The 70894-nt window shown below is 36.0% G+C and overlaps 8 protein-coding genes across 9 annotated transcripts; 4 read left to right on the top strand and 4 right to left on the bottom strand.

Annotated features, from left to right (window-relative positions):
* Positions 1 to 12822: 12822 nt before the first annotated feature.
* On the bottom strand, positions 12823 to 24374 carry LOC133323308 (solute carrier family 12 member 9). Its single transcript, XM_061532248.1, has 9 exons — positions 24081 to 24374; positions 20967 to 21101; positions 20553 to 20890; positions 16582 to 17466; positions 16129 to 16517; positions 15872 to 16063; positions 15526 to 15811; positions 15315 to 15448; positions 12823 to 13032 (listed from the first exon to the last, which is right to left on the bottom strand). The coding sequence occupies exons 1-9, from the start codon at positions 24361 to 24363 to the stop codon at positions 12834 to 12836; spliced, it is 2841 nt and encodes a 946-aa protein (XP_061388232.1). The 5' UTR covers positions 24364 to 24374; the 3' UTR covers positions 12823 to 12833.
* A 4354-nt stretch (positions 24375 to 28728) lies between these two features.
* Positions 28729 to 31279, top strand: LOC133323314 (probable ATP-dependent RNA helicase DDX23). Its single transcript, XM_061532254.1, has 2 exons — positions 28729 to 30547; positions 30616 to 31279. The coding sequence occupies exons 1-2, from the start codon at positions 28731 to 28733 to the stop codon at positions 31277 to 31279; spliced, it is 2481 nt and encodes an 826-aa protein (XP_061388238.1). The 5' UTR covers positions 28729 to 28730.
* A 123-nt stretch (positions 31280 to 31402) lies between these two features.
* On the bottom strand, positions 31403 to 35107 carry LOC133323312 (cysteine-rich protein 2-binding protein). Its single transcript, XM_061532253.1, has 11 exons — positions 34722 to 35107; positions 34591 to 34644; positions 34437 to 34534; positions 34139 to 34301; positions 33541 to 34056; positions 32826 to 33044; positions 32323 to 32566; positions 32100 to 32252; positions 31892 to 32027; positions 31645 to 31826; positions 31403 to 31576 (listed from the first exon to the last, which is right to left on the bottom strand). The coding sequence occupies exons 1-11, from the start codon at positions 35105 to 35107 to the stop codon at positions 31403 to 31405; spliced, it is 2325 nt and encodes a 774-aa protein (XP_061388237.1).
* Positions 35108 to 39126: 4019 nt separating this feature from the next.
* LOC133323303 (protein pelota) lies at positions 39127 to 40410 on the bottom strand. The gene is made up of 2 exons (XM_061532242.1): positions 40332 to 40410; positions 39127 to 40267 (listed from the first exon to the last, which is right to left on the bottom strand). The coding sequence occupies exons 1-2, from the start codon at positions 40367 to 40369 to the stop codon at positions 39142 to 39144; spliced, it is 1164 nt and encodes a 387-aa protein (XP_061388226.1). The 5' UTR covers positions 40370 to 40410; the 3' UTR covers positions 39127 to 39141.
* Positions 40411 to 44742: 4332 nt separating this feature from the next.
* Positions 44743 to 45351, top strand: LOC133323311 (zinc finger matrin-type protein 5). The gene is made up of 3 exons (XM_061532252.1): positions 44743 to 44872; positions 44933 to 45067; positions 45134 to 45351. Exons 1-3 carry the CDS (start codon positions 44743 to 44745, stop codon positions 45349 to 45351), a joined length of 483 nt encoding a protein of 160 aa, XP_061388236.1.
* A 65-nt stretch (positions 45352 to 45416) lies between these two features.
* Positions 45417 to 47352, bottom strand: LOC133323310 (uncharacterized). Its single transcript, XM_061532251.1, has 4 exons — positions 46487 to 47352; positions 46294 to 46408; positions 45696 to 46224; positions 45417 to 45577 (listed from the first exon to the last, which is right to left on the bottom strand). The coding sequence occupies exons 1-4, from the start codon at positions 47350 to 47352 to the stop codon at positions 45417 to 45419; spliced, it is 1671 nt and encodes a 556-aa protein (XP_061388235.1).
* A 3412-nt stretch (positions 47353 to 50764) lies between these two features.
* Positions 50765 to 52841, top strand: LOC133323309 (uncharacterized protein DDB_G0284459-like). Its single transcript, XM_061532250.1, has 5 exons — positions 50765 to 50834; positions 51932 to 52019; positions 52092 to 52394; positions 52454 to 52664; positions 52737 to 52841. Exons 1-5 carry the CDS (start codon positions 50765 to 50767, stop codon positions 52839 to 52841), a joined length of 777 nt encoding a protein of 258 aa, XP_061388234.1.
* On the top strand, positions 52602 to 59771 carry LOC133323302 (RNA-binding protein 5-like). 2 transcript variants are annotated; one of them, XM_061532241.1, is made up of 10 exons: positions 52602 to 52664; positions 52737 to 52806; positions 54125 to 54199; positions 56920 to 57078; positions 57150 to 57261; positions 57492 to 57728; positions 57788 to 58312; positions 58387 to 59284; positions 59351 to 59591; positions 59650 to 59771. In XM_061532241.1, the coding sequence occupies exons 3-10, from the start codon at positions 54197 to 54199 to the stop codon at positions 59761 to 59763; spliced, it is 2289 nt and encodes a 762-aa protein (XP_061388225.1). In that variant the 5' UTR covers positions 52602 to 52664; positions 52737 to 52806; positions 54125 to 54196; the 3' UTR covers positions 59764 to 59771. The 2 variants fall into 2 exon arrangements, with proteins under 2 accessions (XP_061388225.1, XP_061388224.1); XM_061532240.1 differs by lacking the exons at positions 52602 to 52664; positions 52737 to 52806 and adding an exon at positions 52954 to 53139.
* Positions 59772 to 70894: the final 11123 nt, after the last annotated feature.

Raw genomic sequence — 70894 nt, 5'->3', positions numbered from 1 at the left:
CATTCCAAAATTGTATGAAAAGATACAAAAAGTATCAGGCCCAAAAGACCTCCTCTATTATAATTTCAGGCATCGAGATGTAATTTACAACAAATCTTAAAAAGTAAAATTTTTGCTATAACATACCGAATCGTTATTCAATTATATAAAAATGTTGTCATACTATTTACAAAACATTTTAAATCGTTTTGTCACCAGACAATTCGTTCCGCTCTTTGATCTAAAGATTTGAGAATGATTTCCATGAAATTAGATGACACTTCGATCAATGACCTAAACAGAAACTAAAGAAACAATGTCGCAACATGTTACGACCTCATTAAGATAACACATAGCCACCAATGTCCTCATCAAGGTTAACACCACAGTAGGAATAGATGAAGACAACGAAAAGAAGTCATAAATGTCAAATGCATCCTTGGTCAATCAATATTTATGTGATGACTAATTGTGATAGGCGATCAATATTTGGGATCACAACAGCATCCTTTAGATACTCGTGTATTACTATAGTCTGTTAGCATTTATTTGTCCACTACCTGTAATACAGTTAACACTTACCTCTTGACCTTTTAACCAAAAGACAATGATGATGCGTATTAGCAGGATAAACAGCAGCACGTACGAAACAACAATAAGGATATTTTTATGTGGTGTCATACACAATAGAAATGTTTGTCCTTCTTTGTCGTCATTGAATTTATTGTCACCCTTCAAAAGGGGTGAATTTATAGAATAATCTTAGCGATGAATGACATCTGTTGCAACTAGGCTTTGATGGATAATGAATATGACAGAATTTCGGTAAAAACACAAAAGATGAACGGCTGTTGTAGCGGGCTACTTTTTTTTATCAGCGCGAGCTAAATACTTTATTTGATAATGTCAATATTATCGAGAACGGTGTCATGCTGATCACACTTCTAGTACCCGAAGAAAACTTATTTTTTTTAAAAAGTAAAAAGTCGTTAAGTTCGACCGGTTTGACATTTTTACGCTCCCACCATGTAGATAATAGCTAAAATAGCTGGTCAATATTTGGTAGGAAGATTTGACAGCCTCTCAGAACCAAATTAAAGTCAATTCGGTTCTAAAAATTGCGATAAATGAACCAATATGGATAATTTTTAGTAGATCGATGTATTACACAACGAGAACTCAAAATACCGATATAAATTTCAAAACGTGACATAATTCTTTAGGTTCCATATATGCTGTCTTTGCCAGAACGTGAATCGATATATATCATTTACAATACCAAACATACTATTTTAAAAATTTCAGAGCTCTATGTTAAATATTGCTATTTCTATCGTGGTTTTCACAAACAAGGTTAAATCGGCATAGCATTTTATTGCGATCAAGAATATATGTACATTCGATCCCAATCCGCTCAATCTGCTTTCAGCATTCCCGCAAAATTAATACGACTATGTAGGATAACTTCAAACGGCACAAGGTCAAGGAGACATCTCGGAGCCCTTTCAGTACCAAACGAGGATTTAGACAAGGTGACAGTTTGTCGTATGACCTTTTTAACATCCTAATGGAAAAGGACACACGTGATGCAAATGTGAACAGAAATGACACTCTCTACACCAAACATCATATGTTACTCGCCTACGCCGATAACATCCACATAATAGCTCGAACATTGCGAGCGGTTACAGCCACCTTTGAACAAATTGAGAAGGAGTTTGCCAAAGTGGAACTGGCAGTAAATTGCGAGAAGACCAAGCCAATGATATCAACGCGCAAGACTTCCAATCGACTTGGACCAACTCTGGAGCATGAAAACTATAGTTTTGAGGTAGCTAGAGAGTTCACTACCTTGGTACAGATGATGCAGCTTTTGGAGTGTTTGTGAGAAAAATTATTCTATGGGCCAATCTGCATCGACGGTGAATATGGCCGTCGAATGAACCATGAGTTGTACCACCTATTCTCGGATATGGAAATAGTCGGACGGATCGAGCAGCAGCGACTACGTTGGCTAGATGATGTTGTGAGAATGGATGAGGATGCCCAAGCTCAAAATGTATATAAAAGCGAACCTACTGATGGTTTACGCATAAAGGGAAACCCACGAATTCAGATCAAGTGGAAGAGAACATTTCGGAACATGGTCTTTCAAATTGGAAGAGCTGCACACAAGACCTGTCCTCCCCTTATGGTGGTGGGTATTAATAGATGTATACATTTTGAATTCAGCGTTGGTGGTACTCAGAAATTAAAAAGTAGATTTATAGGGTTTCAAGGATTCCTCAGGTTATTTTAAATTCATATATAGGATATGTCATATCTACTCGGATATGTCACACAATTCGCCACGCGGTCTGAAGAATTTCAGGGATATACATTATAAAAATCACAATTTTTATTCGTCACATTGGGCGCCACTTTTGCAACGCTACGGCTTACTAATTTCTAGCCAGACACAAATACATACGTAGTCATTTCAAATATACACATCCTTTTACGTATCACATGGCGCTAAACATGCTTACCCGATAGAACACAACACCCATAAACACCGAGTCGAATGTACCGCTCTAGATAAAAACACATTTCTAGTTCTTTTTGGATATCACATGGTGCTACAAAGTAGGTTCGGACTCAATGTAGGCGCCACTGGCTTGTATGGTTTATTGTCCACGTTGGGTGCCACATTGCAATCCTACGCCTTATTGATTCCTAGTCGGTCAAAAAAATATATAATCCTTTTAGATATCATACGTAAAAATTCCGACTTTTAGTTAGGCGTCACTGGCTTATGTGGAGCTACTAATTTAGTCGTACATCGATATAACATGCTGAATTATGTGGCGCTATTATTGTATACGACTAGAAATCAATAGGCCGTAGAATTGCAACGAGGCGCCCAACGTGAACAATAAATATTGTTGTTTTTATCATACTCTAAAATCCTGCAGACTCCTGTAACATGACGTTTCATGTGACTCTATGTCTATACCCGATGTATCAAAGCTAACTTTGAATCCGAGCCTTCGGTCCTGTAATTAGGGATGTCGTGTTCTATCAACTAAGCATGTATAACACCGTGTGATAACCTAAATGACTATATATGTATTTTAAAGATTTTTTTTCCGTTTTCAATTAATTGCAATGAGCGCCCACTTGTGATTTTTTGTTATAATATGAACATGTAAAATACTTCAGACCCATTATATATGTTTCCGACAAAATTTGGAAACCTTAACATACATTTGTATTCATTTACCAGCCCAATGAAGATCTTGATAATTAAAAATCGAGAATTTGGGAGGTCCTCTTAATGGATATCGTGTTCTACCAAGTAGAAAATCCTAGCACCATGTGATGTCAATAATATATATATATATATATATACATTTTAAATGGTTATATATGTATTTGAATCCGAGTAGAAATCAAAAATGCGTAGTATTGCAATGTGGCGCCCAACGTGAACAATATAGCATGGGATTCTGAAATTCTTTCCACCTCTTGGTGTGAAAATGATATGATAATATCCAACTAGATTAGAAGCATCACATAAATCAGTAGCGCCCAACTTCGGATCCGAATCTTCGGTCCCTTATTTGTATGTCTTGTATTTTACCGTTCAAGTAAGCCTATCACTACAACATAAGTCATCTCGTTATGGGGTTTGAAAAATTTCAGAGTTAGACATGATAACAAATAACAACAGTAGTTCATGTTGGGCGCCACATTGTAATGTTGTGCCTCATTTTATATGGGTTATTTTATTCAGTATGTTGCCGCTTAAATTAAAGAGCCATTCTTGAGTTCGTATCGTACAATGATCAGAATACAATTAGTCGACGATTATCCTCTGAATTCTTTTGTTGGCAAATCATATCATACAAATATACAAATGATTGCACATTTCATTCGCAATTTTCTAAAAACAGAACACATAAAGAAAAATAAAACTAGAACGGATCCAAAATGTGTGGAAGTGAGACCCCGAGTACCCAGAAACTATCTGTAAGAGACACCATGGAGCACAGATGCAGACGGCGGAATGAGTGATCTTTCTCGATTTGGAGAAAGCTACCCAAAATTTCAGAACTGAATCATAACATCAATCTACTTTGGAGAGTATATAAATATCATACACTATTCGATACTTCCTAGAAAAAAAAAAAAACCTTCAAATACTTAACCTCATTTTGATTTGAAACCCCTAATACATAATGTGTTACCAAGAATTTTTCTAATCTTCATACACACAGAAAAAATTCATAGAATTGAACAATGCAAATTTGACTTAATACCATTAAATATGTCCATAAAAATACAAACAAAGAAATCATGCAATTTTTGAACGACTTTTGAATACAAAATCGATGCAAAATATTGCTAATACCATTTAAACCCCCTCTTTGTATAGTCATCGAATTAGCAAGGATTTTGAATATTGCACTTGCCAAAAACGAAATTTAAACAAAAGATCATCGAAACAATAGAACTTTGCTGCTTTTGTAATATCCCAAAAAAGTGTACATGGGAGTGAGAGAATGTATAGAAAAAATATTCTTCCCAACATTCATTTAGCGCCATATATTCTCTTCTCTAACAAAAAAACGGACATTGTATGGCAAATAATAAGTAGAAAGGACTAACCTAAGGATTAACATTAGCAAGACTATTGTTGCAAAGAGAACGAATAACAATAGTCAAAAATGCATAATAGAATATAACACAATAGATGAACACAAACCAGAACTGAAATGTAGAAAATCAAAAAGTCAAAATTTTCAATCAAGCACGCCTTGTAAGGCGATGGGCAAACACGCAAGAGAAGGTCCTTTCTATTGTCATACATGTTGACATGCATGAATTGATGCCCTGCACAACATCAGATTGATGATGATGACAACCCACACAACAGGTAAAACTATGTTATACTCTCTCGCTCTCTTTCTTTCTCTCCCTCTTTGAGTGTATGGTACAGGACAATAAAAACTAACTTTTACTTGTAAATGCCGCTAATTAGAATTTTCATAAACTCTGAGAGTATGCTTCTCTTGTTCTCATCACTGGGAACTCTCCATTGTCACTATTGTTAATACCAAAATAGAAGGCGTTTACCAATGTTTAACTAACCTATAATTAACACTCAAAACCTCTCTCGCTCTCTTTCTCTCTCCCCATAGGCCTTTGTCTTTGGAATACACTCTCTTTTGTTTTCCACCATTGTTGGCATTGTTTTCAATTTCTATTGATTTGAAAATTTCGGTAGCCTTCTTCTTCATTTTCCTTTTTTATATAAAACGACAATAATAGTCGCGTGGCATTATTGACATCATACAATCGATCAAATCGAGCAAGATCACTCATTCCGCCGGCATCATCTGTGCTCCATTGTGTCTCTCACAGATGGTTGGTTGCTGGACTTTCGGTCTCTCACTCCCATACATTTTGGATATGCTCTAGTTTTGTGCGTTTTCTTTGGTGTTTTGCCTTTAGAAAATTGCGTGTGAAATGTGCAATCATTTGTATATTTTAGTTATGGTTGGCGTTACAATGTCTGTGTATGCCAACAAAGGAATTCCCTGGAAAATCGTCGATCAATTGTATTCCGCTCTTTGTTCGATACAAAAGTAGCGAATTTATAATTGTGGCGGTGTTCTTTATAACACAAAGTACATATTTAAAATAAAATTAAATAGATAAATCGATATGGTAAAAAATATTGTTAGATAGGGTCAATCATCTGATTGTCCAAAGATCTATAGATGATTCCTCAGAACTAGATTTTTGCACTTCTGCATTCAATACTGGCTCATAAGTTTAAGTGGTAACATGTTGCATGATGTGGCGCTATTATTGTATCTGACTAGAAATCAATAGGCCGTGTCATTGCAATATGGCGCCCAACGTGAACAATAAATATTGTGATATTTTATCAATAGAAATATGAAAATCTCCAAACTCCTATGATTTTACTTTTTATGTGGCTCTATAGGTATATCCAACTAGATAAAGAGCGACACATAAGCCAGTGCCCTAGAGTCTACAATTATGACCCTAATCTCGCGAAATTTTATATGGAGAAGAGATTCGGTCAAAGAATAAACATGCCTGTTTTGAAAAAGATCGGTCGATATTTAGGGGGTCAGATGGCCCTGTCTATTGTGTGAAAAATGACAAAACTTGTATTCTATGGCGTATATATTTACTACTGAAGGATATAGACCCGAGAAGTTGATAGTATATCCAAGATGAGTGGTTGGCCTTTGAATTGATACCAATTATATTCTGGAATGTATTCGGATGTGGAAGTTACACTGAAATATTTAGAGGTGCTTACGTATTCAGATATTATTTAGTAACCCATTACCACAATAGAGGGCGGATATATAGCGCTCATCGCTTTAAAATTTTCCATGAGGTTTCTGTTATGGTCAAGGACAACGCCTATAATTTTCGGTGATGATCAGATAATAATTTTGGAATAAAGAGAACTGAAAACTATATATAGGCGACATCACAATACAACCCACGGTGAAGGCAATCTAAACAAGTAGGGGAGACTGGGACACCTTCGGCATCGGGGCACATTCGGCATTCGCGTTTTCGATATGAATCTTTCACCGTACACCAGTAGCTTCGATACATAGGTATCGAATATCAAAATACATACCTATCGCAAAGTTTGAAATCTCTAGCTAATAAACTTATTTAGATGCACGGTTTTTTTGTATTTTTACAGATGTTTTTGTAATATTTCCATTCCATTTCGTAAGTATTTCGTGTATAAAACATTTCAGTTTCAGTATTATTAAAAAGTAGTAATTTTTCAATGTGCATTCTTATAAAAATTATTAAAAATATAATATTTTTAGAAGATGAAAAAAACTATAAAAAGTACCTGCGGGGTAGATTCGGCATTTTGAAGTAAGGCACATTCGGCCATATGCAGATAGTGCAATATTATTTTCTTAAAATGTTTTTGAGTTTGTCTTTAAAAATTATCCTTTAATATGGTTTGAACTTACACATATAAGATTAAACGTGCTTGCATTGATGAAAATGAGATAGAAAAAACCTATTTCTGATGGTGTGTATGACCTTGAGATGTCAACGCCCGCCCCTAGAAAATATAGCCTTAAAAGTCAAACTTTGAGTCACATATTAAAAAAAATGTAACATTTAGAGGACCTGAATTTCAAACACACTGATAGCGGTGATAATTTACAAGCTATGATATGTTGCCGAATGTGCCCCATCAAATGCTACCCCGGGGGCACATTCGCGAATTTGACTTTTTTTACAAAACTGTAAAAATGTTTAACTAATGCTAATTTATTATATGTTTTTGGTACTAGTTTTTATAATTAAGTATCAGAGGACAATAATCAGCCATAAAGTTTTATATATGTTGAATAAGTACTGAGATATGGAGCTGTAACCAAAAAATGCAGAAGGTGCCCCAGCCTCCCCTAATTAGAAGAGCTGTACTGAATATTAGTAATATTCGGAAAATATGCCAGTGTAAAGAAGAGGTGCTGTTGACCTCTAATCGAGCAAGAGGGTGCAAATATCACGAAATATTGCCCAGGCTTGGAATAAACATCCACAGAAAGTTAGAGTTCCGTGGTATTTGTGTAGGGTATCGCATGGTCGGCTCCGTCCGATAATACTGCTCCGCTCACTGTTTATACCCTTCACCACACTGTGGTACAGGGTATTATGTCTTTGTGCATATGTTTGTAACAGGCAAAAATAATCGAGATAGACCCATGGTTCCTTTTGAGAATATGCATAGAATCACTTTCTAAGTCGATTTATGCATGTCCGTCCGTCCGTCTGTCTGTCTGTCCATGTTAAATTGTAAACAAAGTACAGGTCGCATTTATGATCCGAATTGGATGAAATTTGGCACAGGTCACTTATTCGGCCCAAGGACGAACCCTATTGAAATTGGGAAAAATCGGTTCAGATTTAGATATAGCTCCCATATATATATATATATATATATATATTTAACCGATTTAATGTAAACGGTCCCTATATATCTTTCGATTTGCACGAAATTTGGTACAGGCTAATCATTTAGGCCTATAATGATGTCTGCAAAGTTTCGTGAAAATCGGTCCAGATTTAGATATAGCTCCCATATATAGTTTCGTCCGATTTCAGGTAAATGGTGCCCCAAAGTCCCTATATATCATTCGATTTCCACGAAATTTGGCATAACGTACTGAATTGAGTCTAGAATGATGTCTGCCAAGTTTCATGAAAATCGGTCCTGATTTAGATATATCTCCCATATATAGTTTCGTCCGATTTCATGTAAATGGTGCCCCAAAGTCCCTATATATCTTTCGATTTGCACGAAATTTGGTACAACCTAATCATTTAGGTCTAGAATGATGTCTGCAAAGTTTCGTGAAAATCGGTCCAGATTTAGATATAGCTCCCATATATAGTTTCGTCCGATTTCATGTAAATGGTGCCCCAAAGTCCCTATATATCTTTCGATTTGCACGAAATTTGACATAACGATGATGTCTGCCAAGTTTCATGAAAATCGGTCCTGATTTAGATATATCTCCCATATAGTTTCGTCCGATTTCATGTAAATGGTGCCCCAAAGTCCCTATATATCTTTCGATTTGCACGAAATTTGGTATAGCCTATTCATTTAGGTCTAGAATGATGTATGTTAAGTTTAGTGGAAATCGGTCCAGATTTAGATATAGCTCCCATATATAGTTTCGTGCGATTTCATGTAAATGGTACCCCAAAGTCCCTATATATCTTTCGATTTCCACGAAATTTGGCATAACGTACTTAATTGAGCCTAGAAGGATGTCTGCCAAGTTTTATGAAAATCAGTCCAGATTTCTATATAGCTCCCACTTATATATAGCTCCCACTTATAGTTTCGTCCGATTTCATGTAAATGGTGCCCCAAAGTCCCTATATATCTTTCGATTTGCACGAAATTTGGTACAGCCTAATTATTTAGGTCTAGAATGATGTATGTTTCGTGAAAATCGGTCCAGATTTAGATATAGCTCCCATATATAGTTTCGTCCGATTTCATGTAAATGGTACCCCAAAGTCCCTATATATCTTTCGATTTGCACGACATTTGGCGTAACGTACTGAATTGAGCCTAGATTGATGTCTGCGTTGTTTCGTGAAAATCGGTCCACATTTAGGTATAGCTCCCTTTTATTATATATTGATTTTAAGTACTTGACGCACCAAGAAACCAATAGGAACAAAACGTTCTGAAATTAGTATAACGTATCCTGTGACAAGTTTGTTTGAAATCGCTTAATATTTGGCCCGATTTCAAGTAAATTGGGCATCAAACTCCTCATGTTAGTCAGTTTGACATCAAATTTTGCACAACGTACAAAATTGAGCATAGAATTATGTAGTTTCGTTTTCTAGAAGTACAGACATAGCCCAACGGATGACCTATTTATATTTGTTTAAAGTTGATTTACATACTTTATGGATAGATCTACGTAGATTCACATTTAGATAAATATCACATATTTTATTTCATTCATGTTCATGCTAATAGTCCTGTTTAATATACCCATAGTGGTGAAGGGTATCATATAGTCGGCCCGTCCGACTTTACTACTTTCCTTACTGTTTTTTTTTAATTTTCACATACATTGCCACTACTCTTAGGATGTTTGGTATTGCAAATGGAATATGTATATCGGTGCACGTTTTGGTGTAATCCCAATATAGCGTTTTTCAGCCGAATTTTATATTTTTAGTTCTCATTGGATGTTAAATCTTCCCACCAAAAACCTCGCAAATGTTTTTTTTTTAATTTTGGCATATTTATGGACAGAATCGTCTGTAATTTGTTATTTTGAGTACTTATTGCATAGTAAATTAAGTTTCAAAATAGCGCTCATATAACGCTACCCCACATTATTTGGTATTTTTGGCAGGAATTCAACCGAATTTTTTCTAGTATCTGAAGATCTTTAAATATTGTTGTACTACTTTTTTAATTGCAGAATTTCATATTCAAGGCGCCCAACGTGGAGCTCTAATATCAATGGCAGCTAAAAGTTTAGCTGAATTTTATGGTGGTAAAAAATTCAGTCTATATTTAGATAATATAAATTCCTGAATTTCATATTCATGGCGCCCAACGTGGGACTCTAATATGAATGGTAGCCAAAAGTTTAGCTGAATTTTATGATAGTAACAAATATGCAGTCTGTATTAAGATAATATAAACGATGACTGATGCGTTATAAGCTGCCCAAGAAATGTTCGCTATCGTACCAGTTGTAAGAAGGGACTTTGAAGCAAATGTGTAATTTTAGATTCTAGCAAAAACAGAGTGTTTTTTCCTGTACTCTGGATTTCTTTTTCACATCCACTCAAAACAAGCTATCTGTATGATTTAAACTGCTCAGATTGTGGGGATGTCATATCTTGCTAAGTTCCCCATTTTTGTACCAGATGTTTCAGTGGTGTCGTACGCCGATGATTGTGCGATTATTTATTCACGGGGGTTACTCTGTATTGCGATGCGTAAGAAAAATTGTATCGCATCGCGTAATTGGCACTCTCTAATTCGTTTTCGTATCTCCTTTCGCATCTACTTTACGCAAATGTGGCATCACCGCTCGTTCGTTAAACGCAAATATCTTGCGTTAACAAAATAGCAAACGCAAATGAAGCGAAACATGTAAGTAAGCACAATTAAAGGTTTTATTTATATATAAATTGTTAATTATTTTAGGAGAAAGCCAAAAAAGTTACAGTTGCAGACTCAGCAACGTCAGTTCCAAACTTTAGTAGATTTTATGGTGCAACACAGTGATTTGGCAAAGGGACAGTTGCAGAGTTCAAATGCGAAACAACGTGACAACAATTTGTAGACAAAACTTAATTCTAATGGCCTCCTGTAAGAGATGTCGCTGGTTGGAAAAAAGTAATGTTTTATATTTTTATATAAAATGTGAAACTATGTGTGCATATTTACAGGTAGGTGTTGAAAACCATCTTGTCCAAGCAATTTCAAAGCAGCGGCCACTTTTATTGGAGTTGGAATTGCTGTGGATCAATTTGGAATGACGAGGTCATTTTTAATAGCGTTTACTAAATACATAAGCACATCTTTATTGAGACGAAAAATTTGTATAAATTTATAAAAATTAAATATTTGAAAACGTTTGTTACATAATTCGACTTCTATTTTCATACCCGTGTTCACTTAAGGAGAGTATATTTGATCGATTTCTTAAAATTATTTTCTTTAATTCGTTCATCATTTTTGTTTAAAAAAAAACACTCGTACCACATAAAAATATGTGTTTGTTTAAAAATTTTTGACGTTTCCTTTCGTCATTCTTCGTTATTGTTTACTTTGTGGTGCAAGTGTTACTCTATTTTCGACTTATTTTGCGAATGCGTTTGCGTGAGCGATACAGAGTACCCAATTGTACTCTTAACGCATTTAGCTTTCGCATCGCACTTGCTTTCGTGACGCAATACAGAGTAACTCGCCAGGTGTATATATTGACGACATCAGCGCAAAGTAAACCGTCACTAACTTCTTTCGGGAACGAAATCTTCAATTATAATCTGCAAAATCCGTCCAAGGCAACAAGTCCACTGTCCATAGGCTTATGGCTACAACCAATACAGGTGGCACAATTTCTCCTGCTATCCTCTTAAAATTATTATTTCATTAACACTAGTTAATATATTAACCATTTTTTTTCTTCTGTTCATGCCCATAGCGTTTTATACGGTCGACTAATCTACGCTGATATTCGGACAATGATCTGTGAGTCAAAGCGCTATTCGCAGAAACTAAGGTGATGAAAAACGCTTCTTTATTTAAATAAATTATACTCATATTTATTTTAACGAATTGTTCATGTTCAAAATCACATTTATTTAAAGTTTTACAGAAGATTTTCTTTCACAATATGAACATTATATAATTACAAAAATAAGAATGTTAAAATGATTCACTATGCAATAAATAAATCAGAGTAAACGAAATACAGTTAGGCATAATAACAAATGCTTTATACATACAATATAAACCAAAAAAAGTAGATGAATAAACATTGGATTACGGCCACAAATGCAAATATGCAAATTTGGGTTCCAGCTAAAGATAGGCACACAACACAATGTTCATTATAATGTATTATTTTTTAACGAAATATTTATAAATTGTTTGCATTTTTTGTTAATATTAAACGAAATTGGTTTAGTTATTACAAATGTATATGTGTATATATCTTTTTTTAAGAAATCTCAAAACTGTGTAAACGTATTGAAGTTGTGTTGTATATGTGTTATATGTATGTTGTTATAGGGAAGATTTCATTTATATTTTATAATTTGTGATATGATTATCAATAATACACATAATATGCATATATGTACGAAATATATAAAATAGACTACTATAAATATGATATCAGTTAACAAAATTAAAAGAGAAAAATAAAATATCAAAAATAAAAATATACTACTTAAATATATGATGGTGGTGGTGTTGCAATAATTTTTTCTAAAATAAAATATTGGTGTAGATATTAATAAATTTACAATAATAATAATAATCATAATAATATTTAATATATATTTATAGAATTATAATAATTAAAAAAAATGCTGATTTTTTATGTAATACCAATAACAAACTTTTTTATACATGATATTCTTTATATTTGTTTCTATGTTCAATTTCAGCGAAGATATCCACACTAAATGATACGATCCTTTTTTTAATACAGAAATAATTCATTCGCTTTTGTCACTCTTACTCGTCGTCGTAGCCGTCTATCTGCATGTTGTATGTGGAACGCTTATAGCGTTGTTGATGTCACCGTACTTACGCCATGCACTAAAATGGTGGGCGGCAATTCAGCTGTCAATTCTGTCAACAATTCCATATAGCGGGCACTGATTTCTCGGAAATTAGGTGAATCGATTGGTGGTGGTGCAGCCAAATATATAAACGATAATGCTGTTTGATCGGAACGTTCACGAATAATTTGATTTGCTCTGTAAGTGAAAATACAATAAAATTTTGGGGTAACTATTTTCATCATCCATTGAAATATTGAGCTGATATGTGGCGCGAGTTCACCCATAAGAACTATAAAAAATGGGTTGAGGCGTAGGATTAGTTGCCCACACTCGAAAAACCCCTCTTACTATGAAAAAGCAAAGAAAAGATGAACGAATTGCTATAATCCGTATAAAAGCGAAGTTCTTCTACGTCAGTTCGATTTGCGCCCATAAGACAAAGATGAACGGATCAAAGACATATTTTACGAGCGCTAAGAAATTTCAGGGCTGCAATGGTCATGACATTAAAATTCTGCTAGGAGATTTCTAGGAGAGATTTTAATGCAAAAATCGGAAGGGAAAATATTTTTGGTCCCACTGCCTCCATGAGGAAACATCCGACAACGACATGAGGTTGATGGTGGTTAGTAGCGCCGAGATGCTTGATATACACAAGGCCACTTGGATTTCTCCCGATCGAACAAGGAAAAATCAAATCGATCATGTTGTGATAGACGGAAGGCCTTCATCCAGTGTTTTAGACGTCCGATCGATCCGAGGAGCGAATATCGATTCGGACCATTACCTTGTGGCTGCCAATGTACGCACCCATCTTAATGTAGCAGCAAAGGTCGAAAAAGCTGCAAACCCAACATATAGCTTGACGAAAGCACTTCTTGACCCGTTAATAGCATAGAATTGCCCACTCACTACAAACTGCAGCAAAAGCTACACCAGGATAACTATAACTGGCACAAGATCAGCAGTTAAAGTCGAAATGGACCTCTCGGAGCCCTTTAATGCCGAACGAGGATTCAGACAAGGCGACAGTTTGTCTTGTGATCTTGTGACCAAGCAGATGGTATCAACGCGCAAGACGTCCAGTAGGACCAACTGTGGAACTTGATAACTACAGCTTCGAGGCAGTCAAAGATTTACATACCTTGGTACCGCCATAAATAAAACTAATGACATCGGTTTTAAAATTCGAAGAAGTGTTGGCCAACAGATGCTACTATGGTCTGAGTAAGCAACTCAAAAGCAAGGCCACCTCCCGCCAGACCAAACTCACACTCTACAAGACGCTGATACTACCCGTACTGTTATATGGATCAGAAGCATGGGTACTTACGCAAGCAGATGAGGCAGCTCTTGGAGTGTTTCAGAGAAAAAAAATCTCCAAAAGATCTATGGGCCGATCTGAGTTGACGGTGAATATCGCCGTCGAATGAACCATGAGTTATACCAGTTATTCTCGGACATCGGCATTGTTAGACGTACTGAGCTGCAGCGACTACGTTGGCTAGGTCATGTTGTGAGAATGGATGAAGATGCCCCAGCCCAAAAGGCATATAAAAGCGAACCAGCTGCTGGTTCACGCAGAAGGGGAAGGCCACGAATAAGATGGAAAAATCAAGTGGAAGACAACATTGCCGAATATGATCTTTCAAATTGGAAGAGATGCGCACAAGACCGACGCGCCTGGAAAATTTTTTTAAGCTCGGCTTATGGAACGAAAGTTCTGTCACAAGCCAGCTAAGTAAGTAAGTAAGTAAAATCAATTTCTTTAAGTTTTAGCCTAGCATCCATGCTTCCCCCAAGCCCAAAATCTTTGGATTTCCAGGAAGTGATTGAGAGATATAAAAGTAGCTACGCCCAATTCATAATTGGCATCGTTTAAGTTCGAACTATGACAATATCTGATCGCCTTTGCCAAATGCTTTCGCCTAAGTATGTACTACGATGGTACAATAATGTCTCCTCTCGTCGTTGTAACACTAATGCCACCAAACTGCTTCTATTAATCATTATTGAGTTAACCAGCTGCCTTGCGATTGGTAGAGATTAATCTGAATTGCTCTCGGCGAATACACCGACTGAGACAGTCATAAAAGCAGCTACACTTTATTGCTAGCTGGCATCGTTTATGGTTAGAACTAGAGCAGTATCTGATCGTCTTCGAACTTCTAAAGTTATTGAAAACATCTTTTGCAATTGCTCTCGCTTATGTTAGTCTTATGACGGTCCAAGACTTTTAACTCTCGTAATATTAATGACCGGGAACTGTTTCTATTAATCATTACCTCTTGATCTAAAAACCAATGAAAGTAGAACAGTGCTCATATTTCATTATTTTGTTATCAAAATAATCAGGGCTTCTCTTTTGAGTACTTTGTTATTAGAACCATTTTCCGTGTTACTCATTATGTTTCTTCTTTTTAATTTTTTAATGGTATGAAAATATTCCACAAATGATTAAAAATCATCTTTCTTACCTTTGCATATACAACAACGAACGATTGATATTATCTTCCGTAACACTTTCTCCGGTGACTTCAGCTGATTGTGTAAATTGTTTCAAGATACGCGAGTGGCGAGTAAATTCCGTATCACGTGCCCATTCTTGAATCTATAAATAAACAACAACAAAAATATATAGACTATTAGTATACAAATTATTGCACATTAATGCTGCGCTCAATATACCTCCATAATTTGGGCATTAATTCTCAGCGATTTAAGTGATTGTTCCAATTTCATGCGTGAGAATATTTCCATTTGTGGCATATTAGGATCATGAGTATCAAATTGTGCTGTGGAATTTGTGTCATTGGTTTCACACAAGAATACACGTAATGTCAAATGTTTCCATTTAGCCAACATAATTACAGCCAATTGCATCATGAACAGAGAGACAACATCGAAAGGATTTTCAGTTTTAGGATCGAAAACATTTATCGGCCATACATCAATATATTTTACATGTTTGCTCCTATAAAGATAATAAAATTAATCACGAACTGAAGAGAGTAAAGAGTCTATTTCTCCTTACTTTGATATAAAATGTTTATCCAAACGATGGAAATGTCGGCACAAACATAAATTCTTCTTCATGCGCAAAATATCACTGATAATCTCTACATATTCGGTAACATCAATGTGTTTCTCCTCGCCATCACGTCGAATGGGGAAATTTTGCATTTCACCCGTATTAAAGCCATCTGTTTTATAGGGCGAGGTTGAACTGTGCAAAAAAATAAGACTAATTAAATACCAATTTTTAATGGATACCAAATATGACACACTTACGTTTGGAAGAAATCTTTGGGTGCTTCGTTATCATAGAATCCCAAAACAATGGTATTTGGTTTCATTGCACCAATACCCGATAGACGTATCAAATGTTGTACACCTTCACGCACCGATTTGGCCAACGTAGTTTCGGCAAATGCCTTAACACGCATGTGATCGACAAAAGATAACCACTGTTTATTATCCTCCAAAGTTTCATCATCAATTTCGGTGTGGCTGCCCACACGTACGTGTCCAATAATGTACAGACCACTCTTTTTCATATCATTGACAAAGTCAACCAAAGGACAACAGGAACGTGGTGAGGAAACCAACAATAACATTTGGGGACGCCAGAATTTTACATGATCTTTACGTGGATCCAACATAAGCAAATATTTACGGACCTGAAAAGTAAAGAACTCATTATTAAAAAATATATTCCATCTAGAAATTATTGACTTCTCTCACCTGATGGAACATAAGAGCCTGTGAAATGGAACCCCATTGTGCCGACTGTGTAGCTGGCGAAAACAGATGCAGGGCAATAACCAACAATAAACACAAAATAATACTTGATGAAGCATAAATGGGATTGATGACAAACATCATCACCAGTGTTCCGATCAAACCAAACAGACAGGTGTGCCAAGAGAAGTACTTAAACAATGGCCGGAAATTGGGTGCTCCCGTCAACTCAATACCCAAGCAAGCCAAATTTGTGGCCAAATATGACAACATAAACAACACCGAATTAATTTGGGCAATCGTATTCAATGAACCAATCAACAGAATACATTCCACCAATACCCAACTGGAAACAACCGCAGCAATGGGATTTCCTTTCCATGTACCCTTTAGAATGAAATTTAAAAATGAACCAAACACCTGATCTTTGGACAACGCCTCCAAAATACGACTGGAACCGATTAAATTACTCAAACCCGTCGAAAATGTCGCTGTCAATATACCAATTGCGGTAAATGGTGGCCAAAAGTTCACGTATAACAGGAAAAGATAATTATTTTGCATTGTTTCGTGAGGTGTCGTGAAGGCCATCAAGAACGATAATATAACATAGGAAACGAAGGTAAATGCAACGGCCGATAATGTTCCCAAGGGAATACTTTTCGATGGACTTTTCAGTTCTCCAGACATATTAGCTCCAGCCATAATACCCGTAACACCAGCAAACAATACACCAAATGTTGTTGCAAAATCAACCATTTTTCCTTTCGATGTATAATCCTGGGTATAACTTTCGCCTAAATTATTGGTTAGCGTTGTGGTATTTAGGCCAGTGTAGATTAATTGTGTTGTATTCGGTAATAGGGTATTTTCATCGGGTGTAGGAACCTAAAATAAAGAAAGAGAAATAAAATTAATATTTGACTGCTATAGGATGCGTCCACAGGTTGCGGATAGTGGGAAACCAAGTAGAAAGAGAGTTCGCTACGAATTAAATGAGAACTCTTGAACAGTTAGCGGGTCTAAGGGAAGCCTCGCCGAAGAACTTGTTCACAGTTGTCACATAATAAGAGAGAGATCAAAATCATTGTGGGGATCATCACTACAAGATTAGATCTCTCACTTCGAAATGGGACTCCAACGGAGAGGATCACTGTCGTCTATGTGAGGACGAAGAGGAGCTAGAAACCATTAAACATATCCTCTGTAGATGTCCATCGCTGAGAGGCAGAAGACACAAACAGTTTGAAAGATATGAAATTGAGAATTTAACTTTTTTCCCCAAAATAGACCCCAATTAGATCATAGGCTTTGTCAAATTGGTTCAAAAATAAATTTCCTTTTACATTTCACCTGTTAATTGCATAATAATTGAAAAATACTCTGCCATTTTTTTACATGCATATTTGACATAATTTGTGAAAAAGATGGCATCTCCACTAATTAAAAACATATGTTTATTGCTAAAGAAAAACTGCGAGGAAACGTAATTTGTATTTGACATTGGAGCTATATCTAAACCTCCAATTTTCACGAAACCTTACACACATAATTTTAGACTAAATTCAGCACGTGCCAAAATTTCATGCAAATTAAAATATATATAAGGACTTTGGTACACCCCTTACATTAAATCGGAGGAAAATATATATGGGAGCTATATCTAAATCTTAACTGATTTTCAGGAAACTTTACGCACATCATTCTAGCCTCAATTTTGTACTCTATGCCAAATTTCGTGCAAACCGAAAGATATATAGGGACATTGGTGCACCATTTACCTAAAATCGGACGAAAATATATATGAAAACTATATCAAAATCTGAATCGATTTTTCTCAATTTCAATAGAGTTCGTCCTTGGACCAAATAAATAAACTGTGCCAAATTTCCTCCAATTCCAATCATAAATGCGACCTGTACTTTGTTTACAATTTAACATGGACAGACAGACGGGCGGACATGCATAAACGACTTAGAAAGTGATTCTATGCATATTCTCAAAAGGAACTGTGCCAAGACAATGAAAACATCCGAAAAGAAGATAAATTACTGCAAGCGTTTTATCGAACGGGACATAAATACCATAACTGGACAAGGATTTTTTTATATGCAAGAATAATTTGGAGTTCATTCAGAAATTTACAAGCAACTACCCGAATAGCGCTGTAAAATACTTCTGAAAAAAAATAATTCCAACTTCGGGTACAAAAGTTGTTTAAAATAACCCCTACTCGAGGGGATCAGAGTATACCAATTTCGAATTTGTTTCTAAATGCGAGAAATCCTTGGCACCATCAAACATAGGGAAGTATCAAGATCGTCCAAAAGGCGACTGTGTCGCAACACACTTTCGAGTAACAAACCACTGCACCCGATCCACTGCAAAATCCAGAACCACGGTTATGATATTAAAACAGTCGTGGGGCAAATCCGAATGTAAATCAGGGTGATCGAATATCAAACCTTCTATTACGACGTATGGGTCTTATCAACCCGAGAGTATGGGTCTCACCAAGACCGACGAGTGGGAATTATTGGCAAAGCTGATCCCGATGTGCACATCAGCGAAATTCATTGATTGTCAGTCAATCGCAAAAAAAAAAACAAAAACCAATATAGATCCATATTATGATATACCCCAAAAACGTGTCCAGTTATTGTGGTGGTCCAAAATGTCCAAAGTGCATTTAATCCGTCGGTTGCGGTTAGACGGACGTTGGCAGAGTGAGACAAGGGTTTTTTTCGGATCGTAGATCCTATCTATGTATTTTCCCTTAATGTACAAATTATACGAAATTTCGGGTAAAATTAGAAAGGAACGATGAAAAAATATGAATATCGAATTCTTGTTTTTGCCACCATATTTAATATCAGTATGAGGAGATCAGAAATGTCTAAGTTTACCATTCAATAACATAAGGACAGAAAGGAGAATATGTTTTACAAAAATATTCCTCATTCGATTTGACTGAAGACATGACATGTCAAAAGTAACCTGCAATAGCCGCAAACAAAGTTATAAAGCTTTGACCTCATGAACTTTAGAGGTCAACAACTGGACCCATGGCAAATTCTTCCTTCTGTGTTCTTATAATGAACTCGTCAATTATTTTCATCCCCATAAGGAATTTTCCACACCCCAAACCATGAGCTCCATTTTGTGTCACATTGTTATCAGTACTTCCGATTGTGCGATTACTACTTCTTAATTCAGGAAGTATGTAAACTATTTGAATACCACAGTTGATTCACACTATATTCAATATCTAGAGAATATTTCCTCGAAATATCTAGAGAATATTTCCTCGACATGTTAATAACATTTAAATACATAACAAATTACTTCCACTTTTTTCGGTATTGACTAAGAAAAAATACCTTTCCAAAACAAAATATTTTTTGAAAGGATTAAATGATAGTGTGTGTTGTTAGATAGAACCAAAAATTGTGACATCATTATTCATTTTAAAATGCATTATTAATATTCTATATCTAGTTTAAAAAAGTCCCGATTGGGCTTTACAACAAAATGATAACATGACCCAAAAAAAAAATAAAGAAATAAAAATTGTAAAATTACAATAAACGATAAAATACGATAAATGATGACTAACAAAATCAATTGTAATATATCATAACCAAAATGTGTTAATAGGTAACACACATATAAATCTTTGTTTTTGAGTAACAGACAAATAAAAAAACTGTTCAAAGCAAAACTTTTCATATACAATTATTGGCGATAAGCTGCCGGGTATTAATGATGATGGACAAACACAAAACAAATGCTACTACAGCCAAATGTGATAACAAAGTGGTAAAAAAGTAAATGCTAATTTTTATACCACAAAAAAATCACATTTTATTTGTTATTATTTATTTCTTTTGGGTTTCTCGTGCTTCTATAAAAACATAATAAGAAAAATAAAACTAAAAATAAAATCTGTACTTAATACAAATTAAATCACTTACCAGTTTTGGACCTTCAGCCAAAAAGCTTATGTAGGTGGCCAACAAACACACTGTCACAATGCCCAAAATTAATACCGAGGTTTTGGCAAACAGTGAAGCTCCGATAAGGCATACCAGCAGCATTAAGGTATTTATTAAAGTACAAAATAGGAAACGCCACCATGAGCCATCGGGTAAAAAACCTGCTTCACCGGAGAAATAACCACCGGGCCCAAAGTTATTCATAATACCTTCAACACAACCCGATATGGCCATAGCACTACCAACCACATTGGCCAAAAAGAATAGGGTGCCAATAGAGCCACCAAATTCAAGACCCAATGTACGACTTATCATAACTATAAGAAATACAAAAACAAATATTTTAAAATTATTAAAGCCTATACGATTGGATTCGTGATAGTAATAACTTACAATATACACCTCCGCCCTCGATCGCACCATTGGTGGAAATTGCGCATACGGAAGCTACTGTGAATAGTAATATAATGTAGGCGATTACAAATTGCAAAAGTGTTACATATAGACCGGCATTGCCCACAATAAAACCTAAAATAAAAAAATAAGATTATAAGCTTGAGTTGAAATAATATTGATAACGATTTTAATTCTTTAATAAAGCATGAAAGTATAATTTATATAATAGTTATCACAATATAAATATTATTGTAAGGTCATTTGAAAAACTGATATAAAATTATTATTTTTTCGGATATACAACATATATTGAAGATCGTCTTATATAGAAGACAATTTTTTAACAATAGAATTCCAGAAAAGACAAGTAAAGCCTTTTAATAAACTGCGTTCTCATATGAGCACAATACACGAAAAATTTCCTACAAAAAGTCCTAAAATCTATAGAAGTCATATACAGTACGCTATGTCAAGTTTAATGCAAATCGAAGGATATAAAGGGACTTTGTTGTACTATTTACAATAAATCGGACGGAAATATATATGGGAGCTATATCTAAATCTGAACCGATTTTTACGAAACTTAGCACACATCATTCTAGATTTCATTCAGTACGCTGTCCAGAATTTCGTGCAAATCGAAAGATATAAAGGCACAGAGTTTAGTAAAAAAGGCAATTTGTATTTTAACCCTCGGATAGTTTTGTCTGTCTTTAAGCAAAAACAAAAACATCAATTGTAACGGTACATAGGATAACCGAAAAATCGCAAGGAAAGAGAGTCATTTTAAATGTCGAATATATTCGGCAAAAACACTGAAAGGGTTAAATCGGACAAAACTATATATGGGGGCTTTATCTAAATCTGAACCGATTTTTCCCAATTTCAATAGGGTTCGTCCATGGCCAAATAAATGAGCTGTGCCAAATTTCATCCAATTCGAATCATAAATGCGACTTGTACTTTGTTTACAATTTAACATGGAAAGACCGACGGACGGATGGACATGCATAAATCGACTTAAAAAGTGATTGTATGCATATTCTCAAAAGGAACCATGGGTCTATCTCGTTTCTCTTTGCCTGATATAAACATGTACACAAAGACATAATACCCTGTACCAAAGTGTGGTGAAGGGTATAACAAATACCTTCAAAATACGCAATTATGTGGAATTATGTCAAAACATGGACCTACATTACAAAATTTTCTGTGAAGAAGTTCTTGACTCTCCAAGATCACGGATTTTCAAATTGCCATACCATTCGACTCGGACAATCAAAAAAAGAAAAATACGTAAATTAGCAAGGGATATTTATATCAGAGATATTTCAAAACATGGACCTATACCCTTTTTCATCCTACGAGTGTTCGCAATGTATATATGTATGTGCAAAATGTCAATGCTCTATTTAAAATTTTGTGAGTTCTATTAATTTAAGCATTTGAGACAGTTCTGCAAGGAAAGGTGTCAACAGAGACGCTTTTAGAAAGTTCAGATGTATTTTGTAAATACAGATGCACTGGATAAGTACAGATGCACCTGATAAGTATAGATTCACCTGATAAGTACAGATACACTTGATAACTGTAAATTCGGTCCAATTGGTGTAAATCCATCAGCAAGGGTAGATATTACAATTTCTCTATATCAGTTCTGGATGGGGTTGAATTGGAATTTTATTTAAAATTAAAATCACAAAGGAACGTCGTCTAATTTTCCTATTCATACAAGAATGTTCCGTTCGGTTAGATGTGACCTCGTCCCTTGAGATAATCCAGTTGATGCCTTCTGTTATGAAGCTTGGGTAATGTTTTAATTAAATTAAATTAGTTTTTAGTATTAGTTTTGTTTCAAAACTAATACTAAAAACTAATTTCATTTTAAATGAAATCGTTTTATTGAGAAATACGTTTTACTGTGTTGCTAGTATTGGTCATTTGAATTCAAACGCAAAATTCTCGCAAATTGTTTGTTCAAGAATTGTCCTCTGAAATACTCCATATTTTGAATTATTAAGAATTTAATAATTACAATTTCTTTATTGCGTATAATATGGATATTTGTACAATTTAATATGTGGGTATTGGGACATTTTACATCTTTCGGCAAAATGTTCTGTGAGTCTGTTGATTTTTTTTGAATAGTCTCAAAATCCGTCAAACAGTGTAATCGTTGTGTAGAATATTGCTATATCATTTATGTACAGTATAAAAAAGGGCCCAATACGGAGCCTTGCGGAATACCCGTATTTATATCCCGTTGGCTAGAAGAAACTCCCTTTAAAGAAACAAACTGTGAACGATCAGAAAGGTATAAATATATTAACTTACATGCAGATCTATCAAACAGAAAATTATTTTCAACTTCTCAATTACCGATATGTAATCTACCTTGTCGAAAGTCTTTGACAAATCAAGAGCTACAAGCACACCAAAATTACCAACATCATAAAAAGTTTGAAGGTGTAATGTCAATGGCCTCGAAAACGGAAATTTCGGCTTCAAAATGTCAGCATCCAGCTTAGTTGAATGCGGTGGAAATATCGAAAAATCTTACATTAGAACTATATTGCCAATATTGCCTTAAGGTTTTCAAGCAGAGTAACTTGAAACATAAAAGATACTTCAATGCATTAATTATTTATGTGTATGAGTTTGACATAATTGACGACATGCTTTTTCGATACTTTTCAAAATAACCTAGACTTGTACTGAGATCGACCAACCAAGTCACATAAATACAGAGTTGTCCTATTTAGATATCAAATGTGATATAATGACCGAAATTTATCATATTTCCAAAATAACATAACCAAGTCATAGGTAACAACTAAAGAACCGACGACATGGACTTAACACATTACATTTGACGACGACGACGACCAAAGTTATTTCAACAGCGTAGTATACCTTCATTATGTACATAATCGCCTAATGCCCAACACAGTGTCATCAATCAATGAATTGGAATGACTAACACCACCAACCAATAACCTCATTAGCTGCGAAAATAGAACGACGACAACAACAAAACAAATAAAAGAGTAACGATCATTAAAAATTTATAAAAATTGTTTTCAAATATTATTTGAAAAAAATGGAACTTACCAACACGAATAAATACCAAAGCACTAAACATGGATAATGCCACAGGACTAAAGACGCCCGCAAATGTACCCAATGTTCGACCGCTACGGTCAGGATCTTGCATTCCGAATTCAACATAGCCATTTTCGTTGGCATTCTGTGACGGCGGCCTCCTCTCCACACTGTTATTTGAACCGAAAAGTGTTCCAAATGAACGCATCATCGATGATGCCCTGCCAGCGGTACGCGGAGCAGCAATTGGTGCCGTTTCTGGATCACCATTAATACTAGTCTGTGAATTCATTGTTCGGCTTTTATTTTTTACAACACCATGCACAAAACAAAGGCCACCAACACCAGACAGCTGTTGGATCTCAAAACACTGAACTAGATCGAAGTAGTTACAAGTATCGCTGGCTTGGCTTTTTCCCTTATTAAACAAATAAAGAAAACAAGACGCCCACTAATGCAAATTTATAATCATCAACAAAAAACTACAATAGCTTTTATGTGGAGATGACGACAACAGTATCGCCGCTGCTGCTAACGACGTCGCCGCCACCGCTACTTTTTTGTGTATGGTGTGGTTGTTGTATTTTGGATACCAGCAAATGATGCTGTTTCTTTTTGGTTTAATTCTTTTTATTCGACTGGCTGGTTGGCTGATTAATAATTCACAAACACCACTCGATGAAGAAGACAACAACTACAAACAGCTGCTGGTTTAGTTAGTAAAAATTTGCAATGCACAGTAACAACAAAATTTTAATTTGGCATGTAATTTTCGTCGTTTTGAAGCAAGAGAAAGCGCTGCTGCTGCTGCCTTAGGCAATTATTTTCACTATTCCACTATTTTCTCATTGTCACTATATTCGCGTGTCTTCACTTAGCAAAAAATTGTTCTATTTTCCACGGTTTGAAATTGTTTAGCTATTTTCTTTTTTCTTGTGTTTTTTTAGTCAATGCGTCATCCGTTTGTTTATTTCTTTTCGCACAAAAAAACTGACGTTCCGTCACATATGTGAGATCCAATAAGAATAAAACAAAACTGGATTTGCTTATTTTGATGGCGGAGTTTGTTGTGGGGCCGTCAGACATCAATGTTAATGATTGGATTTGACGGCGACATGTGTTGTCAGTTCTTGGTTGACGGCTTATTTTGAAAAATGCGACGGCGTTGTTTAATGCATATTAGGGGTATAAGCAACACATTGCATATATTATTTGTGCTTTAATGACTGCTAGTGTGAGCAATCTATCCCCCAGGACATGGAAAAGGCCTAAAGGTTTACATGAAATTTATCCAAAAATGAATTAATTATCAGAATTTTCCGAAGCCAACAGGTGATGAAATCATCCATTGATCTTGCTCTACTGCGCTCGTTAATAGAGCTGCTGATGGACTCATATTTTCGGCATTCAAAAATTATGTGATCTGCGGTTTCCTCAACGTTATAAAGATCGTTTGGCTGCTTGATCTGCTGCTTCTTTAATAAAAATATTTGAATGCCATTGAATGTAATGTAGCTCAATTTCACCATCTATTTGCTTCGCCAGCTCAACTAGCTCTTCCACCAGTGAATTCCCCTTCCCACCATTCTTAAAGGGCTAAACAGAATGTTCGCGTTGAGCGTTTGTTGTTATCGCGTTAACGCACGCAAAAAGTTATCGTTTCCTTGTGGTTGTTGTATTTTCGATAAACGCGAGCATTCTGCTTAGCCCTTAAGGGCGAAACAGAATGTTCGCGTTGAGCGTTTTTTCTTATCGCGTTAACGCACGCAAAAAGTTAAAATATATTTAACTCCGAAGCGCAGCGCACAACAACTTCGAGCGTTTGTGTTATCGTTTCATTGTGGTTGTTGTATTTTCGATAACACATAACGCAACGGATGGCTCAACGCGAGCATTCTGCTTAGCCCTTTAACCGTCAAAATGTCACTGAGACTATCCGTTAGCACAGCTATTTTCTTTAAAGCATTGTTTATTGAAAACTCCAGTACTTTTATAATCGAAATAATAATTTCGAATATGAAAAAAGAACTTATAATTACATGGCATAATTACACAAGGTAGTCTCATGCAGGCATATAATTCCAATTTTATTCATAATAATACGTTTACATTTAACCAAATATCGTGGGTTTCAATTGTCAATTCCTTTGAATATATGTCAAATAAATCCTCATAGAGTAGGTTAACCCACTAAAAAGTTGTAATGTATATGCCGTTTCAGTTTTTAGCAAAGCTTTAAAGGATTTTGGGATCTATCTGGACGAAAAAAGTTAAACGGCAGATGGATTCAAAAGTATGGAACTGGAATTTGGCATCTGTCAAACTTGGTTAGTTTTGGGGGTTACTAATGTGGCTGCAGCACTCTGAGATCGTCAGGTCCATTGTGATCATCCACGAAAAGAAAAATATATGGGGAGAGAAAAGAAGGGGGATTGAGAGAGATGCGAGCTTAAAAGAAAGTATGAGAAGGTAAGTATGATATAGTATCGATGGCTATATAGATCGAACAGAAAATATATTACGTGCCAAGGTTTTACTTTCTTAACCAATTTAGGATTCTAATGATGCTGTAGATTAGAGCAGATTCCGTCGTTGAGAAGAAACTAAGACTCGGTGGAAAGTGAGCACACACTAGTCTGTGCCGTGTGTAGGCCAGGACTGGACAGCGACACAGGAGATGCTTAATTGCCTCCGTCTCATCCTCGTCAAAGCAGAGTGTACAGTAATCAGTAACATCATGGTACCATTTACTACTAAAGGCCCTGATATTGCAATGACCAGTAATGATTCCTGTCATTACTCTTATTTCAGCTTTGCTCAGGTTCAACAGTCAGTGCGTCCTTTTGGTGGACATTGCATCTAGTTCCGATAAAGATGGCATATGGGTGGTTTGACTAAGATATCAATCGCTAGATCTGTAGATTGAGATCCTCGTCTAGCTAATTCGTCTGGTCTTTCATTACGCATGATATCACGGTGTCCTGGTACCGAACTCAGCCGATAGCTGTAAGTAAGTTCTTCCAAAACTGTTCTACACTTGAGGACGGCGTCAGATTTGATGGCTTTATGAGCGGCTTGACTATCCACAAATATAGTCACTGGCTCAAAGATATCTGCATAACTCTGCTGCCTTCCAAATCGCAAAGATTTCAGCATGGAAAACACTACTGTTGCTATCCAGATTGTAGGTAAGCTCAAGGCCTAGCCTTTCACAGTAGACGTCAGCCCCTGCACCTTCTTTCATTTTGGATCCGTCTGTATAGGATCAGATATATACTCTACGAGGAAAATTGAAGCATGCCAGGTTTGATTTTATCTGGTCCTGGCGATTTGTATGTTTTGAATGTATTGACTGCCAAGCGTATCTTATTTCTGTTAAAAACCTTGCAATGAGATCCAAACCTAGAGTCGCGAGAGGCTGAGTGTCATCACATTTACTGTTGATGGTATCCACATCTTTGCAACCTGAGAAATGGTTCTCAGCTAGAAGACTAAGAGTTTCAGAACCAAAGTTACGCTCCATCTTGTTCCTTGATACTCCCGACAGATTTCGGATCCTTGGATAGTAATCTTCGAAACCTAGCGGAGAATGACGCCCGTCAGATTGTTCACGGCTCCATTGAGTTCCACAGCTGTTTCTACGTTTGTATTAAGAGTCATCTGGGAATTCGTTAGATCCGTGTATTTTTCCCAGTTTGCTCTCCTCGGATTTCTATAAGGCTTTTGTCTAGCTCCGTCAAAAGAGACCTCGAAGAAAATCTTCTAATGATCTGAAAAAGAACGTCATCTAGATTTGAGAGGGATCAGTCAATGATCTCCTCTCTATCCCTAATTTAAAGGTCCTATAGCTACCCTATTACATATACGAAAATTATAGGATTGAATAAAATCGAAAATAGACTCACCACTCGATTAACGAAATCTAGAAATATATTCTTAAAGTACATGGGAAAACATGATATAGGGCTGTTGCATCATTTAATTCCTAAAACCGGTACACTGCTACGTTATTTACCATGCAAAAATAAATGACCCTTCCAGTGTCATATGTGCTTCTACATTCTTGTTCACACATGCCCTTCATCATGATCTAAATAAAAATTAGCTGACTGTTTTTTGTAAACAAATTAAATTATAAATTTACGCAATTGATATTTGAAAGTGGAAAGAAAAAATGATATGTTCCTGCAATGTTTTGATCGTATAGTGAGTAAAAATCCCTCATGAACACAAAAATACTTTAAAACAAATTATTTGTCTTTTCATCTTTTGCTCTTGCAAATGTTGGTTCTTTGTGAGGGAGATGTATTTTTTCTTACAAAAGCTACGTTGCATCTCATTATGCTGAGCTTCAAACATAGATCTAAAATATTGATTTACATGTTTACAAAAAAGGGTTAAAAATTACAATAAAGATAATCACGCAATTAAAGTGTGTACTCACCTTTAACACAAATTGTAGTGTCTCCACATCACTGATGTTTATTTTATTATCGATAACAACAATCCGATAGTTGTTCTAAACAAAACAAATTGCTTGTACTAAAAACGTTTGTCGAAGCAGAGCAGTCGCTGCACTTTACTTGCAAAGCAAAAGTTTACATTTTCCATATCCAATTGTTTTTCCTCGGGAAAAAAACAATTTAAACAAAAATTTCAATGGGTGGCGGTGATAGAAAACATCGTTCCCGTTCACGCGAAAGAGAACGTTCGCGTGATCGGGATCGTTCACGCGAACGAGACCGTTCTCGTGACAGGGAACGTGAACGTCAGCGGGATTCTCGTGGTGGCGGTGATCGGAGAACGGCACGTCATTCCAGATCTCGTTCTAAGGAACGTTATACCAGTGGCAGAGGAGGTGCCGGCGGTGGCGGTAGATCTCCTGAGCGGTCATCAAATCGCGAACGAAATCGTGACCGATCAAAATCCCGTGAACGCCAAAGGGATTACGAGTCCTCGCGAAGCCATGACAAGAGACGCGATGAGAGTAGAGGAGGTGATAAACCATCCAAGGATGTAATCATAATCGAAGATGATGAAATGGCTGCAGAAGAACAAAAGAAAGATAAGCAGAAAAAGGTTGAACCACTCTCCTTGGAGGAGTTGTTGGAAAGAAAAAAGAAGGAAGAAGAAGCACGCAGTAAACCCGTCTTCTTGACCAAAGAACAACGAGCCGCCGAGGCTTTAAAACGTCGGCAGGAAGAAGTTGCAGCAATGAGAGCAGGCCAACCCAGTGGTAGTAGGGCTGGATTTTCCGGAGCACCTTCATCCAGCAGTGCAGCTGATAACAGTTTCAGTATATCAGCCCGCCGGGTGGATAGAAACGACCGAGGAGGTCGGGAGAGAGAAAAGGAAAGAGACAGAGAACGTGAATCACGACGAGCAGATGATCTGTCACAAAAGGATAAAGAAAAGGAGTTGGAAGCCATTCGGGAACGTTATTTGGGCATTGTTAAGAAGAAGCGGAGGGTAAGGCGTCTGAATGACCGTAAATTCGTTTTCGATTGGGATGCTGCCGAGGATACCTCCGTTGATTACAACAACCTCTACAAGGAAAGACATCATGTCCAGTTCTATGGTCGTGGTAATGTTGCCGGTATAGACATCAAGGAACAGAAGCGTATGCAAAGTCAATTTTATGGTGATCTGCTGGAAAAACGTCGTACGGAAGCGGAAAAGGAACAGGAAAAAGTCCGCCTCATTAAAGTCAAGCGTAAGGAAGAAAAACAAAAATGGGATGATCGTCATTGGTCCGAAAAGGATATTGACGAAATGACTGAACGTGATTGGCGTATTTTCCGTGAAGATTACAATATAACCATAAAAGGTGGGAAAATCCCCAATCCGATACGCAGTTGGAAAGAGTCCGGTTTCCCCAAGGAACTTTTGGAAATTATTGACAGTGTGGGCTATAAAGAGCCAACGCCCATTCAAAGACAGGCTATACCAATTGGCTTACAAAATCGTGATATTATTGGTGTTGCCGAGACAGGTTCGGGTAAAACATTGGCTTTCCTTATACCGCTGTTGGCATGGATTCAATCGTTGCCGAAAATTGAACGACTCGAAGATGCCGATCAGGGTCCGTATGCCATCATTATGGCACCTACACGTGAATTGGCCCAACAAATCGAAGAAGAAACTGTGAAATTTGGTCAGCCCTTGGGTATACGAACGGTGGTCGTTGTGGGTGGTCTGTCACGTGAAGAGCAAGGTTTTCGTTTGCGTATGGGCTGTGAAATTGTCATTGCCACACCGGGTCGTCTTATCGATGTTTTGGAAAATCGTTACTTGGTCTTGAATCAGTGTACCTATATTGTATTGGATGAAGCTGATCGTATGATTGATATGGGTTTCGAACCGGATGTACAGAAAATTTTGGAATATATGCCGGTGACAAATCTGAAACCGGACACCGAAGAAGCTGAGGATGCAAGTAAATTGATGGAGAATTTCTATTCGAAAAAGAAATATAGGTGGGTAGAGAGAGGAGGGGGAAAATGGAAAAAAAATTGTGGAAATAATTTTGTTTTTTTCGTTTCAGGCAAACTGTGATGTTTACAGCCACTATGCCACCCGCAGTTGAACGGCTTGCCCGTTCATATTTGAGACGTCCTGCCACTGTGTACATTGGTTCTGTTGGCAAACCAACCGAACGTACCGAACAAATTGTCTACATGATGGGCGAAAACGACAAACGCAAGAAATTGATTGAAATTCTCAAGCGGGGTGTCGATCCACCGGTTATTATTTTCGTCAATCAAAAGAAAGGTGCCGATGTTTTGGCCAAAGGTTTGGAAAAATTGGGCTACAATGCATGTACACTTCACGGTGGCAAGGGTCAGGAGCAGCGTGAATATGCTTTGGCTTCTTTGAAATCGGGTAGCAAAGATATATTGGTGGCCACCGATGTTGCTGGCAGAGGTATCGATATTAAGGATGTCTCATTGGTTATTAATTACGATATGGCCAAGACCATCGAAGATTATACACATCGTATCGGTCGTACGGGCAGAGCAGGCAAAAATGGTGTGGCCATTTCGTTTGTTACCAAGGATGATAGTGCGCTGTTCTATGATTTGAAACAGGTGGTAATGGCAAGTCCGGTATCGGTTTGTCCACCGGAGCTAATGAATCATCCCGATGCTCAACACAAACCGGGCACAGTGGTGACGAAAAAGAGACGAGAGGAAAAGATTTTCGCATAAAACAATTGGCGGGAAGTAAATGGAAAGATAGAAGTCCGAGGATTAGAAAAATATGATCAATAAATGTAGTATCCAACACTCGGAGGAGTTTGTTTTTTAAACAAATTATTATTTTTTTCTATTCTATCTTATTAATCTTAAAAATAAGGCATGTCGACTATCTTTCGACTCAAATGGTAGGTATTTATCGTAGAAATTCAGCACCACCTCTTCCATTTTAAAACCAAATTTTTGATAGAGTACAACGGCAGGATTTGTGGCTGATACATGTAGGGTTATGTCCTTGGTCATACAAGTCTGAAATCAAAGATAAAAAACAAACTTTTAAATATATAAAAATCTTGAAATGGAAAAACCGGACCAACCTGTATTAAATGATATAACATAAAGGTGCCAATGCCGCTGCGCCTCCAGCCGGGCCTCACCGCCATAAATGATATATAAGCCTCATTGAAACCCACGTCAGGTACAAGAAACCCGCAACCAACCACAAGTTTCTTATATAGGGCAACTACACTATAATCGGGATAACTTAAACATTCGGACACTAAAAAAATAAATTATACGGTATTAGTTTTAAATCCCCCTAACATAATAGTGGAAGGGACTTACTATCAATTCCTGGCCAAAATTCCGTTTGTAATAATGAATTAACAGCAGCTATGTGATTTGGCCGAACATAACAAAAGTCTATGGGTGCACGAGATGGATATTTGTGATTGACCTTATATTGTAATTCACACATAAGCTGTTGAAAAAATGATCACAAAATTAAAATTTAATTTAATTAAAAAATCATTTAATATTAAATTACCCTTACCTTTAAAAATGGTGGGAAATATTTATTATTACGAAATATATACGGATGCAATATCCTTTGTGTATAGGGAGATTCAAAGAATTCACATTCAAAGGAACCAGCAATGCGGGCGTGAAATGATCGCTTCTGTTCCTTTGAAGATAATGAAATTAACTGTAATCGAAAAAAATACAGAATTTAAATTATAGAAAGGAAATAGTTTTATTTTAATTTTAATAATTACCTGATAGCGATCTATATGCCGTGTTTTATCATTTTGCACCTTCGTCAAATGTCTACCATTGACATAATCATCTAAATTAAATATCGGTTTGCCATGAGCCCTTTTCCATTCCCTTATACATAGTTTACGATAAAATCTCCGCACAAATGATGGTATACGAATTTTACACTTTTCTTCAAGGGAAAATATGTGGCGTAATTTTCGCAGCAGTTCCTTTTCTTCGTATTCACTCATGCGGGTTAAACTGTAATTAAGAAATAGACAATTAAAAATTAGAATAGGACAGAAGGTGAAATGACAATTGTTCTGCATAGAGACCACAGATCTTTATATAGACCAATTAGTCTGTATAGAAACCACATGTCTTTATATAGAACAATTGGTCTGTATAGAGGCCACAGGTCTTTATATAGACCAATTGGTTTGTATAGAGACCATAGGTCTTTATATAGATCAATTTGTTTATGTAGAGTTTGGTACATAAAATAATTTAATCTACTTACTCTACATTACTTTGTTGTTGTGCTTCACTTGAACCCTCACCAGCCAGTTCTTCCTCTTCATCAGAATCTCCCGTGTGTCTTTCCACCAACCATGGCCATTGACGTCTTGGTTGTTTGGTAAATAAACTAGGTTTACAGTCTTTTAATAATGTTTGTATATCTTCATCATTACATTTATCATCTGGGGTTGCATGTGTTACATCCTCATCATCAGCATCACTATCGTGAGGTTTTTCATTTACAATTTTATTATCATTTAATTCGGTATCCGATTTTAATTCCTCTTTTATAATTTTCCCAATTTTAATGGGACTGTGTGATGTGGTTTTATTACTTCCATTACCATCATTTAGTAATTGTTGGAAATTTGTAACCTGTATAATACGTGGTTGAAATTCATCATTATCATCATCATCCTCATCGTCGTCGTCCTTATTGTTATCCGATTCTTCATCTTCCGTTTGTTGTTGTATTGTTTTTAATGTTTGTTGAACTGGTTGTTGTTGTTGCGGTTGGGGTTGTGCTTGTTGAATTGGTTCAGTATATGTTACATTTGTTACCGCACTAGATGAGTTTGTATTATCGGTATCCAAATTAGATGTTTCAATGGGGAGTGGATTTTGAAAACTTGTAGTTTCGGGAATAGAGGATTGACTGCAAGAAAATACAAATTTTAATTGGATTCCAATTGAAAAATGTTTATATTCCTACTCACATTGGCAAATCAATTGCCGGAACATTGATATTTTTTCCATATCCCATTCCAGCCGAATTTCCGCTGTAAATATTTGTGACCTCCGGTTCGTGTTGCGTAAATTGTGTATTATTAAAGAAACTATTTAATTTATCATTAAGTAATAGTTGAGCATTGAAATCATTATATAAATGACCATTCAAATCCATTGGTTGAGATTTAACTGGGGCTGGTATATTTTCAAGAAAGTTGGCATTATCTGTACTTGCTTCTAGCAGCGGCATCATATCATTTTTCCCTGCACACTCGACTAAAGGTTCGGGTGCAATATTTGGTAGACTATTAAACATATTTAAATCATCACTGGCCAAACTTTCAGCTAAGAAATCCATTAAACTCGATTGAACGGTATTCAGGGGCATTGTTGGATCTTCAAGTGGCATGAGATTATTTGGCGGTGGTATTTTATTTAACAAATGATCATCTTCCAGGACATCTAGCTGTTTGGCAACTTTCGGCTTGCGACCCATATATGGCCTAGAAATGTGAAGGGGAGCAAATATCAATATTAAAGAAAAAATCATGAGAATTATTTCATTGTTTCAATTTAATAACTTACATCATCCGACTGCATGTATATTTCGCAATTAATTCATCCTCTGAATCTGCACTTTTAATACGTTTCGAATCCTGTTCATTGTTCGATGTATCACTGCCATAATCATCTTCCTTTTGGCGTTTATCATTACGAATTTGTTGACGTTCCAAGCACTGTTGTTCATCTAAAAATAAGGTTTAAATAAAGGTTGATAGTTTCTTCCTGAAAATTTCGATGGAATAATCCATTTGGAGACCCGATGGTCCATTGTGTAGAACCCCTGTTACTAGAAAAGTTTCGTTCTTTTCTGTTTACTTACAAATACTAAAAATGTACTTTGGAGTTTTGTTGTCAAGAGTAAGCTTCCACCAACCAGTTTCTTCAAATAGGGCTTGGCCAGATGTAAAATACTTAGGACTGAAAAAGATGTATTGTATTAAAAGTTTAATCATAAATAATAATCACCGACTCACCTATTATGTGATAATGCTCCCGATATTGAACCCGTCCATTTTTTCCGTCTCTTACTACAATAACAAAATCAAATAATAATTATCTATCATTAAAAAAAAGAAACCAACATATCACACTCCACTCTACTCACACTGTTGGATCAAATAGATAATCCCAATTCTTATCTATAAAATTGACAATATGTGTCCTCCAATGGAAATACCCGTGACGACTTAAACCCTTCGATTTGATCGATAGATTATACAAAGTCAACGTTATAACCAATAGCCACGGCATACGCTGCCGCACATATTTCTCATGCGTTCCCGTAATGATTTCACTTGACGTGGACGGTCCATCGTATTGGGCTTGCATACATTTGGCACATGTAAAATCGAAAAAGACATCACCCATTAAATCACCCGGTCTGGAACGTCGCAAACACTTGACATGTACATCGCCGCCACATTCCGAACAATGTAAATAATTGTCATCGTTGATGTTCAGCGAACAATAGGAGCATTGCAATGTTGTCATTGGTTTTTATGTGAATATTTCTTATTTGTTATATTTACATTAAAAAAATCCGCGTCTGTCGTTTCGACAAACAAACAAATCACGCCGTTTTATTTGTTTATTTTTGTTGGGAATGCGGTGATGGCATTTTATCGATACAAATTGTTATCGATTTTGATACTTGTTGCAAAGTCCAGACGATGAGTGGCATGTCAATAGATCAATTTGGTAAGATGAGAACACATCATATCAGAGTTGCAAATGTATAGTATCTTATATAGCATCTTACATGTAAATATTAAATTAAATAAAAAACTATTTCATTTTATAGAAGAGATTCTTGCATGTTATGGAACAGAGTAATTGTGTCCTTTTCTGTTAAATCCCATAGTATAATACTAAAAAGTAGGTTAGGTTATGGGATGTACAATCGCTAATCGTATATGTGGTGGTTTCATCCCAGAACCTTTTGTCTATTGTGTTCATCCGGAGTATCTGAGAAGGAAGGTTAGAAAAAAGGATAGGAATGGTGAAAATAAAATGTTGGTCTGTTCCCGTACTCGAAAAGTGGTAAACTTTTTTAACTTTATAAAGGGAAACTCGAAAGCTATTTCGATATGAATTTTGACGGGATTTACTGCGAAGAAGTGGGTTATAGTAATCAATCCCGTATGCGCCAAATAATACGCGTCTCCTGTAAACAGAGCATTTGACATCTTCATAGTAGATGTTCGATCGTTTCTAACTCTTGCTCATTCTAATGTAGTCCCAATTGGAGATAAGAAAATTAATTCTGCAATGACCAGTTATTAACTCTACAATTTCGTACAGCGAAGCGAACTTTGTAAATGCAATATGTGGTCTTACAGACTTCTATTTCTGCAGACCGGACAACTATGACCTAAACAAGCTCATCAGCCATTTCATTCTCGTTTATTTCCCAGTATCTTTAAACCCAGCAAATGTTAACGACGTGGTGTAAATCATACAGAACAACATCACAGTTGGTTTGCGAATTTATAGTCCACGACTTACTTGTCTTAAGTCCTGCTTGGTTATGGACATATATTGTCAACTGTCCAAGTTTATTTGAATAACCATTTTCGTGATTTGGTAAAAACTATCAGCTCGGAATAATTATAGGGAAATTGTCGGAGGACACCTTTTTCACATGTTATTCAAAACATATCAAATGTAATTCGAGAATTCCATTTGTAACTCACAACATATAATTTACAATCCGAGAATTCCATTTGCAATTCATAGAACACCTTTCCAAATTCATAAACTTCCATTGAATTTTTTGAATTTTAAAGTGATTTTTTTCAAATGAAACTAGTCGAATTTTAAATGGAAATATACCAATTACAAATGACTTTTTTTAATTTCAAATGGAATCCTTTTTAATTTTATATGAAAAGTTTAAAAATACAAATGAAAGGTTGTGAATTACCAATTACATTTTTTAATTACAACTGAAATGTTATGAATTGCAAATTGACTTTTCGAATTACAAATGAAATTCTCGAATTGAAATTGATCAGCCTTATTCTGGATATTTGCTAGGGAGATATCTCGCATGTAAAAAAAATTCGCTTTCACATTCTCGCCTTATTCTCAATGAATAGGGAGATGCAAAAAATGTGAGATGCGGATTCCAAAAAAAGATTCGTGTTGCCATATCCAATGTGTGTGGCCTTTATATTGCAATGTGTGTTGCCCCATTTAATTTAATTGTGTAACATTTTTCAATATATTATTTATTGATTTTTGTTATTAAAAATTGTTAATTTTTATTGTTATTTAAACTATATAGCAATACAAATGTGAAATATAATAATAAATGCTTTGTAATTAAAAGAAAATAAATTAAAGTTTGAAAATATGGCAACCTACAATATGGCATGTGAAACAGCTGTTCATTGTTTTGATGCAATTGTTGCAACAACTACAATAGATTACAAATAAAATAAATTTTTTTTATGATGGCAAAAACACAACGAATAATAGGAAGGAATCTGCGATTTAATTAATTAATTCACAGTTTATTATTTCACTACATAGTTGTGTGCCTTTTTATTTAATTCCGATATTTTATCTCCCCAAATTTTTAAAACCATAACATAGATTTTCTTTTGAAAAAAAAAATTTTTTTTTGTTCTTTCATAATTAGTATTTCAATTTTTCACTGTTAAGCGGCTCATCAGGCAAATTTGGGGTTTTAAAATTTTTTCTTGAGAGACAGATCCTCGCCCAAAATGTCTGTATTTCGTCTCCAAAAATCAAACTCGACTTAAATATGCCTTATTACCTTCATACATTTCTTGGCAATACTTGGTTCAGCATGCATCGTTATCAATGGGATTTCCAATATGTTTTCCAGTTAAATATTTGCTTACTATCATTTATAATATTCTAAATCGTCATAGAATAAGTATTGTGTAAATATTTTTCATAAAAATAGTTATTACTTATGTTTTTGTAGTCAACTCACTTTAAATTTATTAGCGAAAAATTTCGCACAAAATTTCATCTCACACATCTCCTACTCCCTGTAATTCAGAATACATAATTTTTCCCCAAAGCGGATTTTTTCGCTTTCGAACTTCATTCAGAATAAGGCGAAAGCGAGAATGCGAAAAAATTCACAGGAAAATGTTGTTCAGAATAAGGCGAACGGAAAGAGCGAGTAAATTCACATGGAATTGACATCCAGAATAAGGCTGGATATGTTTTGAATAATATTTTAAAAAATTTAGTTTTTCTACCGAATCAAATTATGAATATAATTCCACGGGAGATAATTTTCATCGGGAGATAATTTTCATACCAATAATTAATAAAATCGGTTCAGCCCTATATAACGGGACTCACAAATTTTAGATATTTTGAGGATTTCAGGTCAGTTTTCAACACTAATTTAATATCTTGAGTTTCTATTCGGTGGAAAATCTTCCTACCAAATATAGCAATATCGGTCCATTAAAAGGATTTTGAGGGTCCTTAACACACATTCGAAACCGAAGTGGTTGTAATTTGGCATTCTGGATGGTTAAACACATATATGCCTCTAAGTATTTCGATGGTCCTAGTATCATTTTCCACCGAAGTGGCAGTAATTTGGCATTCCATGTTCAGATTCAACCCCAGCATAAAAGTTCCACATATTTTCAGTGTGTTGAAGTTCTTAAACCAACTTTCACAATCTGGACTTCGTTTTTTTCCAGAGCATATTACAGACCTCCTATTTTGACATGGCTCCCCTTGGATTACCTGTATAATATTTGACCAATAAATTGTATTTGGCTCAATAATTAAGCTTAATTCCTTCTTACATTTACACACAGCTATCTACCCTCTTCTTCTTTAATTTTCTTATCTTCCCTTCAAGGGATGAAAACAATGGACAAAACCTTCAACCTAACCTATTCCATTCTCTAGAAACATTCCAAATTGTATTCATCTGGGTAACTTGGTTTCCAGATGTCCATTACCTTAATATGAAAGAAAGCCACAAACAAGAACTGCGCTGTCATATTTTACATCCTAGTAAAACACTGGCGTTTTAAACAGTATGAAGTTATTACTCAACCATATTAGTATTGCATATATAATTATTTATATTTAAAAATAATTATTATATTTATAAACTAATAATGATATATGCAGATCCTTACAAACCACAAAATTAACTGTTGATATCAAGTCTATTGCTTGGATTAATTCAAAACCATTAACAAAACTACGTTCCTTAAAAATTCTTTTCATTCTTTAGCTTGCATTATTCTTTTAATTTTATTGTAAATTCACGATTATTATTTCTCTGTATATTTGAAACAAATTTGAGTCTTATTGCAGTCTGAAATTAGTACAAGAACGGTTGTTACTTTTAATTTACGTTACACATTTATAGCTAAATTATGTCTATTTCGAAACGCTGTAAGCGAGCATTTTTACAATAGTAGTTCTTTATAAAAAATTTTATGTATGTATTTTTATTCCCTTATAAATTGTTGCCTATAACGTCCTAATTCTATGATCAAAAAACTCTCTGCTTAGTCTGAATCCGAATCAACATTGGCATCATCATCCGAGTCCTCTTCCAGTTCAGGCATAGGGAAACGCAATATTGCAGCTATGCCGGTTAATTGTGATAATTGTTCACCGGAAATATGCATACTGGAAAATATTTTCACATCACCACCGGCATCACGAACATTTTCGACCAGCTGTACATACTCCTTGCGCAAATTGACATCTTGACAACGAAACAGATTGTCCGAAATGAGTAGCGTTTCAACAGCTTGGGCCTCAACGGCTGCCGTAACATGTTTCTTGCCGTAAAAAGCCTTAGACGGTTCACACTGCAACATGGTGTAGAACTGTTCCAACGCTTTGACTTCTCCTGCCGCCTTTGTATCGGAGATTTTTGACATTACAGCCGGTTCCTGCATTACCTCTCGCAGTGAATGTTTAAAACCAGACGAGGAATGGACAAGCATAAATTTACTTTTGTTGTCCAGCAACAACTTAATATCAAGTTTTACAGCCTGTTGGAACATGTATTCCATAAATTGGTCTTTTACAAAGCCCGGCGAGGCTACCAATACACACTTGACAACATCGAAATTGACATGCCTCAAAATACCCTGCATAACACTTTCGTAGAATTTACTCAGACCCTTTTCGTGTTGTTGTATGTTACCCTTTCGTTTCCGTGGTATATTAACTTCGATTTTGCTGCGCACCAATGTCATACTCGGTGTTATAAGGCAAACATGAGCTAAACCCTCTTGCATGACCACCGCCGCCACATCAGCCGATTGTGTAGGATCACATGCCATTTCGATACGTTCCAATGCTATCGAATCCCATTCCGGTTTACGTAATTCAAATTTACGATTTAACTCCAAATCTAGCGTGTGATAGGCACCCATTTTAACGTATTGGTTCTCTTCAATGTTACGTCCTTTCAGACGTAAAACACATCCTTGTGTGTCGAAATCGATTGTTTCCACGGTAATGGTTAAGGTGGTTCGTACCCGACTGCTGGTGCTGGAACCTGTCGCCGTTTCATTTTGGACTTTACGTATTGTTGTGCTGCGAACACTATCACCCTCGGCAATGAGATTATATGCATGCCACATATCTTCGGATTCTTCGGGTATTAGGATCACAGTGCTGAAATCAAAGAAAATCATTAAATATTAAATTGAAATTTCGAAATTTCCATCTGGTCACTTACCCCTGGCCCTTGTCCACATTTTTGCTAACTAGCTTCATGATGATGTTGAATTGGTGACTTCTAGAATTTCAACCACAATATTTGTCGCAAGTATCCAAGGGGTCGTTAATAAGGAAATATAATTTATTATTTTTACTATATCCTTAATCTGATGACTCTAGCAAGACTTGGAATCTTCTGCATGTTCATTTATATACAATGTCGATATTGGAAACCAAAGTAAAGTTCCACTTGAAGTCTTCAAGCCACCAGACGAAATGCTCTCCACATCACAGCCAAACATATGTTTTTCAGTCTCTCTCGACAATGTGAAAGAGTTGCCAAGGGTTTAGGTTTTTTTTCGAATGAAAGTAATTGATCCAGGGTTGGAAGTTTTAAAATATAGCCTTCAATTAAGGTCATTTTTTATGCAGTAACTTAAAAAAATCAGCAAACATATTTTTCATACTCCAAGACCACGGACCACGTACAGACGAGCGTTGTTCGCTCTCTCATTCGTTGTTCGACCCTTAATTATGAAGTAATTACTTAGTTCCCCATACAAAATTGTCTGAGCGAACACCGACTTTTTTGCGTTGTTCAATTCGAATCAATCTCTGAATCACCAAAAATTTTGTCCCATCTCTAACAATTGAGAGAATTTATCGAAAATAAATTAATTTTGACAGCATGAAAAAAATTGTAAATTTTTCAAACTTTTTCCGTAAAATTGAAAATGATGAATCAAAAGTAACCAAAATTCTAGTTTTTATATATGCAGAAGGATATAAATTTTGTTGTCTACATATTGCAATATGCATTTCTTTCCCCTTGGTTCTAATTAACGGACAAAACGAGAAACAAAAGTGGGGAAACCCAAACAAAAATTCTCCAATTTTTTAAATGTGACATTTGAGTTGAGAAAATATAAAAATATATATATATATATATATATATATTATTTGAGAAATAGATCACAGGTAGTTTTGTTTGATGATTGTCTCTCCAAATCCATTAATGTTCCTTCCGGCGTTCCCCAAGGAAGTCATTTAGGTCCACTCCTCTTTCTTCTATTTATAAATGATTTACCAAATGCAATAATCCACTCCAAATTGCTAATGTATGCTGACGATGTCAAGTTGTTTATCACCCATAACTCCATGAAGCAAGCTGATTTACTTCAAAATGATTTAAATAACCTTTTTCAATGGTGCGAATTAAACTGTATGGATTTAAACCTAAACAAATGTAAGCATATGTGTTTTTCCAGATCTTCTACTTTAACAAGGCAATACAATATTAATGGTACTGTTTTATCAACTGTTGATTCATTTGTTGATCTTGGTATTTTAATGGATCCAAAATTAAATTTTAATAATCATGTTATTTCTATGGTAAACGCCCACGGTGTCTTAGGATTTATAAAACGATGGGCTAAAGAATTCTTGATCCCTACATTACAAAACAACTTTTTACATCTCTTGTGCGACCCATAAAGAATATGGTTCTGTTGTATGGGATCCCCAATATACAATTTATTCCGATAAAATTGAATCAGTGCAGAAACAATTTCTAATTTTTGCGCTGAGAGGTTTACATTGGAATAGTGACTTTGTGTTGCCTTCTTACACTAGCAGGTTAAAATTAATTCGATTGCCAACATTAAAAAGTAGACGTATTATGTTGAACACAATGATAGTAATTAAAATACTAAGCGGTAATATACCCTGGACTTCCTAATTTCATCCATTAGAATAAATGTTCCTTTTCGATCAAGTAGATATTATCAACCATTATACGTAGATTTTCATCGCACAAATTATTCTATGGGAGATCCACTTAGTAAAATGTGTATTGATTTCAATTCTGTGTATTCTAACGTAGACTTTTGCATGAATATAGACCTAATAAAATCTAATATAATCATATTTTTAAATGAATAATACAACTTAATAACAAACTGGCTGTTGAAGTAGATTTCTGTAGCTGGTTTTCTATACCTTCTCATATTCCATCATAATGTTTATTATGGTGTGTACGCGGGGAGGTCGCCCCCTCGGTCGGCAGGGGTGGGAAAGTGAGGCGTGGGAACGTGCGATGAAAAAAAAAAAAAAAAAACAATATTTTCAGAAAAAATGAAAACATGAATTAAAAGTAAAGAGATAGGGTTTTTTTCTATTTAGATCCATATGTGATTCACGCAAATATGTTACAATTTTGGTGTAAAACAAGAAACAAAATGTTTGAAATAAAAAAACTCTGATGACATGAATTAAGAATAGTGTTGTATGAACGGGTTAATTCATGTACGCAATTCTGAGAGCGAACTACGTTGTTCGAATGCCCGTCAGAACATGGCATAAATTACTGTCTCATCCGACTAGAATCTTCGAAATAATAAAAATGGGCGGTACGACAATATGAGGGGTCTGGGAATGTCCAGGTCCTTGCCGATAGCTGAAACCCCAATGCTATCAACACAAAAAATAGGGGTGGGCTCAGATTTGAGGATATTTTTTCTGTTAAAATGAATGGCTCATCAGTACCAAAGATTCGCCGAAGAGTAATTTTACTGACAAGGAAATCTATCTAATCAGTGATCTGTTCCAGAACATGTATGAATCTTCAATTAATCGAAATTGGTTTCAATTTCCCTTTAGTTTTTCCCTTCATCTTCTTTATCAGTTTTTGAGTTGGGGAACTTAGGTCATGATAGTTCCATGAGGAACTTCTTAATATGTGCTGCCCCATTATAATTAAATTTTGTAATATTTTTTATTATTTATTGATTTTTTATTAAAGATTGTTACTTTTTATTGATATTTAAACTTTATAATAATACAAATGTGAAATATCAAGAATCCGCTGTAAAACTGTTTTGTAATTAAAAGAAAATAAGTTAAAGTTTGAACATATGGCAACATACAACGGCATGTGAAACAGCTGTTTATTGTTTTGATGCAATTTGGTGCAAACAACTACAATAGTTCCGTTCCAGAACCTAAAAGAATCTACTCATTTTACATGTTTTGCAACTTTTTACTCGAAACCCGTTCCTCAACCCACAAAACTGGTAAAAAGTTGAATCAAATTAAGAGAACAAAACAAAATGGCGTTCTCTTTGTAAACTTTTTACTCGAGAAATTTGGCCGAGTAAAATTGGTAAACAGGAATGCCTACTTCTGATTGGCTGTTATGTTGATTTTGAAGTATTGGCATCTAATTTTGGCATATTTACTAGATTTGCGTTCACGAACTTTTCAAATTATTTTGTACTCTGAGAGCAATTTTGAAATGTTTCCCTTTTACTAGATTTACTATTAAAAAAGTACTGGAACAGACCAAATATATTACAGATTGGAAACCCGTATATAAGGATGGATCGTATTGTCACTTTATAAATTAATAGTTTGGTATTCTGTGGCACGTGCTTGTTGTTAAAAAAAATCCTAAAATTCTCTTTCTTTTGTAGGCTGGAGCGCATATGAACTTTGAACTTTAGCAGATTATTGAAGGATATACCCAAATATTTCATTGATGTTTTAAAGGGAATATCTACTCCATCCAATGATAATTTGAGTTGTTTACTTTCAGGTACTACATACCGGAAGCAATTCCCTGATGCGTTGCGAATGTAGATAGCTGTTGGCAGCATTAATTCTAATACCCCAGTGCATGGCACTATAATTAGGTAGTCCATTTAGCGCAGCTGATGTCTCGATTTACTGTCACAGTGCGTAATTTCTACTTGATGTATTGGCAACGTTGCCAACCATGTGAAATGTTATAAGGAAAAATTTGACAGATAATCGAGACAAAAACAAAGGTTTTTGTTGTGATACATCACCTTATTATTCCATCATGCCCCAGCGCCTAAGGGCTAAACAGAATGTTCGCGTTGGGCGTTTTTTGTTATCGCGTTAAAATGTATTTAACTCCGAAGCGCAGCGCACAACAACTTCGAGCGTTTGTGTTATCGTTTCCTTGTGGTTGTTGTATTTTCGATAACACATAACGCAACGGATGGCTCAACGCGAGCATTCTGCTTAGCCTTTAAACTTTATAGTAGCCATTGATCGTGTTCAGATGTCGAAGCATTATTGGCATAGATCAGACAGTCGACAGCATATAAAATGGCCTTTGAATACTGGGAACTGTGCGGAAAATCATGTAAGAATATATTGAAAAGATACGGTGCTAAAATACTTTCCAAGCAAATAAAAATTTTAGGTTTTCAAAACATATCGGTATTTTTGTCGAAAATACGAGTTCGAAAAGTTATCGTTCAAAATAGTTATCGAAATTACTCGATGACTATTGTCGATCAATGTGTCCCTAAAAAAAATAAACAAATATTGGAACAGTATGATCCCGATGAAATGCACGATAGAAAATTTAACAAACTTCTAGGAAGTGTTGAATAATAATAATAATGGGTGGTAAACGTTATTTTTGTGACTATTGTCAATGCTATATAACCAATGATGTTAATGTTCGAAAAACACACAATGATGCTGTATCGCATAAAATCAATAAAATACGATATTTGAGGAAATTTGATGGTAGGTGATAAATTTATTTTTGTGATTAAGGTTGGAACAGAAACATTTCTTCTTTTTTAGATCCACGTAAAATTTATAAAGAGGAAATTCGTAAAACGCCTTGTTATCATTTTTTAAAAGGTCGTTGTCGCTATGATTTATATTGCCAATCATCACATTATACACCAAAACAATTGGAAGAATTAAAACTATTGGGTAAATAAATTGAATTTTTAAAAGGATGCGATTCAAATTTGATTTGGTATAATTTCAATTTTACAGCCGATAACTTGGAGAAGAAAGAAAAACCACCATATACTGCAACGACAAATGTAAGTGAAGGCACGTCACAGCAGCTATTAATGCATGTTTTGCCATGGGCAAAAAATACTTTGCAAAATAAGAAATTCCTAAAAAAGAAAAACTTACCGCCTTCGTTAAAACCAATTAAACTTAAGAAATTATCAACAATTTTAAATCATAGCATCTCATGGGGTTAATTTAATAAAACGTATTCTAAAAATTATAGATTAATTTATTTTATATTAAATATAAACACATTTTACTAAGATAGTATTTTTATAACCTTGTCCATTGCACTATCAATTTCTAAGCTTAGTTTTAATGATTTAGCAAATTCACTGAAAAATGATTTACAATCTTGTCCGCTCAGATTTTCTGTACGCGGATCACTCAGGTGGGCCAGTAGGAAATATATTAAATGTTCTGTAATAAAAAAGAAACAAGTTACATATTTGATTGTAAAATATACTAGATGTTTAAGCGATTGAAGGTAAATAGAAGTGCAATTGCACTATTCACTCCTATTTCCATATTAATTTACCTAATTGATATTCAATGGCAAAAAATAATGCCGTACAACCGCCACGCATATCAGGAACTTGTAATAATTTCTGTTTTATATCATGATTTTTAATAATATTTTCATTATTTGTTACTTCAGCATCATCTTCAACGACCAGTTCTTTGCAAACTTTTTCATAGTACTTTTTAAAATCCGCTTTCTTAGCATTTTCATTTGTTTCTAATATACTATAGTCGCGTTTATAGAAAACACTTCCGGACAGCCGTTTATCCAATGCGTTCAATATACTTTCTGCCAATAGATAACAATCTTGTCGCACTGCCAACTGTAGACATGTATAGCCATCATCGTTTAGTTCCAGTAACATTTTCAAGTCGATTCGTGACATTAAATGGTCCATTGCGGCGGGATCTATATCATTTAAGACAGCCAAATGTAGAACAGTGTTACTCTGGCAATCAACACTATTTGGATTTAAATTATTCGACAGCAAAAGATCAATAATAAGTGGTGAACAATTGCTGTTGATGGCCAATTGTAATAGGTCCTACGTTAAAAAAGAAAAAAAAAAATATGGTTATAATAATACTGTACAGTACATCGTAATTTAATTTACCTCATCATCATCAGTTATTAGTTCATTTAAATCAAACTTTTTGTATTCTTTCCATATAAAAATTTGTATTCTCAGTGTTGATAATTTGTCCTTAACAATACTATCATAAATAGGTCTAAAACAAATACAAACAAAGACCTGTTGTTTTCAAAAATATAATTGGGGGATTTACAATTTAGTATTGAATACTTACAGTAGACCATTTTCCAATGGTACATCAGCAATTAAACAATCTCTAATTATATTTTTAAACATTTTTTCTTCTTTCATTGCCACATCCAAATCCTCGAGCATATGACTGATAAATGAAGACGTAATCGAATTTTCCGAATCTAATCGAGGCCGTTTAGCAGGAATATTATTAATAAAGCATGGACTTGTGGTATCTTCTTGAATAGGTCTTTTCGGTTTTTGTGGTACATTCATTTTTGCCATCAATGTCCGTTGTGCCACACGAGATTCTTTACTGGCCTGTGGTAGGGCTACTTTACGTTTTCGCTTACGTTTTTTCGGTGTAGGCGGTCTAGAACTATTCGGCGATGTTGGTGTCGATTCTGTCGTATTTTTGTTGTTCGTATTACTATTTACATTTGTCGTCACATTTTCTGTTGTCTGCATATCGGCAGTATTTAATATTTCAACAGGATCCGTTTGAGTCTCTTTATTTACATATTTCGCATTTAGACAACGTAGAACTTTTTGTTGTATTTCTTTGTCGGGAAATCTCATTAGAACACTAAATAATTCCTTGTAATCGTTAAGCATACATTTTCGCTGCTGATATATATGTGATGGTTCCGGTTTTATTTCCGTCTTAACTGGTGATATCATTTCCTTTTTTACAATAACTGTAGCATTTGATGCTAATGACACCTTGGCGATTTCATTTTTGATAATTGTTGGTACTGCCTCCTTCTTGACAACAACTGTAGCACGCGTTTGAGACTGTTGGCCCATATCATTTTTTGTAATAGATAATGGCACGGGTTTTTTAATAACAATTGTAACATTTTTACCAGATCCTGATGCTATTTCCGTATTCACATTGATGTTGGACATTGCAAAATATACATAGCATATACTTTGGAGCTAAATATGTGTACTTTTGCACTTTGATGAAAAAATTGTCCAATGTTTTTATTAATTCCTGTAAATCCCCATTATTTTCAGTAAAGAGATCTGAAAATCGATTTTTGACTTATCGTTTGAATATTGTTATTGTTTTCGTACACAAAAATTGGCGAAACCAACAATCGATTACAACTGCTCTGTTCCAAAACTTGCAAGAATGTGCAACAATGGTACAATTATTACAATGTAGGCCAATTTCAACTTATAAGTTCCGTTTCAGAACCTAAAAGAATCTACTAATTTTACAATTTTTGCAACTTTTTGCTCGAAACCCACAAAACTGGTAAAACATTGTACCAAATTTAAGAGAGCACAATACAAAATGGCTTTCTCTCTGTAAACTTTTTACTCGCCCTTAATTGTGAAGGGATAAGCAGAATGCTCGCGTTGAGCCATCCGTCGCGTTATATGTTATCGAAAATACAACAACCACAAGGAAACTATATGCGTTTGTGTTATCGTTTCCTTGTGGTTGTTGTATTTTCGATTACATATAACGCGACGGATGGCTCAACGCGAGCATTCCGCTTAGCCCTTGAGAGCGAACAACGTTGTTCAAATGCCCGTCAGAACATGGCATAAACTTCTTCATTTTACAAGAATTCAAGATATTGTATAACGAATCGATAAAAATATTTAACATGTCGCCATAACACCATATTGTTATTGTTGAAATAAATCGATAACCAGCATGTATCGATTGGGCAAAACTTCATCTATAAATCCCTTTTTATTGTTCTTCACTTTGAGATTTTTTATGGAGTAACTAGTTCATTGATTTGGATTTTTAATTTCTTTCGTTCTAATAACAATATAAAATAATAAAATTGTGTGACAACAACTATAAATAAACATAAAAGAAGAAAATATTTTCAGCATAGTGAAATAAAACAAACGCACATCTATATAAGGGAGTAACATTTTTCGCAGTATGGATCGTAAGTAGTCGCCATTTTTTCGGTCATTATGGAATTTTCTACTTTTTCACTTTTCGGCTGAAGAAAAAAATCGATATGCCATGCCCACACCGGCGTAGGAAACAGGGCATTTAAGAAATGATGCATACAATATGATATTTTCAAACGTTTTCAATTTTCTTTGTCGCTTGGAGTTTTGTGTCTTTAAAATAGGGCTTTGTGTTGCAATTGTAGGGTGCTCTTCAACAATCTGTATGTACACATGTATAATGAATGCTGTGTTGTCGTTTTGGAAATTGGGGACATGGGACAATTCTAATGGGGCTGTGAACTTGTTTTGAACGAACGACTTTAATTAAATATAAAACAGACAATTATTGGCGTTTTGCTCCTTTACCATCCATTCATGTTGGGAAGACCATCCGCCGCTAATAACATTATGGTTCTCTGCGACTATACGGCATATTGTTTCAGAATAAAATTCTATGTTGGTTTATGTGTGTCCGTCTGTTTGTTGAAATCACGATACAGATCGCAATATATAACGGTATAGCCCCAATATGGGAGGTATATGGGGATTTAGACACGTTTTTCAACCTACGAAAAAGTATCAATATTATAAAAGTATCAATATTATAGCCTCTTATAATGGTGCCCCCAATATTCGATATTTTTAATTTATTTAATTTTCGCCACAAATATCGGTATTTTGGGAAGTTTGATGACTTGTTTTAAGCAATTGGAAGCAATTTAATATTTTGGATTCTCATTGAGTATAAAATTTCCCCCATGTTTCTGATTACCTACTATATTATGGTGACCCTCAAAATTCCGTCATTTGAGAGGCCGAATTCGCTTTAATTTGGCAAATTTTTTTCTTATTGGGTACAAAATATCCACACTAAAAATGATCAGTATCCTTCATGTTTTTCGGGAAGCCCCATATAAAGGTGCCCCCCAAAATGTCGATATTTTAGAGTGTTTAGGCACGTTTTTCAAACGAAATGGTTGCAATTTGTTATTTTGGATTATCACAAAAGCTTTCTGCTAAAAATTGTCAAAAGCGGTCCATTTCTTGGTGAAATAACGATACCCCACAGCCACGAGGAGCACCCCACAAGTAGCTCTGAACGCAATGCTGAGCTTAAGGTTACTTTGGCGATGTTGTACCTTTGGGCATGGTTGTATCTTGAACGAACCAGGTATGACATTGGACCAACGCGTAACGACTATATATCACCAGTCCTGAGATTTGACGTCGTTATTCCTAGTAGAGACGACTGGAATCGGAGTAACCCTTCTCTGTACGGTATTGCTTTCTATACAGATGGATCCAAGATGGAAGAAGGTACAGGGTCTGGCGTCAACTGTGAAAGGCTAGGCCGTGAGGTTACCTACAATCTGGATAGCAACTGTAGTGTTTTCCAAGCTGAAATCTTCGCGATTTGGAAGGCAGCGGAATTAATAAAAAGTCTGTACCGGTAACTATCTTTGTGGGTAGTCAAGCGGCTCTTAAAGCCATTACATCCTGTTACATCAAATCTGAGGCTGTCCTCAAGTGTACAACAGTTTTGGAAGAACTTACTTACAGCTATGGGCTGTGTTGGGTACCAGGACACCGTGACATCATGGGTAATGAAAGAGCAGGCGAATTAGCTAGACGAGGATCTCAATCTACAGGTCTAACAATTGATGGCACACTCAAACCACCCATATGTCATCTTTATCGGATCTTTGAGGCATCCTGCGACGAAAGAGACTATGAACTTTGGCACAACGTTCATAGCCTAGGTGCAATGTGTCAAGGTCTATTTGGCGGACTCTGTCTACCAAAGGGACACACTGAAATAAGAGTAATGACAGTAAATGGGAACACGATACTACTGATTACTGTAGACACTGCGTTGACGAGGAGGAAACGGAGACAATTGAGCATCTCCTGAGTCGCTGCCCAGTCCTGGCCTACAGACGGCACAGACTAATGGGTGCTCACTTTCCACCGTGTCTTAGTTTCTTCTCAACAACGGAACCTACTCTAATCTAAAGTGGTTGGGAAACTGCATCCTTGATACGTAATATATCTTCTGTCCGATCTCTATAGCCATCGATACTACCTCATACTTAGAGATACGCGACTGTCAAGAGGTTCCTATCACTTAACCAGTGTCTACTGACAGTTTCTAAATTTGCTACAATTATGATTTAGTTTGTATGAGCTCTTAATCGAAAGTTCTTCAAGGAAAACTCCCACAAATGTACCTTCTTTCACCTTCGAACCATCTGTATATATCGACAGACCATCAACAGAAGGAAGCTTACCCGCCCATCACTCTCTGATTCAATACTATTCATTGAGTACCTGTGAATAACAAATCACGAATTAGCTCTGGGATGACTCACCCTTGTCAGACGAGGAAGACATCATGGAAACTACAGTGATTAGCACTACGGTGACAACAACGGTACCGATCCTGGTGTCTCCTCCGAAGCAAGGTGAGTCCTCGCAGATGATGAGTAGGGATGTAAACCCTGACGAAGTTGACGATCCGCACTCAATATTCATGGCCTGCAGTGATATCGGAGATTACTCAGGCAGTTGACTGTCGAAGCAGATACTGGTACTGATGAGATGATCGCTGCAAAGAATATGTACCGGAGAACAGTTAACTACTGCAACCAATTCATCAGTCGGGACAGCGACTCCATCACGGGAAAGGAATTCCTTTTGATCAAGAGCAACCACAAATTCATCCGGAAATTCTCCAGGAACTATCCGAATAATATTGCGAGGGACTTTTGATTGAAAGGATTCCCCGATCCAGTACGAAGACCACCACGGTAGTCCCTTCAAAGAGTACGGTGCTACTAGACCTTTCTATGAACGCTCCTCAACGTTATTTTTCCATGATAAACGATAGTATAGGAGGGCACCGAGGTATTAGCCCTCCAAAGAGAGTTCCAGGGCTAATTCCAAAAGCGTTTTGTCGTGCCCTCCCAGACAATCCTACTATTGCACCCTGCAAAATTACTGAACATTATCGGCATAAGCCACTAGTTTCGTTCGCATATGGTCAAAGTTACAAAGAATACTTTTCTCACTAGTACCCAAACCAGGGGCAATAGCAAGATGCTAAATTGAAAGGTCAGGTTCGATAATGAGTTATATCGGTACCATATAATGATACTTCCAGATTTTCTAAATATTTAGCCTGTTTCTGCATACATCGGAGGTTTTAGGCACACTTTCTAACCTCATACGCTGTACCATTGTTACTCGTGTGGTCGGAACCTTCAGTATACTTATGGTGGAACTCGGCTCGTCCGAACTTAACGCCTTTTCACTTGTTTAAAAATATTTTTACAATCCATAAGCGTGCGTAGATTTTTTAAAAGAAATTTGTTCGTGGAACCTAAATTATGAGGAGTAATGGGTGTTATGGCGTAAATGGGTTTGAAAGATAAAAAGGACTTATATTGATTTATAAAGTACATCTTCAAAGGAAACACTATCATTTATTTCAAATCCTAATCCTTTGCCGATTATTGTGCATTCAATTAAAACCAACATTGGAACATTGGTGTATTTCCAGAACGTTTTCGTAATGGTGGAAATAATAACAACAACAATGGTGGCCGCGGTTCTTATCGACGTTACAGTCGGTCGCGATCAAGATCAAGGTAAAATTACAACATAAAATAGTACTTTCCATCTTGTTTATATTTAATTTTAAATATTAAAAAAAATTACAGAGAACGCGGTCGAGATCAAAACTATCGCATGAATAGACGTAATTCACGTTCAAGATCACGTGAACGTGGTGGCGGCGGTGGTGGCTACAGATATGACAATAATAACGACAATGATTTGTATCGTGATATTATCAATCAAGACTATCAGGATGATAGAAATTCGGGTAATAATTCACGCGGTAATAGTAAATTTCGTTCACGTGGCAATGAAGATGATTATTATGATGATGGTGGTGATGAGCGTTATTACAATGATAGATCAAGAGGAAATCGTGATCGTGATTATGACAATCGCGATAGAAGGTATGTAAGGCCAGGAGAGAAGTAATGGCAATGGATTTTTTAAATAATTTTTTTTATAGAGACCGTGATGGAGGAGATAGGGATAATAAAAATTATGGTGGATCTCGAGGTGGTAACGGCAACAATAATAATCGCCGTTATAACACCGATGATCGCGACAGCGATGACAGTGATGAGACCATGAGTGCTCAATATTATAGCAGTCAAAATCAAAAACCCTCAAGTACAATTATTGCATTTGGTCTGCAGCCACATATCACCGAGGCAGATGTAAGATTTGAGTTATATTTCATATTTAAGTGATTGTATATTAAATAATTGTTTTTTGTACATACTTTTTAGATCATGAGCTTATTGATTAAGGCAGAAATGGCCCCAGCCGCTATACGTCTGATACGTAAACGTACAACAGGTAGGTTTCATTATCAACGATATATGTTTTTTTGAAAATATATTTAAAAAGTGAACAAAAAGCAAAAAATATATATACCATCAAAGCGTAAGTATATGCAATGGATGAAACGCAATAAATTCTGCCAGAAGAAAATATGAGAAAAAAATACTGCTACCCATTTCCCTACCCTAATATTTCCAATTCATACATAACAAAAAAAATATGTTGATTATTTTACAAAAACATTTTGTATTTGCTTCTTATTCAAATTATTTAGGTGCATCACGTGGTTTTGCATTCGTCGAGTTTAATACGACTAAAGAAGCTGCACTCTGGATGGAATATACTCAGGTATCAACAACACAATTACAAAAAACCCAAACAAAAACAAAAAGAGTTATGACGTATGAATATGGTGTGGTGTAAAATAAATTGCATAAAAATAACGAAGATAACGATGATGATGATGACATTATGGACAATCACAGATGGGGGAATTTTTGGGGACGATGGTCAAATGGATAATAGATAGGAGCCATTATTTAGGTGGGAAAAGAACGACTTTATTAGACCAGAAGAAGAAGAACTGTTTAAAAAACAGATATGTGTTTTAAAAAATACCAAGGACAGAAATTTGATTTTTTCCAAAAAATATATAATGTATGGAAAGACAAAACAAACCTCCCTTGCTAACAACTTGAGACTCATTCAAGTCACTTTTTTTATTTTTACTATTGAAGTAAATATTCCGGCTTCTTGATTTGATTCTTGTTATACTGGCACGACCTAGCCAAGCAGTTGAATATATATTTTTGAGACATTATGAAAATGATTTTCAAAATGATCGATTTCTCTGTAATTAGAATAATTCGATGGTATTTTAAATGACCAATTTTCTGGAAGACCTTCTTAAATTATTAAACAAAGCAACTGACAATTTTGTGACATTACATAATACCCGACCCACCGACCGACAATACATCATCATAAAGGAAAACATGGGGAATATATATGTGAGTGGGTGTATTTGGATTTAACATATAACAAAAAATAATGAAACAAACAAAATGATATGCGACACACTTCATCATAGCAAAAAAATAAAACAAAACGTTAACCTAGAAGAGAGCCGACCAAGAAATAAACAAACAAGGCACATTACTACCTACTTACCACTACAGCTACTTAGTGGAAAAACCAAACTGTGAAACGTTGTGAAATGAATGATATCCATCATACCGGTGACTTGTGTAGTCTGTGGAATGTTGACTCTTGAATAATCTTAAACTAATATACAATTTTTGTTTTCTTTTCTCTTTTTTTCTCCCCATTATAGGGTATCCTGCAACTGAACGAAACATGTCGTGCTACCTTGCAATATAGTCTATCAAAGGATTGGCATTGTGGCATGGTTAGTATTGCATATATATATTTTCTAAAATTTATATTTAAGTACATATTGACTGAGAATAATCGTGCTCATTAATAGTTAAGTTTTTTGGCATTAACTCTTTGAACACCAGAAAATTTATGGGAAAAAAGCTAACCTAATATTTCCTACACAACCTAAATGATAGGTTAAAATAAACCCGTATTTGGTAGTACACCACATCGACAGGAAATTATACACAGGCTGTTTCCATCATCGATTTAATCGGCATTCAATAATTTTAGCACTGAAACACGTATCCAATCCTTTGATGCGTTTCGCGATGTCCAAAACCATATGCTGAGGAAATATGGAAAAACTGTAGTCTATATGACAACTATTACAGACAAAGATAGTATGCGCGGTTGTCAAAAAGGCCGCTGCTCCACTCGGAGACGATTGTCCATTGTGATCATCCCATAAAGTCCTTATAGAGTAGAGAAGCTGAATTAAATTTTTGGGGTCTATTTTGGAGAACCTTACAGCCACATTTAGAAGATTCAGGAAGCTCCAACGTGAGACGAATCCTTGCTCCCCTTCTCAGCCTCAAAAGTTCAAGCCATAATATTTAAGGCAAAACCTTCTATGGTCATCTATATGGTCCTGCTAAAGCATCTCGACCCAATAGCTCTGGATTGTCTGACAACAATCATACCTCAATCGGTAAACTTACTAGTTGTTCCAGAGTTTTTGATATAGCCAGAATAATCTCACTTCTAAAATCAGAAAAAACAGCTCATTTAGGAGAATCATACCCCCTATCTACCTCTTATCACCTGTAGCCAAAGTTTTGGAAGCACTGTTGCTAGAAAGGCTGTAAATGATTTTGGGGTCTATTTTGGAGAAAGGATCAAAGTTTCTATCGAAGCATTGGGCATTGACCAAGTTGAATGGTTTGAACAGCTGTTCGGACCGGAAACGGACCTACAGATTCACATTGAGAAGATTAAGAATCTCTTCTGCTCCATTTGAGCTTCAGAAGTTCAAGCCATAATATCGAAGGCATGGCCGGATGACATCTCTATGTTCATGCTAAAGCATCTCGGCCCAATAGCTCTGGATTGTCTGACAACAATCATACCTCAATCGTTAAACTTACTAGTAGTCTCAGAGATTTGGAAGGTAGCCAGAATAACCCCACTTCTAAAACCGGAATCATACCGCCCTACCTGCCTACCCTCTTATTACCTGTTCCACAGGGAGGAGTCCACTGCTATTTAATCTTTAACTTGTGACGCTTCCTGCACAACCTCTCGATTTTAAGATGGTATTTTACGCAGACGACTGTACAATCATGTCGTCCGGAGTCGACATAGATGACCATCTGAACATTCATGCAGGAAAGGAAATTAATTATATCCCTATTTACCTCCTGGGCACGTGAACTGAAGCTAGATATCATTCTTCGATGACCGAAGAATTCCGACAGTCCAACATCACAAAATTCTGAGAGTAGTTTTTGATAATCTGCTCAATTTCACCAAACAAAAATAAGGTCCTGAAAGCTCTGACAGGTACCTCCTGAGGAAAGAAAGCCAATAGTCGTTCTGTATGAGTTATGCCGCCCCCTTTAAACTTCATTCCTAAGAAAGGTTGGACTGTGGCAATTCTTCTGTCATCCACTATGATATCTAGCTCAGTCTTCAGTTCACTTCACTTCGTCCCTATATATCTTTCGATTTGCACGAAATTTGGCATATCATACTGAATTGAGTCTAAAATGATGTGTGCTAAGTTTCCTGAAAATCGGTTCATTTTTAGATATAGCTCTTATATACAGTGGTGGTCACAGAATTAAAACATTTACTGTGGTAAACATTTTTTGATCAGCCCTCGAATCGTTTGAAGTATTTTTGAAAATTTTTTAATTCAGAACACTTCGATATACTGTACTTAACAGATTTAATGTGAAAATGGAAAATTATTGCATGCAATTTTTCTAAAAATAACGGTTTTTATGAAAATACATCGACTTTGAAGTGGCCATATAATTAAAACATTGTGTGATTTTTTTACTTTACTGTATTTTTTGAAAATATTTTTAAAAAAGCTCTTTATTTTAGTTAAATTATGTAAACTAAGCATCGATCAAGTCATTTACTGATAAAAATTTTTGAAAAAATCTATAAAATCTATCAAAATCGCCAAAAATTTGTACAGTACACCATATATATTTTCATTAATTATAAATAATAATCTTAAATATTTGAAATAAAAACTTGGGAATTAACCTAAAAGAACGAAATTTGGCATATCAAATACTATATTTTATCAAAAAATATATCAGAATTGTTTGATGGTTAACTAAAATTTATTGAACATGACAATATTTTTCCATAATAATATTTTTTGGATAGTATAATGTCCATTTAATCTATTTTAGCCTAAAAGAAGAAAAAAAAATACAATTTCACAAATATTTAAAGTCTTGTGTTGAGCATCAAAAATAGGTTATATTAGATATAGCTCCTATATATATGTTTGTCCGATTCTATGTAAATGGTGTGCCAAAGGCCCTAAATATCTTTTGTTCAATTTCATATCAATGTTCTTTCTGTTAGGAGACTATGTAGAATATACCCAAAGTGGTGAAGGGTGTCATATAGTCGGCCCAATCCCACTTTACTACTTTCCTTAATAGTTTTTTATAATTTTTTTAAATATCTCTTATCTTTAATTTCATTCTTCGTATTCCTTTACAGTGTGGTCTATTCAATTTTAAGCGACGTGGAAATTGCTTCCGATGTCATGCTTCACGTGACGAGGGCGAACAATCCGGCTCTGTCGACGATGATGATATGTCGCTTAGTCATAATTCCAAAGATGGCAATTCAAAACGCAGCGAATGGTATTGTGGCAAGGTAAGAAGCAAAATTACTACATATCTCAATATATTTACTAATTTTGGATTTCCAACTCCATTTCCTTGCAGTGTTACGTTTTTAACTTTAGACGACGCGACAGTTGTTTCAAATGCCTTGCCTCGCGTGGCGACAGTTCATACGGCGAAGGCAGCGATGAAATAAGCAACATTCTTACCAAAAGTATACACACATATTCACACAATTCAATTTTTCTTCATCTATTCTTTAAGAACAGTTTTCAAAAATCAAAAATAGTTTGTTTTTGAAAAAAGAAACAAAAAACATTTGCTAATAATTTCACAAAAAATAGAGATTTTTTCCTATTGTTCTGATGTGTTCTGTTCACCATTTTTTGTAAATTGTTGTTAATCAAAATGAAACTCCTCCCTACTTCTACCACTTCAATGCAGAGATTATGTTACGCAATTTGGATGTGCTGACCAATGAGGAGGGCGTTTTAACAGCAATTACAAAACATGCACCCGATCTGGCCAAGAAGATTACCAAGGTTCTGGTGTCGCGGGATGCCCTAACACAAACATCACGCGGTATATGCTATTTGAATTTCGATACACTGGTGGATTCAATGAATATGCATAATTTATTGAGCACCCTGGAACCGCCTCTCACAATTGATGAGAAAGAGGGTGAGTAGTTGAAATTGAGGATAAATTTAATAAAAATTAAAATGTTTTCTTTTTTGTAGTCCTTGTCACCTATTGTGTGGATCATGAAAATCGTCAAATTGTACCGAAAAAGAAAAAAGACTCATCGGACGTCGGTTCGGGTTCGAAATCTGGTCAAACTTCCTCATCATCCGCTATTGGACCAATGACAGCTGCTGAAAGTAGTGCTGCTGCTGCCTCAATGTCATCGGTGGCAGGTCAATATACCCTGGATGATGTGCCGCGTTTAGCTGAATACAGTGCTTCCCTTTATGCCACAACACCAGCCGAACATGCTCAATATTTACAATATTATACGGAATATTATATATCGGAAATTAGCAGTGGTTGTTATACAAATTTGCCCACCGATAGTCAGGTGACTGAGGCAAATTCGGGGGCAGCCGTGGCTCTATCGGCCATCAAGCGTAAACAGGCCAAAATGAATAGTATTGAGACGACAGCCACGGCTGCGGCGGCCGCAGCTGCAGCGGCTGCTGCTGCCGCCGCTTCTGCTCTGAGACCGGCAGTGGTAACACCCAAAGGCAATGATGGCAAAATATATCGTAAGTAGAATTAGAATAGCAACCAAAAGGAAGAAGGGAGTCCTTTAAGAATATATTTTGAAATTTCATTGCAGCCACTCCTGATGTATCTCTCTATCAATATGATGAGACATCGGGATATTATTATGACCCAACAACCGGTTTATATTATGATGCTCATTCCCAATATTATTACAACAATGAAACGGGAGCCTATTTGTATTGGGATCAGCGCAAGAGTACCTATATACTGGCCACCCCTGCAGCTGTAACAGCATCTGTACAGGCTGCTGTTCAACAAACGGAACAAAGTGAAGCGTCTACCTCCAATGCTGCCTCAACTGCAGCAACAACAACAACATCAGGCACAAGCGAAGACAACGAAACCAAGAAAGAGAAAAAAGAAGGTGGCGGCCATGGTAATAAACATGACAAAGTGAAAGTGGCCAAAAAGATTGTTAAGGATATGGAAAAATGGGCAAAGCAATTAAATCAAAAGAAAGATTATGTACCAATTGCCCCACCACAATCTGCACAAACATCCAGTGAGGCGATGCGAACATCATCGGCAGGTGGTGGAGGTGGTGGTTATGCAGATGTGGGTTTCTCCATCCTTGAAAAGAAGGCTAGCAATAAGTTATCACCCAATTTTATGTCGCCCATGACATTGAGTGCTCCAAATAAACTAATACCAGCATATGGTTCAGATTCGGATGAAGATGTACCGCCCGCAGCAGCAGCTCTGTCACATAAGGCTGCGGCGCATTCGCCAGGAGAGGCAAGTGAAAAGGATTATGTGGATTTCCAGAAACTCACCTGTTTGCTTTGTAAGAGAGCATTCCAGTCGTTGGAAATTCTGCAGAAACATTTGAAAATGTCAAATTTGCATAAAGAGAATTTGGCAAAATTAAACGCCGCGAGGGGAGGTGGCGGTGGCCCGGGAAGTTCTATGCACATGGAAAGTGACAAAGATTCCCTGGCAGCAGCTCTATCGTAAGTTATTTTTTAATATGAAAAATGCATACAAATAATCCTTACTAACTTTTTACCTCCGCACAGCTATCGCGATCGAGCCAAAGAAAGAAGACAAAAATACGGCGAATACGATCCGCCACCACCCAACCCCAGTCGTGAATTCTTCGAAAAGGAAATTAAAAGTTTGAACTCACGTAAATCGGAAGCGGCACCGGTTATGCCAATCGGTTCCAACAATGTAGGCAATCGTCTACTACAGAAAATGGGTTGGTCCGAGGGTCAGGGTTTGGGACGTAAAAATCAGGGACGAACAAATATTATTGAGGTAGGTAATCCCAGAACGTAATTTATGCTTCAGATCCTAATTCTCATTCTCATTACAGGCCAGCACCCGCAATTCAACAGCCGGTTTGGGCATTCATTCCGGTGCCGGGCCCAATGACGACTATAAGACATATATAAAGAAAATGATGAAATCACGTTATGAATCTGTATGAACCTAACTGGTGCTGCAGCAGCCCAACATCATCATTATTATGGTCGTTTCTCGTCATTCATGCGATATTTTACACTGTATCTCATCATTATTAATTTATATTGATTTGTTTTTCGTTTTCATACCACCCCACCCATCTTCGTAAGCTAATTATTAATTATATATGTAGTGATAATAATTATTTTGTTTTATTTTAGTTGAAAAAAAGAAAATCTAAATTTCTTCCTTAGAACAAAATCGTAGAATATATACTATATTTGAATATAATATTCAATAAAAATAAACCCTTGAATTAAAAACAAAAATATTTAATATTTAGATAAATAACAAATATTTGTAAAAAAAATTCAATCAGTCAATTGCAACAAATTTTAATAATAAATTGACATATTTGAAAATATAAGGAAATATGAAATTGTTTATTAACTTGGGGGGAACGCACAATGACGCAATCCTTTGGAATATCAAGACGGTCAGAAAGAACATAAATATACCTTGGGGAAAGCAAGCAAATATTGTTGTTCCACCAACTGAAATAGAAGAAGGAGCTATCGGATTCCATGTGTCCAAATTCATGAAGGTTGCAACCTGTATACGGTGCTTCCATAGAGAATTCGGAGACAGGTGAATAGGCTTTGTCATGTGGTCCTAGTCCACATGCTGGGCGAGTGTTAGGTGCTTCTCCACTGCTGCTAAAGCATTCATACGGTATTGCTCTACAGCCTGGCGACTTCATTTGTTTGAATAATATTCAGGCATGCCTTATCACGTTTGTAGCTTTGGACCTTTATCTAAATCATGAATATCTCTTCTGACGTGCTATAAATCTATGGCAGGGGAGTCTTAGGCCCAAACATGAAGATGATAAATTTGTTTCTTAAGAATACACTCTGTAGTTCTCAGGGCGTCATTTTGGTAGGTCTGAACATTCTTCCATTGCGTAGCACCTACATGGCGCCGCATAGCTAACCACGTTTGCTTTTAGGGAGGTAAACAAGATGGCCTTATTAGCACTTCATGTGCTGCCGGCCATTGGCGTGTGGACCTTATTAATTTTTTCAGCTTATTGCAAATAGCACGACATGAGGTAGTTGGCGATGGGGTTTTGCTCTCCATCGAAGATCCATCGGGATCTTCGTTTCAGATGTAGTTGTGAACAGTGTGGCTGTGGATATTGCCATATTCCTTAGATGGAAGAAACCCACAAGATCGGCTATGTAGACGTTTATCCTCTCACATATGCCATCAATCCGTCGTCATGATCATTACGACCTCTATACCATGCTTTGATTGTGGATGGAAAAGGTTGTTAGTTCTGTAGAGATTACACCATCTTGTGGAACTCCCTGTTTCACCATGCGGTTCTTCGAATTTCACAAACAACATATAACTTCGAATTTCACAAATAACTGGTTGTATACATAGATTTTTGCAGTACGAGAACAGACCAATAGTTTTCTTTCCTTCATTTATTCTGCCAGGTTCTGAACTTAACCTCAATTTAAGAAATTCATCTACTTCTACTGGCTACTGTCGCAGATCTTCCGTGGTAATAGTATTCTTTGCTAGACAATTGAAAATATGCAGCGTGATGTGTGAATGATATTCAGATCTGGTCGGTAGGCATCTTGATCTCGATGTCCACTATTATATTGTTGGGTCTCTTCCCCTCTAGATCATTTAGATCCTTCTTGGCACACCTTGGTGTGGGAGTTTCATCTATCATATGGTGATTCTCTCTTGAGTATATTGTAATGCTGTCGTAAGGGAAGGATCTTCATCTCATCATGTGCTGTGGTCCACAGGTGCTGCGTCCAATGTTTGACGGCAAACGACTTCAGGCGGTTCTTCGCTTGGTGATCATGGTCTATTGGTATAATACAGAAAATTACTTTCAAGTCATCTCGAATCATTTGTTTCGGCTAAAAAGGTTGCTGTGAAGCATTACAACTTGGTTCGAATTTTCGTCTTCTCACTCCACTGCTGGAGCATATGAGGCCGAAGATTGAAATATTTGAATGTGTACACAATCAACTTACAATCATCTATGATTACATCTAGAAACTATGTTCCTACAAATCGAATAATAAAACCAGTGAGCGGTGCAGTATAGTCGGACGCTGACGACCATATGATACCCTACATAACTTCCATGAAATTCTAACTCTCTGTGGTTCTATATTCTGAGCTTGGGCAATATTTCGCGATATTTGTACAGTATATTTGTTGTACGGTTTTCAATTGTGGCCTATAGATCGACTCGAAAAAAACACAAAAAATAAGTTTTCGGTCCAATTCATCCAAGCGATCAGCGATATATTTCTGCCCTCTAGTGTGGTAATGGGTTACTAAATAATGTCTCAGTACGTAAGCACCCGTAAATATTTACGTGTAACTCCCACATCCGAGTACATACGACAATATATTTGGTATCAATTTAAAGGCCCAACCACTCCTCTTGGATATACTGCCAACTTCTAGGGTATATGTCCATCAGGAGTAAATATATACGCTATAGAATACAATTTTTCACACAAAAGTCAGCGTCCATTTGACCCGCTAAATATTGACCGATCTTTATAAAAACAGGCATGCTTATAATAGTCATAACTGTGGCCTGTATCGTGTTTACAAATTATAATGGACAGACGGACGGACACACATGTCTAGATCGACTCAGCTAGTCGAGATATGACGATCGGTATACTTAAAGGTGGGTCTAGGACCAATATTTCGAGGCGTTACAAACTCTTAGGGCTGCACAAAGCTATAATGCCCTGACAACATAGTTGTGTAGGGTATAAAAAGGACAGCTACCGCTGGAGCCATTGCATTCACGCTTAATTTCTTAATCATAGTATCTGCCATGGGTTTTGCTCCAGTACTATGGTTATCCCTAATCTTCATCTTGGTTGGGGTCTCAACAGGGATAACCATTGTGTGACAGGTGGGAATTCTGTAGACCAGGAATTCCTCTCTTACTACATAAGGAGTTTCCTAATTCGTAGGAATTCCTTCTTGGTTGTGGAGCTGTGGTTTTTGTTGGCATATGGTTATCAATAGCAGATTGACTTTTGATAAGCCCCTTCTCCAGTCAATATTGGGGTTTCCAAAGTAATTTTGGAGCTCCCATTCGTGACTGCCTTCTTCCGACTTTGGCTGGTTGGTGGGAAATTTCAAATGACAATTTCAGATATTATGGAGGGTGCCCTTCCAACTGGGCACACGCCAAGGATCTTGGTGTAAACCCCACTAAGACAGAATTGGTGCTCTTCACGTAAGATTCCTAGTTTCCGCTTGCTATCTCTTGGAGGAGTGACCCTAACCCTTTCTGAAGAAGCAAAATACCTTGGTACAATCCTTGACCGCAAATTAACGTGGAATAGGAATGTTGAGGAACGCTCTAAGAAACGACTGATAGAACTCTACTCTTGCAAGAACTCCATAGGTAAGATCTGGGGACTAAGACCAGATCTTACCTATGGCTGCCTTGTATGGTGGCAAGGGGTCAACAAAAAGATACTGCGGATAAAATTAAATTCAGTATAGCGATCGGATTGGATCCTTACTACCGGAGCACTAAGCACCACAGGCAGCCTTGAATACGATCCTGAATCTCCAACCACTGGACATTCTGATTAAATTCCAGGCTGCGAGAAATAGATGCCTGCAAATAACTGAACTATGGTCACGCTAGTATCCACAACATAACGCCAGGTTGTGATTTCTTGAAAAAAAAAATATTCACATTAGTGACTATGTTCCCTCTCTTAGATACATTAATGGCATCAAAGTTGAGTTTCCAAGTAGGGAATCCTGGACTAGTGGCTCCTTAGCTCTGCCAGGTCTGTCATTTTTCACAGACGGGTCAAAGATGGAGGAAGGCACTGGTACAGGCGTTTACTGTAGGGAATTAGGAATATACAACTCATATAAACTTACCAATCTTTGTAGGTTTTTCAAGCAGAAATCCTTGCAATCACGAAAGCGGCTGAGATAGTAAAAACACATACTGCCGACAATACGGGACCGGTGACTATATATGTCGATAATCAGGCGGCCCTCAAGGCTTTGAAGTGTACTATAAACTCAAAAGCAGTTCTTGATTGAAAGTCCGCTCTGAATGATACACGACAGATAGTTAACTTATGTTGGGTTCCACGGCATAGTGACTTTGAAGGGAACGTCCAATCTTCCGATTGAGAGATCTGTGCAACCACTCATTGCCTATTTCATTGAGAAAATTCGCTTATTCTACGGGGATGGTCGAGAGAACATGGTTGCAGAATCTGAATAGCTATCTGGCCTGAATTCTCTCGCCGAATAATTTCTTCGATGTTGGCACATAATAATAGAGAGAGAGATCAAAGTCATTGAGAGGATCATAACAGGTCACTGCAAGATTAGATCTCTCACTTCGAAATGGGACTCCAGCGGAGAGGATTACTGTCGTCTATGTGAGGACGAAGAAGAGCTGGAACAATTGAACATATCCTCTGTAGATGTACATCGGTGATCGGCAGACGACATAAACAGTTTTGAAGATATGAAATTCTCTAAAATAGACCCCAACCATATCCTAGGCTTTGTCAAAAATCTGACATGGATGATCACAATGGACAATAGTCTCCGAGTGGACGGTTGTTACTAACGACCGTACATCCCTAACCTAACCTTGCTGCTACATTAAGACGAGTGCGAACCTTGGCTGCTACAAGGTAAAGGTCCGAATCCATATTCGCTCCTTTGCACGATCGAACGTCTAAAACACTGGATGAATGTTTTCCGACTACCAAAACATGACTAATTTGATTTCTCGTTGCTTGATCTGAAAAAGTCCAGTTGGCCTTCTTGAATCTGGTGCTGCTAACTACCATGTGTTTTGCTGCCGCGAATTCAATCAACCTCATGCCGTTTTCTGATGATTCTTAATGAAGGCAAGAATACTGGACATCCCACTAAACGCCACCTGTAGACACGTCCGATCTATATCAGATATTCTTCCAATAAGCTTATACCAATGGCAATCAAGTAATCATGTTGGGCGCCATTTTGTATATATCCGCTACAGTGGACTTATCGCTCAAATTAACGTGACCAAAGGAGTGCGAACCTTGGCTGCTACAAGGTAAAGGTCCGAATCCATATTCGCTCCTTGGCGCGATCGAACGTCTAAAACACTGGATGAATGTTTTCCGTCTACCCAAACATGACTAATTTGATTTCTCGTTGCTTGATCTGGGGAAGTCCAGTTGGCCTTCTTGAATCTGGTGCTGCTAACTACCATGTGATTTGCTGCCGCGAATTCAATCAACCTCATGCTGTTTTCTGATGATTATTAATGAAGGCAAGAATACTGGACATCCCACTAAACGCCACCTGTAGACACGTCCGATCTATATCAGATATTCTGCCAATAAGCTTATACCAATGGCAATCAAGTAATCATGTTGGGCGCCATTTTGTATATATCCGCTACAGTGGACTTATCGCTCAAATTAACGTGACCAAAGGAGCTCTAGGAAAGTTACGAAATTACGTACCAATAGCATTCCATCCCCGCCATTCACAAATTGTGTTAAAGAGCATTTTCTCATAATCTTCGGACTCTTGTGCACCTGTTGTTTATGTATCAAAGAGAAAAAGCGAAAAAAGAGAACACTTGATATCGAGATCATTTAACACTCTCAAAGCTTATCTATACAAGAGCTTTTTGAAAACTCTTATCTTTTATTATGGTGGCGATGATGAAAACAGCTGTTAATCTCAATTTTTGTTTTGGTGTTTCTTCTGTTTTTTTTTTTCTGATGACTGTGGCTAATAAAGAGTATCTCGAACTGGTGAGTGAGTGACTATATATCAGGTTATTGTATAGGTGTGTGGTTGTTGTTGTTGCTGCTTTTGCTTTTTTACAAGTTGGCGGTCAGTGGACATAACATACTTGAATGGTTTTCATTTTGCGTCAGAACCGTGCGCGCTCTCCACACGAACGAACCTCTTCTTTTTTCTGTATTCTGCAGATTGTAGTGTTGTGTTATTTATTTATTTTTTGACTGGTATTCACCATCAACGTCGTCGTCGCAGTCGTCATCATCGTCAAAACAGCAGTTGCCCGCCCTTCCCTTCTCGGACTTCGTTGACTCAAAAAATCCAATTCGAATACTGTTCTTTGGATATTTTGTGAGATAAAACAAAAATGTAATGGAAAAAAGTGTTGATTAATTAATTTTAATATAAAAAATTAAATATTTATAAAATTTACAAAATTTCCTATAAAAAATATTGAGTGTTAAATAAAATCCAATACCAAAGTGAAAAATATACATAACATATTTAAACAAAAAATATATTTTTTTCTGTTTTTGAATTTTTAATTTTCCTAAAATAGAATATTTATTATTATTGTATTTTTGTTGGGCCTTGTGTCTGTGTGTGAAAATAACGGTGTGAAATATAGAAACAAAAAAAACGTGTGCCGCCGATCGTCTTCGTCTCAACCCACATTGGATTTTTGACGAGAGCAAATTCTTTTTTTTTATTTCCACAAAAGAAAAATTTTCGATTTTTCAAAATTTTGTTTCTTTTGATTTTTGTGCTTTGCCCAAAACAAAATTTAATTATAGTTAGTGTGAAAAATTTCCTGAAGTAAAAACCAAACAAAAACAACAACAGAAACAACAGTCGAAGAATAAAGAGTTCTAGCTATAAGAACCCGAAAACATATACAGACACAGATCTATATGTAGATATAAATAAATATAAATGATAAAGTGTTAATATTTTATGATCTCTTTTTTTGTGTGCCAAATGAATGAAGAAAAACATTTGTATTTTATTTAATTTTTGTTTTTTTTTGGTGTGTTATTGTTGTGAAAATCAAGCCCATGTGTGTGTGTGCGTGGTACTTTACCAGACAATATTCCCATGATGAGACTATCAATACAGCGGGAGATATTGACATTGTGAGAGAGTGAGAGCGAATGAACGAACAAACGAGTCAGTAATGACATAAGAGTTTTTATTTATTTATTATTAAAAGAATTATTGAAAATTTGTGAAAATCGAAACGCAGAGAGTAGAAATGAGAAGACGACAACTCAAACAGTGATGCCATCTGAATTTATTATCGGACGACCTTATTATTGGGTCATGTACAGATCCCAATAAACAACTGTTTTGATCAGCTGTTCATGTTAACTTACCAAAATCCTAACATTTATACAAATACATTCCACAGACACCTATTTCTGGAGATTCTAAGTGAATGTACTTTTGTCATATCATCGGGCAAGACAATGTAAATTCTACAAAGCTCAAGTACTCAGAAATACCTGCTCTGAGCGCTAGGGCTCATAAGATACGAGGCTAGTTCGGAAACTTCTATTGCAACCTTTTGGATTAATTAAATGTACAAATTCGAGAAAAACGTCCTGGATTAAAACACAAAAAAAAAATCTTTTCCATCAAGACAACGCACCAGCGCACAAAAGTGTTTTAACAATGGCTAAATTAAACCAATTAAAGTACGAGTTACTTGACCATCCACCTTATTTTCCTGATTTGGCTCCCCGTGACTTTTACTTGTTTCCAAATCTAAAGTGTATTGAATTTTCAGAAGATTATATTGAAAAAAATACAAATATTTCTTAAAAACTAACTATTCTCTTTCATTGATAGGCTAAGAAGTTTTCGAACCGCCCTCGTATACGTCAATCCTAATAAGCGATCATTTTAGGTGGATCAACCAATGCAATCTCATCCTCATTCTATAATCTCCGTCTAATCCAACAAAAACACCCACAACAAAGAAATAACTCTATAATTCATTGGTCCAAACTTGGACCTAATTTCCGATTATGTTTAATCACACTTCAATATTTTCCAAAATGAAAATGAAGGAGAAACAAGTGAAAAAGCGTTAAGTTCGACCACGCCGAACTTTGAAAATAGAAATAGATATACTGAAATGAAAATATAGGGTACATACCAAAAAGTGAACCTATACCGATAATTCTACAAACCAGTATATGTAAACCATTATGTACACCAAATGCAAATTTCAGCACTTTTAAATGAAAACCCCGAAGCGTGGACTGATACTAATAACGCATGGTAGAATATACAATCCTCAACCTACTGCAATTCTAAATTACAAAGTTAGACTTCATAGTGTAGGAATTAGCGAATATTTGGGATTATAATTATATGAGGGCTATGTCTAATTAATTACCGTCATATGACAATTTCGAACCCATTATTTTTGTTTTGTGTCTCAATTCTTTCCTTCAGGAGGTATAATTATATGGTGGAAGACGCCTAAATGCTGGCCGATATATTTCATCATTCGAGTTTTTTATCAAGATTTCCTTAAAAAATGATTACAACCGATGGCTAAATCGTCTTAGAATTCCATAATTTGTAGGGTAAAACTGACTATTTCGAGTAACGACTATCCCCTATACTATGGTATAATACGGCTATATGGGGACAACCCCTACACACGGAACTAATCAGCTAACTATTTTAATATAAGAAGGGGGTTATATGGGAACTACCTTTAAAAAGGCCCTTGTTACCATATGCGACTAAAAAATACCAAATTACAACGAATTCGGTTGAAATATGCGCCCAAGAACCCCAAAATGCTGAAAATTGTACCAAATTTTAGCGTATTCGGTTTAAAATGGCGCTTAAAACTTTCAAAATACAGTAAATTGGGGGTTACCGTTATAGGGAGGCTACCAGAAAAAGTAGACCGATATTTATAGTTTTTAGTGGAGACAAGAACACAATGCACCAAATTTCATCGAATTCGGTTGAAAAGCGGGCTCAAGAACCCCAAAATATCGAAAATTGGGCGGTACCTTTACGTGGACCGATATAGCCCATGTTCGAACTTGAACATGCAGACAAAATACGACATTATGCAAAATTTAGGCTACCTATCTCAATTCCTTCAGAAGATAGCGTGATTACAACAGACGGACAGAAGGACGGACATGGTTAGATCGTCTTAGAAGTTTTCCCTGATCAAGAATATATATACTTTACAGGGTCGAAAATGAATATTTCGATGCGGAAAGGCAAAATTATACCCTCCATACTATGGTGGAGGGTACAAAGAGAGATAGGCGAAAGGAAAGAAAATTTAGTTCATTTGACGCCGATATTCAACGTCGACGCAGATCGGTGCGTAAATCTTTCGAAGAATTTTTCTCTCAAATATTCCAAGAACTGCAGATAGGCCTGCAGATCATTTTCTCTCAGACTCCAAGTGCTGCCTCATCTACTTGCGTAAACCCATGCTTGTGATCCAGGAAGGGTTTATTCAACGTCTTGTAGAGTGAGAGTTTGGTCTGGCGAGAGGTGGCCTTGTTTTTAAATTGATTACCTAGACCATAGCAGAATATTTTGGCCAACACCTTATCCTTCTCCAATTTTTTAAGTGATGTAATTTGTTTTATTGATGGCGGTACAGAGGTAGACCATTTCTCAGTCTATGTTAAGGCTGTAGTTTTCTAGTTCAACAAATGGTCCGATTCGACTGGACGACTTTCGCGTTGATACCATCAGCTTGGTCTCGCCATTTACTGCCAGACACACTTTCAGACTTTATGTAATCCTGCATAGTCGTATTAATTTAAGTTTTTTTTTTAACGCTTTTCCTGGAACATCTTCACAAGGAACACTTTCAGCACTATCAACCTGACTATAATCTTCACTTGTACGTGGTAAGCCATCTTTTGGGTTAATTGATTCGGAATCTACAACATTCCTGGATATTATAAAGCCGCCTCAAATGTCGTTTTACTCGCACTTCTCGTGTTTTTTTCTGTATTAATAAAATTGTGTGTAGAAACAACTCACTGTAAAACTTTAGATAACTTCACAACACTTTTAACAAACGACTTTCAAGCGACAAATTAAACGCGGGATTTGTTGTTTACAAAATTACACTTCCAAGACGTACATTAAAATTGACGCCTTTTAAATTTGACGGCGTTAGTGGCCGTTCGCCGATGTTTTCTTATATTGTTCATTTAAATTTGTTGCATTGTGTAGTAGTGGTTTTGTAGCCAGTCTATACCAGCTAACTTTCATTCGGTTTTTTTTAGTTAGCTACTCATTTGACAACAGGGAAGACTCATAATAAGAACTTCCCCAATCCATATAATTTATCTCCGATAGGTTATTTCCGTGCCAGTTAAAGTTATCCTGCATAGCCGTAAAAATTCTGCAAGAATGCCGAACGCAGACATGGCTTAAAATACCTCTAAGAGGATTGGGCTGTCACATGCGGTCGACGAATAGATGGAATGTGTCGATATATTTTTCGTGGGTCATTTCCAGGATTTGGCGCAGTGTGAAAATCTAATCTGTGGTGGATTTGGTCAATTTAATAGATTGTAAATTAACTGAACTGAGTTACTTCGTAGGATATCCTATTGCCTGACATTTTTTAATACTTTATTTCAAAGTATTAAAAAATGTCACGAAATCGGTTATCCTATGATGAAACACTGTACTCCTCTTTTATTTTTTACAAAATTTTAATTTGGTTGACTCAAATTGTATTAAGTACAGCATACAATTATGATTTTTAATGTTTGTTGAACTTAATAATTATCCATGTGTAAAGTCATTCTTGACATACTGTATATATAACCGGCTCAATTAGTTTACTGTAGCCGCATTTTCCTTATATTTCTAATTCTCCATAATCCGGATTATGAGATATAGGATCTCCCTACGTTATAGGGACTTGACACCTTCGGTCAGCAGGTGCCAGTAAGAGTGGCATTGGGAACGATCGAGAAAAAATATTGTCTCTTCATTTGATAACCAAATGGAACCACTGTACAATAAAATATATACACGATACCTACATACATAAATACAGATAGATGTGTTTATAGATATGTATATTTTTGCGATATTTTTGTATCTTTTTTTGGAAGTATTATTATTTCACCTTCAAATATATATACATAAATACAGAGAAACAAAAAACAGCAACAACAACAAAAAGCATAAAACAATTTATTGTATCGAATGTTTGTAGCTTGATTTTGTTGTACCCCCACAATGGATTGGAAATACAATTTGTGTATTTTTAATAAAACAAAAAAATA

The sequence above is a fragment of the Musca vetustissima genome, unplaced genomic scaffold (genome assembly GCF_032173495.1).
Source record: "Musca vetustissima isolate MV318-11 ecotype Yass unplaced genomic scaffold, APGP_CSIRO_Mvet_v1 utg1381, whole genome shotgun sequence".
Lineage (NCBI taxonomy): Eukaryota > Metazoa > Arthropoda > Insecta > Diptera > Muscidae > Musca > Musca vetustissima.
This window is presented reverse-complemented; position numbering and strand designations above follow the sequence as displayed.

What these genes read in the sequence shown, in the direction of transcription:
- LOC133323308 (XM_061532248.1), bottom strand. Translation starts at nt 24,363, where the DNA reads ATGAATTCACAGACTAGTATTAATGGTGATCCAGAAACGGCACCAATT. An exon ending in TGGCTGAAGGTCCAAAACTG is followed by an intron (nt 17,467 to 20,552) that starts GTAAGTGATTTA and finishes TCTTTATTTTAG; the next exon opens with GTTCCTACACCCGATGAAAA. An exon ending in CCCAAAGATTTCTTCCAAAC is followed by an intron (nt 16,064 to 16,128) that starts GTAAGTGTGTCA and finishes TTTTTTGCACAG; the next exon opens with TTCAACCTCGCCCTATAAAA.
- LOC133323310 (XM_061532251.1), bottom strand. Translation starts at nt 47,352, where the DNA reads ATGTCCAACATCAATGTGAATACGGAAATAGCATCAGGATCTGGTAAA. An exon ending in CCATTGGAAAATGGTCTACT is followed by an intron (nt 46,409 to 46,486) that starts GTAAGTATTCAA and finishes TATTTGTTTTAG; the next exon opens with ACCTATTTATGATAGTATTG. An exon ending in TAATAACTGATGATGATGAG is followed by an intron (nt 46,225 to 46,293) that starts GTAAATTAAATT and finishes TTTTTAACGTAG; the next exon opens with GACCTATTACAATTGGCCAT.
- LOC133323314 (XM_061532254.1), top strand. Translation starts at nt 28,731, where the DNA reads ATGGGTGGCGGTGATAGAAAACATCGTTCCCGTTCACGCGAAAGAGAA. An exon ending in TATTCGAAAAAGAAATATAG is followed by an intron (nt 30,548 to 30,615) that starts GTGGGTAGAGAG and finishes TTTTCGTTTCAG; the next exon opens with GCAAACTGTGATGTTTACAG.
- LOC133323302 (XM_061532240.1), top strand. Translation starts at nt 53,011, where the DNA reads ATGTTGATTATTTTACAAAAACATTTTGTATTTGCTTCTTATTCAAAT. An exon ending in GCGAATGGTATTGTGGCAAG is followed by an intron (nt 57,079 to 57,149) that starts GTAAGAAGCAAA and finishes ATTTCCTTGCAG; the next exon opens with TGTTACGTTTTTAACTTTAG. An exon ending in AAGCAACATTCTTACCAAAA is followed by an intron (nt 57,262 to 57,491) that starts GTATACACACAT and finishes ACTTCAATGCAG; the next exon opens with AGATTATGTTACGCAATTTG.
- LOC133323309 (XM_061532250.1), top strand. Translation starts at nt 50,765, where the DNA reads ATGGAAACTACAGTGATTAGCACTACGGTGACAACAACGGTACCGATC. An exon ending in GGTGTCTCCTCCGAAGCAAG is followed by an intron (nt 50,835 to 51,931) that starts GTGAGTCCTCGC and finishes GTGTATTTCCAG; the next exon opens with AACGTTTTCGTAATGGTGGA. An exon ending in CACATATCACCGAGGCAGAT is followed by an intron (nt 52,665 to 52,736) that starts GTAAGATTTGAG and finishes CATACTTTTTAG; the next exon opens with ATCATGAGCTTATTGATTAA.
- LOC133323312 (XM_061532253.1), bottom strand. Translation starts at nt 35,107, where the DNA reads ATGACAACATTGCAATGCTCCTATTGTTCGCTGAACATCAACGATGAC. An exon ending in ATTTTGGCCAGGAATTGATA is followed by an intron (nt 31,827 to 31,891) that starts GTAAGTCCCTTC and finishes TTATTTTTTTAG; the next exon opens with TGTCCGAATGTTTAAGTTAT. An exon ending in TGTTATATCATTTAATACAG is followed by an intron (nt 31,577 to 31,644) that starts GTTGGTCCGGTT and finishes CTTTGATTTCAG; the next exon opens with ACTTGTATGACCAAGGACAT.
- LOC133323311 (XM_061532252.1), top strand. Translation starts at nt 44,743, where the DNA reads ATGGGTGGTAAACGTTATTTTTGTGACTATTGTCAATGCTATATAACC. An exon ending in ATATTTGAGGAAATTTGATG is followed by an intron (nt 44,873 to 44,932) that starts GTAGGTGATAAA and finishes CTTCTTTTTTAG; the next exon opens with ATCCACGTAAAATTTATAAA. An exon ending in GGAAGAATTAAAACTATTGG is followed by an intron (nt 45,068 to 45,133) that starts GTAAATAAATTG and finishes TCAATTTTACAG; the next exon opens with CCGATAACTTGGAGAAGAAA.
- LOC133323303 (XM_061532242.1), bottom strand. Translation starts at nt 40,369, where the DNA reads ATGAAGCTAGTTAGCAAAAATGTGGACAAGGGCCAGGG. An exon ending in AATGTGGACAAGGGCCAGGG is followed by an intron (nt 40,268 to 40,331) that starts GTAAGTGACCAG and finishes CTTTGATTTCAG; the next exon opens with CACTGTGATCCTAATACCCG.